The following is a 70502-nucleotide window of genomic DNA, read 5'->3' as shown; positions in this document are numbered from 1 at the left end:
TTTCAAAAAAGAAAGTTACCTTTCTTATGAACTGATTTTGTGACTTCGTACCTGACACCCTATCATCAAACCCATTACACAGACGGGCAAACTGAGACTTAGAATAAGTAGGAAAGATGTGCCTCCCAGGCAAGGAGCTCACAGTGTCCTCAGGTCACTTTGAGTAAACCCGGATGGACAGTGGGACAAGCTGGGGCTGGATACTCTGAGCGTTCCCAGGTTCAAATCCTACTTCTGCTGTGTGGTTGCCAGATGACTGTGAGCAAAATTCTCTGATTTCAAGTTCCATGGCTGTAAGGTAGACCGAGCAGGAACCTCCTTCATAAACTGGTTCCACATACGTTTATCGGGCATATACTGCGTGCCGGGCCCTGTGCTGAGAACCGGGGATGCCGAGTGAACACACCTGCTACGGGGCTGTCAGGATCCACCCGTCAATGCCAGGCCATCCCCCTCACCTTCCCCGTGCCCAGGTGTACCCCACAGCACCTGACGCGGGGCCTTCACCTGCACACGCAACCATAGAGGTCTCTCTCCGAGGTTCGAAGGCGCTCTGATGGAAGGCTTGGCACCTGCAGTGTGTGCTGCCCAAGACTGCCGGCTGAACTGCCTTCTGCCAAGACCCCTCGCCCTTGGTGTTTTCCAGAACTAGTGACCCACACGGCCACCTGCTGTCCTGCCGTCAGAGGTGCTGCCACAGGACTGGAAATGGAAGTTGAGGGGTGGGGCTGGCTCTCAATCACGCTGGGGTGTAAGGAAACATTCCCACCCGGGTCGGGAAGCCCCAGGATCCACTCCAGCCAGTCTGCCCTGGGGCAAGGGCTCGCAGCCTTCCTGCCGGAGGGTAGCCCCATGCAGAGCCAGCCCTGGGCAGGGTTACCGGAGGCCTCCACACAGACCTCTTTGCGTGTGTATATGTGTATGTGCGCGTCTATGTTTGTGTGTAGCTGAACCTCTGCGTGGGTCTGTGTATATGTAATTGTGTGTGTATATCTCAAAGTTCCTAGGCCCCAGAGGGGAGTAGCGGCCCAAACCCTCCCATATGCACAGTAACACTGAGGCAGACACACAAAACCCCTACACAGACACACGACACACCCACAGTCTTATATGCACATAGGTGCACACACATACACAGAGACACACACAAACATATCTTCACACGAGGACACATAAAAGACGCACGCAGACGCACAAGAACTGGCAGAATCAAAGCCTGAGGGAGGGGGGCTAACTCAGAGAAGACAGACATGGGCCTTCAAAAGGCTCATAACTGAGGGGTACATGGATATGTGGGTCCCTCCCTGGAGCACGAGGTGAGCCGGGCAGGGACAGAGAGCATAGGGCTCAGAGGAGAGAAACACCAGCTCTGCAGATCGGGGTGAGATCCAGGAGGGCGTCCCAGAGGAAGGGACAGGGTGTGCTTTAGAAAGAGTAGCCTGGCCGCTCTCAGTCCACCCGCTCTCATAGGAATCAGTGTGATGTGTTCTTTCCTAACAATTAACTAGGACGCCAGGAGTCCAGAGCAGAAGAGGGGATTGGAGGTCCATTTTGGGGTGTGCTCGCTGCAGGAGAAGAGGCACAGAAAGATCAAACCTCAAGCATCCGTCAGCCTCTGCACCCATCAGGCCTCCCCCAACCACCCTCCCCACCACCAGTCATTGCCCTGTCTCCTCCCAGAAGTCTCCTCTCCCCTCTCTGTCTGGGGCTATACTGTCTACCCAGAGATTGTGCCCCTGGCCTCCAAGTAACAGAAAAACACTTTTCTTCCTGAAGGGAGTTTCCTCTCCTTTACTCCATGTGGGGGGCACAACCCCAAGCCCCCAGCCCCTTACCCCAGACTGGATAAGAGACCCAAGCCCGGCCATCGTAGCACCCCCTCCTCCAACCAGTGATTGGTCACAGATGGGCATGCCCAGCAGGGAGCCCAACTCAGGGCTTGAACTCACGACCTTGAGATCAAGGCCTGAGCTGAGATCAAGAGTCCGACACTCAAATGACTGAGCCCCCCAGGTGCCCCAACTCTGCCCTCTTCTGAGGCATCAACCCCCTCCCTGATCGTCCAGCCTCCCCCGTCTCTCCCCTCCAACCCACCTTGTACTCTGCAGCCAAACCTTCCAAAAACACAAATCTGACATCGTCACTCCCCATCCAACAGAACTCTGCTCACTGCCTCTGCCCTCGGGGAAAGAGCCGTTAGCCTGCCCATCAGCTAGGACATGGGTTTAGCCTTCAAGGCAGAGACACCGATAGCGGTAGCCTAAACCAGAGAGTTTATTTGGCCATCAGATAGGGATTCACACACGCACCACCCAGGGGCTGGTACTCCTTGGCCTCAGGAACTCAAGATTCCTTCTGTCTTGTTGCTTCAACATTCCTGGGCTCTTGCCTCCATTCACACGTCCCAGGATGGCACCGAGTGTACCTCCCAGCCCACACGATAGGGGGAAAACTACATAGAGGAAAGGGCACACCACTACCCTTTTTGGGAACAACCCTGAAACCGACCACCCCTTTGCTCATATCCTATTGATCACATTGGTCACCTGCCCCCCAGATGCAAGGGAGGCTGGGAAATGTAGTCCATCTTCCAAGTAGCCGCATGTCATTGCTGTGGGAGGAAGGGAGTGTGCGTGGGTATTAGGGGGCAGTCCCAGGCCCTGCCACAGCCTGGCATCCAGAGCCTTCCACAGCCAGCCTCGATCCAGGGAGTCACACTTTTGTGTGTGCCGGGCACCGGTGCCCACCTCCACTTTCCTTCCTCCAGCTCCGAGAAGCCTTTCCTGATCACCACCACCCTGGCCTGAATTAAGGGTCTCCATGCCTACTGACTGAATGATGGTGGGCCTGCCCTCCCCCCACCCCCAGCCCCCATCCTGCTCTTGGGAGTGCCCTGCCCAGCTGCTGGGCGCTCCTTTGTCCCTGAGACTGCGTGTTCCAGGAGGCGGTCCTGTCTCTCTCTCATTGTGTCCCCAGGTACTGGCACAGCACACGACACAGCACTCGACACACAGTAGCTGACCAGGGCCATCCAGTGAGGGAACCCGACCCCTAGAACTGTGTCTAAACAGGTCGATGTGTTGGTCCCCAGGAGGGTCGGGATTGTGTTTGTGGCACAAGGGGTTGGCAGCCTCAGCTCTGAGTGGTAGGTGGCCCTAAGAGCCCGTGCACAGAGGTAAGCCTGCCTGAAGGGCCTGTGTGTGATGAGGGACAAGGAGAAAACTGCCCCCAATCCCAGGGCCCTGGGCTGGGTCTGCTACAAGAAGAAAAATAAAAGGTTTGGGAGCCGCACCTTTGTCTTGACTGCCTGGGAGGAGAGGGGCCCCTGGAGGCAGAAGACGTCATGACATGGTTGGCAAGTCACTTTGAGGGCTCTGTGCCTCGATTTCCCCGCTGCGGGAGGGATAACAATAGCATCTTTCTCATGGGGTCTGGTGAGAAAGGGTTCATCCACATGCAGCTCCCCCAGGCTTGCCCATTCTAAGCATCCACAGAGAATACAAAGGGGCACCCCAGGCCCCCTCACGGGGCCTCCGCTTTCGCATCCGTAAAGTGGGGCACCAGTGTCGAAGCTCAGGGACTACAAGTGATGCAGTGAGACAGGGATGTCGGGGGCTCGGCGCCATGCCTGGCACCAGGAAGCCCTCCTCCCCTCTCCCCCCAAGACAGAGGCGGGAGGGACAGGCCCGAGAAGCCTGCCTGCCTCCCTGCGGGAGCCACGACCTCGTGCGGGGGAGGCCGCCTGGTGAATAATCTCGTTAATGGTAATCATCACCCCGATGCTCGTTAATATAATAACACTGGGCTCCCAGCCGCTGCCTGGCGCAGAGCTCCTCTGAGCCTCTCATCTCTGCCTGGCAGGGGCTCCGTAAACACTCATTACGTTCTGTCCCCGGGGAGGCCGCCAGGAGAACCAGCTACTCCGGGCACACCACTCAGCTCTGGCCCGCAGGCTCTGCTTTTAATAAGCATCCTCATGCACACTCCCGCACACGCACACACACGCACCTGCACATACTGTCACACGCACCGGAGGCGCACGCTCACACTCAGGCACACACTCGGGGGGGGCACACACACTTAGGCACATGGGCACACACACACACACACACACCAGAGTGTGTGCATACTCGCACACACGACAGGGTGCACACACTCAGGCACGCTCACAGTCACAGACCATTTACACTGCAACGGGGAGTGTAGATACTTACCAAGCACTTCCCACCTGCCGGCCGTTAGTCGGAGCGCTCCGCTTGCGTTAGCCGGTTTAGTCTAAGTAAGTGATCCTGCCAAGCCCACTTTGCACTGAGGAAACCGAGGCACCTGGAGGTTCTCAGATTTGGCCAAATCACCCACCCATCGAGCAGCAGAGCTGGGTCCTGAATGCAGGGAGTCTCCATATGCTGCCACCTCAAATGACATGAGCTTACTCTGTCCTCGTGGCAGTTCTGGGTCCTTATTCCCCTCCGTTGCGCTAATGAGGAAATGGGCTCAGAGAAGTGATGTCATCTGCCTGGGAACACACAGCCAGGATCCAGGGGCCGTCTGACTTCAGAGTCTGCCTTACCCCTCCCCTGAGATGGAGGCAGGGAGGCCAATGCTGTTCCTCTTTTCAAGAGGGAGAAACTGGGATCCAAAGAGATGAGACACCCAGGGACTGACACGGAGAACCAGGGCTAGCTCGAAAGCCTGGAGTCCTGGGCACCCTCCTCCCTGCCTCCCACCTTTGCCCCCACCAGTGAGTCTCCTACTCAGAGATTGGATTCAGACCTGGAAGCAGATGACCTGGCTGCTGGTGGAGTCTGCATCACAGTGCCTCAGCCCATCCGGGATTCCTCCAGGCCACGGCGATCCAATGTCACCAGTCCCAACCACATGTCCCTGGGCAAGTCACATCACCTCCCCTCTCTGGGCCAGGCAACCGCTGATGCTCAGGGGCCATTTACCACATTCCAGCATGTTCTATGTGCTTCCATGTAAGGTTTCACTTTATCCTCATCTCAGCCCTGAAGAAGATATGAGGAGTCTATGGTTTTCAGATTCTGCTATTCTATAGGATTCTATGATTCCCACAGGGTCTGTTATGAAAGAGCCACATCCTAAAAAGATTCCATTATTCTGGGATACTCAGGTACCGGAAGGTTTCAGCCATTGGTCTGCAGATCACAGAGTTAAGGGATTTCATGAATTGGTGATTCTTTGAGCCTCAAGGGCAAGAAGCAATTTGTCAGCCCTCAGCCAGCCTTGAAGACCGCCAGAGTCCACCCCCTTGCCCCGCCCCCTCCCTCAGCTATGACATCGGAGCCAGCCGAGGCAGAACAGCCTGTCTCTATGGCACAGCCCTGAGTCCAGGGCCAGCGAGGACTGCGGAGGCCGCCAGAGCGCTGGGTTGGTGACTTGCACACAAAGGGCTCCATGGACCAGCCTCCGCCGCCCTGGCCCAGCCTCGCACACAATGGAAGGACCTTTCGCAGTTGCACCCAGCCTGCCCCCGCCCTCAGCCAGAGACACCCAGAAATGCAGCTGAGTTCAGTCCCAGAGCCAGCCCCCTCCCTGCTCAGAAGCACCCCAGCGAGGAGGTGGGGAGGAGAGAGAACAGAAGGGCAGGTGCCGCTCCCCTCTTTCTTAGCTGTTCTGACCTCTCTGCATGTGCTCCTATGGTTCCCTGCCTGGCGTCCCCCTCTCTCCTCCCGCTCCGTTCCCGCTCTCTTCCTTCTATGAATGCTGCCAGGGCCAGCTCAGGCCCCACCTCCTGCAGGATATCTGCCTGCCTACTCGAACCCTCACTGACGTTCTCTCTCACCTACGTCGTTCTGCCTGGCACTGAGTGCTACTACGTGACCCAGACATTCCAGAGATGCCTTTCCTCTCCAGGCTCTCCTCCCTCCTACCACGAGAGCAATCTCTCTGGACCACAAACGTGACCTGATCACTCTCTTTCTATAGATCTTGACTCTCCGGCATGGCATTCAAACTCATTCCCAGCTCTGGTCCTGGGCTTTCCGTCTGTCTTCGTTTCCTTCCTCAGATCCATGCACTGAGCCTTGGCCAGATGAAGTGAGGATCCACTTCCCAGACTACACAGGCCCCTGGGGAAGCCCTCCTAAAGCTAGAGCAGCTGGGACCTTGCCTTGATGCCAGGAAACAGGTGTTGAGGGTCCCCTCCCGTGCTTCATCCCACATGCACACACACAAACACACACAAGCATGCACATGCACACACATACACATGCACACAAAAAGCTGCCACTAGGGAGCCCACAGGGCTTGGCAACCTTAAAGTGTGGGTTAGTACCATGGACAGCACGGCGGGGTGGGGCGGAGTGGGGGGGCTTGGCACCGAAGCAGGCTCTGGGTGCTGTTAAAATTCACGTGTGCACACATATCCTGGGACATGCATGGATTTCATACAGCAAACATTGGCTGAACACCTGCCTCATGCCTCACCCCTGCTAGGTGTTATGGAAAATACCAGAGGGAGAGACATTGACTGTCATTGGTCCCTAAGGAACTTATAGTCTGGTTGGGGACTTGATTGTCTCACCACCAATTTCCCACCTACCTCTGGGCAAGCTGCCAAACCATGTTTACAAAACCGTAAATCTGTCCATATCACTCCCTAAAAAGTTCCCAAGCAACGCCCCCCTCAGCACCGCCTCAGGCCACCTTTGCTTATAAGCTAAGCCCTCACCACCCCCGTGAACCCTACACTCCAGCCTCAACTTGCCTTCTGCCTGTCCCCAAACATCCTGGGGTGCTTTCTGCACACTTTCCCCCTCATTTAAGGACTGTTTCCCTTCTTTTCCCAGGGAACTCCTATACAGCCTTCAAAACCCAAATATCTTCTCCTCGTGGAAGCTCCCAAATTCATTGTTCCCACCTCTGTACTCCCAGAGGTTTTGCCCATATCCCTGTCACCAGGCATCATTGAACTCTGCTGTTCCGTGTGGCCCTCGTGTCGCACAGGAGCTAGCTGGGTTCTTCCGGGCCGGGTAGGAAAGGAGCGGCGGTTGCCAGGGCGCAGGAGCTTTCTAAGAACTCCAGCTGATCAACCACGGCTCCAGCAGTACTCATATTTGACAACTTCAGATTTCCTTGGAAGCCTAAAAATAATGTCAAAGCTGCGCTTTTTACATCACTTTCACTGCAGAAACCTGCCTGCCTTGTCTTTGGGAAGAGAGAGCATTAATTTTTATACAGACCATACGCCCGGTAACTGTTGGAGTGTGGTTAAAGAAAACAGCCTCTAACGGATCTAATGCAGATGGGAGGCTTAGCCCTGTTCCTTCCACATCAGGAATATTCTCAGGTATCTGATTCCACGTCTACCTTCTTTGCCTCAGCCTGGGAGTCCCCTGAGGGCCAGGACTGTGTGTCTTTTAATTCCACATCCCTGGTACCCAGCACAGTGGCTGGCACACAGGAGGCATCTCCCAATATTGTGAATGACAGATGAGAATGAATCACATGGGCTCGAGGTCAGATGGCCCAGGTTCAAATCTTCATTCCACCCTGTATTAGCTCTGTGATTGTGTTTCATTATTTTTTAAGATTTAATTTATTCATCTGGGAGACAGAGACAGAGACAGAGAGAGAGAGCACAAGCAGAGGGGAGATGGAGAGGGAGAAGCAGACTCCCCACTAAGCAAGGAGCCCGACATGGGGCTCAATCCCAAGACCCTGAGATCATGACCTGAGCCGAAGGCAGAGGCTTAATCATCTGAGCCACCCAGGTGCCACAGAGCTGTGATTTTAGACATACTTTAAAGAGGTCTCAGTTTTCTCATCTGTAAAATGGGCATCTATCTATCTATCCCGTGGGGTTTTTACGACAGCTAAACAGAACACTATACAGAACAGGCAGAAAGCCTGGCCAATAGAAAATGTCCGATAAAGTTTCACTGGGTTTTTTAATTTGGTTTGGTTTTATTTAGAGAGAGGTGGGGGGAGGGGCAGAGGGAGAAGGAGAGGGAGAGAATCCCAAGTAGGCTCTGCTGAGCACAGAGCCCGAGGGGGGCTCCATCCCAGGATCCTGAGATCATGACCTGAGCTGAAACCAAGAGCCAGACGCTTAACCAACTGAGCCACCCCAGTACCCCAGGTTCATTGCTTTTATCACACTGTTGTGTTAAATTGTGTGGTTTATAGGCAAGCCCACTGGCGCTCAGAGAAAGGAGAGAGCACCGTGACGAGGAGTAACCCCAGACAACATTGTTGGCTAATATCCGCTGGCATTTACCAATAAGCATTTTCTATGCGCCATGTATCAACTTAATTCAACCTCAGGCCCCTTCTGTGAGATGGGTTCTGTAACTATCCCCATTTTATCCGCACAAAGAAACTGAGACACACGAGAGTCAAGAACTTCATTTATTACTTAGCCAGTAAGTAAAGGAGCCAGGATTCAAACCGGGACAGTGTGCCCCCGCTCTGTTTTCTGACTTGGCCCCACACAGCTGACCTCAAGAAAAGCTGGACACTGAGCCATGAGACAGAGCCACCTGCGGTGGGTAGAAAGACCAAGAACTTTTCTGTTCACGCCCTTCCCGACAGCCAACTAACAGCTCTCCCTCCCTTCTCTCCATCCCCCACTCTTCCAGGTCCAAGCATTTCCCCGGCCTCCTCTTACTGAGCCCAACGACTGTGCTGCCTGGGAGATCCCAGGGAGGTGTGGTCAGAACAGGGCTTTGAAGGACACACAGGAGTCTGCCAGGAGAAGGGACGAGGGAGAGTCAAGGTTGACTGGACAGTTTCATGACCTGTGTCCCCAGCTTTATTGGAATCCAGAAGCCTCAGTCTCCTCATTTGTAAACATGAGAGTAATAAGAGTATCTACGATCTGTCAGGGTTTTGGTAAAAGATTAAATGTATTTGTCAGCTTTGGCTGCCATAACTAGATCCCACAGACCGGGTTTACCGGCTTAAACAAGAGACATTTGTTTTTTCACAATCCTGGGGGCCGGAAGTCTGAGATCAGGAGCCGTCTTCCTGGTTTGCTGTGTCCTCACACGGCCTTCCTCTGTGCTTACGCAGAGAAAGGGCTCTGACACTCGGATGTCTCTTAGAAGTAAAGACACCGATCCTGTCCATTTAGTGTCCCAGGGTTCCACGCTGGTGACCTCATCTAACTTCTACTGCTTCCTTAGAAGCCCCGTCTCTAAATCCAGTCCTCCTGGCGGTTAGAGGTCCCAGATATGGATTTGTGGGGGAGACCATTCTGTCCACAGCATAAAATAAGCTACTATGTGAAAAATTATTCTATTTCAATAAATACCTATATGGTCTATATCACGTGCCAGGTGCTGTTCTGAATTTCACACGTAGTCAAAAGCACTCAGGGCAGGCCGGGCACTTGCGGAGTGCTGTCCGTGTGTCCTGGGGGCACTATGACTGGGAGGACCAGTGCTGTCGCTGTTGTGCACCTGCTGTGTGTCGGGCACTGTGGTGGGCACTTGGATCTGCTCCCCTTTGGATCCCAACAAACCCCTTTAGTGGTCCCACTGTGCCCATTCTACAGAGGAAAAAGCCAAAGTTGGGTGCAGGGTGGGGGCACAGTGGCTTCCCGGGGACGGCCGGGAGGACTGGCTGAGGCTGGGCATAACCCACGTCTGTTTGTGCCGAGTCTGTGTTCTTTCCTCGCAACCTGCTAGGGTGGTAAGGGTCCAGATTCCCAGCAAGACATGATAAAGGTCTAGACAAGGCCAGAGCCTTGCAAATGGGAGGAAATGACCAGATCCAATGTTCTTCAAAGTAGGAGAATTAATGCCCAGCCAGCCCACCTCCTGGGACCCACGTGACCAGTGAGCAAGGCTGAGAATTCCCCAGAAAGCTGAGACATGCTGCCCGCAGGGGAAGGGCCGTGTCTGCCCCTCTCTCTGGAGGAGGGTGGCCCCGCCACATCAGCCCTCCTAACTGCACGTGAATTCTGTCTCCAGAGCCGCTCGGGGGTGTCAGTGTTCCCAACAGGGGAGGGGATGAGGCCCATGAAGGGGATGGCCTCCTGGAAGTCAGCCACACACAGCAGGGGGCGTGTGGCACTGTGGGAGCCCACAGTCCCCACGGCAGGGACGGCAGGGAGGGCAGGCAGAGGCCAGGGCTCCGAGTTAGAAGACCCAGCTTTGCCCTTGCCAGTGGTGTGAACCCCGGTAAGTCTTCCTGCTCCCGGTGATCAATTTATTTATTTATTTATTTTTCTTTCTTTCTTTCCTTTTTAACATTTTATTATGAAGAATTTAAAATTTAAACTTCAAGTAGGTAAGATAATACAAGGAGTCCCCTTGTGCCCATAACCCACCTTCTCCAATTAGTAAGCTAAATGCCCCGTCTCTCCCACCTGCGCCCTGCCCCCTGCACTAGCTGTGAGCCCATCACAAACATCCTATCGCTTTATGTGCAAATACTTCAGTCTGTGGAAGGATAAAGACGCTTTAAAAAAATAAATAAATAAATAAGTGTTGGGGCGTGTGGGCAGCTCAGTTGTTGGGCATCTGCCTTTGACTCAGATCATGATCCCAGGGTCCTGGGATCAAGCTCCATGGTGGGCTCCCTGCTTGGTGGGAAGCCTGTTTCTCCCTCTTTTCTGGCTTGTGTTCCCTCTCTCTCTCTCTCTCTCTGACAAATAAATAAATAAATAAAATATTTAAAAAATAATAAAATAAAAATTTAAAAAACAAAAGTGTAGAAACTACAATCATGGCTAAGAACACTGACAACGATCCCCCAACCTGCGTCAGGCCCAGCCTTCGTCCTCCCTGAGTGCAAAGAAGGCTAGTGGGCTCCCAGCTTTGGCGGCAGCCAGCCTGGCCCCTCCGTCTGCCCGCAGCCCACCTGCAGGCCAGCAGAGTCAGGTCAGGGTGGGTAGCCTGGGAAGCTGAGCGCGCTCTGTTCCTCCGGCAGCCTGGGCAGGCGGCTGTGACCTCTGGGGCTGAGGGAAACAATCCGCTATTCTTCCCCCTGCCCCCTCTGCTCATTGCCCATCCCTGAGCCATGCCCCCCACCTGGCCCAGAAAGGCACCACCTCCCAGCACGTGTCCATCTGCACGTCCTCTGCATATGATTCCCAGGCACCTAGCCCAGCCCCCATGGGCCCAGGGGCCGGAGTCCAAGTTCACACCAGAGCTGATACCGACATTTAGATTTCTACACAGGGTTGGCATCCTTCCCTCATTCAGCAGGCAGCACGCCGGGCCCTGCCCACCGTCGTAACAAGAATAGTGACCAGAACAGGAATGATAAGGGCCCATGGGGCACAGCACCTGCTCCTGGCCACACAGATTCTAAGCGCCACCCATACGGGGCAGGTGCCACTACTGTCCCCACTTTCCAGGTGAGGAGACTGAGCGCCAAGTGGGACATCCACCCAAGGCCACTCAGCTGGCCTGCAGCAGGGCTGGGATTAAAGGTCTGCCTGCAAACCTGGAAGGCGCAGAGGGGGCCGAAAGTCCCTGGGACACTAGCTGCTTTCAGTACAATCCCATGTCACTCCCACAAGTTTCTACATTGCTGCCGCCTTGCTGCCCACACTTGTCCGTGAGAACACAGGTTCCGAGAGGCCAAGCAGCGGGCCCAAGAGCGCACAGCTGGGCCCTCCAGACTCGGGGAGCATTCTCTTCCCACGCTTCCAACCGAGGGGCACGGGCCAGCCGCGCAGGAGTTCAGTTGGGAGGGTGAAGTGGGGTCCTGCCGGAGGGAGACAGCTCTAGGCTGTAGGGATTCACTAGACAGCAGAACCGCCTTCCCAAAGCCTCCCAGGTGAGGGGCTGTGTCCAGAGCCTGGCCTTTAACGGTGGCCAACCTACCCCTCACATCCAGCAGGCTTCCAGCTGGTGCCAGATCTGATAAAAGCTCGAGGTTGCACAGGGCTGGTCGCTTCACACCCCCCATACTTTTTTAAAGATTTTGTTTATTTATTCAGGAGAGAGAGAGAGAGAGCATAGAGGGGGAGGGGCAGAGAGAGAGGGAGCAGACTCCCCGCTGAGCAGGGAGCCCAATGTGAGACTCGATCCCAGGACCCCAGGATCATGACCCAAGTTGAAGGCAGATGTCCAACTGACTGAGCCATCCAGGCGCCCCCCTTCACCCTGTTATAGCTATGTGGTCCGAGACTATCGGGGGATCCACTGTCTGAGGTCCCACAGCGAAGACCCAGGCTTTGGGCACAGGCAGAACTGTCCAGCCGTGAAATGAATGGGCACGTGGGGGTTGGAGGTGTTGGCTGAGAAAAGACACCCCCACCCATGACTTGGTCCCGAGACATTGGATATTTCCTCTCTCCCCAGTAGACTATACATGCTCTGAGGGCAGGGGGCCGGGTCTGTCTCGATGACATCTTGTCCCCCAATTCCAAGTGCAGGGCCTGGCACAGAGGAGGCCTCAAGAAACTTTAGTGAAAGGAGGGAGGTAGGAATGGGTTGGAGTGGCACCGCAAGAACTGCCCAGACCCTGGGTGGGCATCACGTTTGAGAGGAATAACTTTCTACAGGACATCTGTGGACCATGGAGTGGTTGCCCTTGGAGGAGGGAAGTTCACAACCATGACACTCTAACCCGGGGGCCACGCCATGACCAGAGGGCAGAACCAGAGAAAGGCAACACTGGTGAGGTGAGTTTGGGCTAAAAACAAAAGACTTCTCAACAGGGAGAGTGACCCACTGGTCCCCAGGATACAGCAAACCACCTTGTCACAGAGGTCTGAAGGCAGGGGCCGGCACATGGCCCTCCCAGCTCTACAAACCTGTAAGCCCAGGGGTCAGTCTGTGGTTCCAGGTCAGGGAACTAACTCGTCCTCTGCTGACGTTCTGCTCCGTTCCAGCTCTGTGCCGTGCTCTTCCTCATGTAACCCTTACCCCATTCCATTTAGGGGATGACCATTGCTATCCTGCATCGCAGGTAAGACAGTTGAGGCTCAGAGGGCTCACAAGGAGCTTCCCTGGCATCAGAACTAGGAAATGTCACTTGAGCTTAAAGCCGGGCCTACCGACCCCAGAACCACCCAGGCTTGGTCCGTCTGATTCCTTGGTCCTTGGGACCAAGGTCCCAAGATTATTTCTTTGTGGCCTGAAACCAGTTCTTCCCCTGGGGGTGAACCACAGGGCCCCCAGCGCCACCACAGCGTGGTCCCCACCCAACCACAGCCCCCGTCCGGCCTTACCACAGTCAGCTCTGTGGTTTCCCAAACACTCTCAACCAGCAGCAGCTTTGACCATAATGGTTCCCGTGGGGAGGTGCCGGGCAATCTCCCTTGCTTGGTTCTCAATTCCCCATGAAGGCGAAGGTAGCTCGGCCTGGGTAGGGGGTGGGGAGGGCATGAGCTGACCCCCACCCCCAACAAAGTGTCCATGTTTATCTCACACTGACGACACTGCATCATTTCAGCTTAATTTTATTTCCTCTTATAAATGGGCACAGCACGGGAAGTGTTAAAAAACAAAAAACAAAAACAAAAAAACACAAACAAACAAACAAAAATCAGAAACAAAAAACCCCAAACAGCTCCTTCACAAGGCTGGGCCAGGTGAGCACCCACGGCGGGCACCTGGGTCTCTTTTTCCAGTCTTTTCCCTCCACTTCTCCTTAGAGATTTGGCCATGAACTCAGGACAGTTATGGTTAATAAACAGGTTATGGGGGAGAGAAAGGGCGGGGAAGGCCTGGGGGAGGGAAGGACAAACTCCCGCTGGGTTCTCGGGGGTTTCTGTACAGGAGAAAGGGCGCACAGGAGGGACACTGTCTTCAGGGGGCTCTCTGGAGCCACACTGCCTACGAAATATATTTACATGTATTTGCCACGCCGGGGCCGGGTGCACTGAGCTGCCGGGCAGGTGCCTGGGGGAGGCCGTAACCATCGGCCCTGAGCTGGCAACCCCAGGGCCCGGTCTTGGCGTCTCTGTAAATCTGTACAGTTTGTGGGCTTCTATTTACAGGCAGGAGGCCTGAGGAAGCAAGTCCAGCTGCTGGCTGTCAGGAGAAACTCAGGAGAGCCGAGGAGGTGGCGGCCACTCCTGTCCCACCTGAGAGGCCCAGCCGAGTCTGCATCCCATGCCCCGGGCCCCAGCCTGGAGGCCTGGACAGATGGCTTTGCCGACCCTCGGGGGGGTGTCTAGCCTGAGCACCCCACGCCACTGTCCGCAGGTCTGCCTTATCCAGCCCTGGTTACCACGCAGCTGCCTGCAGGGCTCAAGGGGACAAACCTTCCAGGAGACACACCTCCCTCTGGCCTCCTAGGGAGGCAGAGCCCAGGAGAGCCCAAACCCCACCTCTGGAGGCCCCAGGCGCCCTCCCTGGCAGCTGAGGCCCAGGCTCAAGCCACACCAGCTCCCTCCCCTTGGGAATTTGCCCCGCTTCCAGGAGATGCCAGGCCCCCCTCCCCCCCACCCCCGCAGGACTCCCTCTCCCGAGCACACTCGGGTTGACCAGACATGTCCCCTTTGCACCCAGGGTGGGGAGAGCCCCGGCCCCCACATTGCACCGAGGAGAGCTCCAGCTCATCCTCTGAACCGACCTCTCTCTTGGCCAGCCCTGCCCGAGCTGGGCCGGCTGGAGTGCATTTGGACCAGTCAGAATGTGTTCAGTTTCATGAGGATAATGCCTGGGCCTTTGTCGTGGGTCCAGGGCTCCACAAACAAGGCCCTCAGCCCCTCTCTCAAGTGCAAAGTACTGAGAGAAGAGGCCAGTGCTAGGAGGCAAAGCCCCAAGTTAGAAGCCAGCCCACAGGATGTGGGGAGTGAGGCCTGGTGGGGCCCAGCTAGACCCACGCAGGCCACTCCGAGCCCATTCCAGCCAGACCAAGCCCAGCTCACCCATCCTTGCCCGGCCCTACCCGACTATGGGCCCCGGCCCGCGCCAGGGTCTCCAACCCTGGGCCCACCATCCCTGGGTTTGTGTCCTCTCTCCTCCATGCTCCCTGGCTTCTCAGCCTTGGCCTGCCCAGGCCTCGTCACCAGAGCTGCCGGCCCCAAGATAGTAGCCGCCCACCCGGGAGCAGGGTAGAGGGGGCCCGGGGTGTTGGTCTCGCCCTCCCCCCAGCCCTTCTGCTCTGGGGACAACAGAGGCCAGGTCGCCTCACCTTCAACAAATCGTGGGCCCAGGGTGCCTCCCCTCACTCCTGCCGCCTTCAAAGGCTGGCTTCCTCACAAGCTTCCAGGCCCCACCCAGGGTGACACTGGCTCTAAAAGACAGAGCCCGGACCTGGAAGTAGGATGGTAGCAAAAGACAGGGGGAGAAGTTCCCTGGAAGCTCTCCCTTACCACCTCAGGCACCCCTCTCCCTCCCCCTGCATAAATCTGCTGCCAGGGAGTTGTGAAAAGGGAACAGAAATAAAAGCGGGGGTTCCTGACTTTAACCGGGCTGAAGGTGATGGGTGCAGGAGTGTGAGCGCTGGCCAACCACAACTCAGACCCCATCCTGTGGCTTGGTAAGCCCCCAACCAAGCACAGCCTCCCCAAAGGAGATGTGTGGCCCCACATTTAAAATATCTACAGAGGGAGCCCCCCACCCCCATAAGGGTAACAAAGAAGGGGGAGGCAGGCTGAGACCTGCAGCACCCCGGCCCGGGGCTGTGAGTCTGGATGGACTGTTCCCTGCTGGTGCGGCTCGTGCAGCCACACCCAGGAGAACCAGCAGGTGGTCTGGCCAATGAGTGGGTCAGTGTGCACGGGGAGGGCCCCAGGGCGGGACTGCGGTGGGACTGGAGAGGCCGGTGGGTGAGGGAGAGGGTGCAGGAGGCCCCGGGCAGCAGGGCCCACCCTCGCAGGCACTTTGGGGACTTGTGTCCTGGGAGGCAGAGTCAGCCCCTAGCTCAGAGCAGAAGGGGGACATGAGGAGACCAGGAGCCAGGCCACACGCCCCTCCCTGCCCAGGGCTTGTGGTCCTAGGAGACCCCAGCCCCCTCCCCAGCCTGGGGCCACATTCCAAGAACCAGCCTGCCCTCCTCAGCAAGGCTCCTGGTGAGCAGGGGTGCTGGCCCTGGACTAACCCCCTGGCAGGTGACAGCGGAGAGGGACGAGAGCTTCCCAGGTGTGCAGGGCCCCGGGGGCCTTGTGGCCACATACCCTCTGTGCCACCCCTTATTCCAGGGTGCGAGCGTGGGGCTGTGCGGGGCGAGCCTGGGCATCCACATGGGGTTGTGTCTGATGGTTCAGGGTCTCGGGCAATGTGGTTGGTGTTGGTGTCGTGGTGAAGGACTGAGTGTGACAGGGCAACTCAGGGGACCCAATATGGGCTGACTGCTCCAGCTTGCCTCCACCCTCTCCAGGGAACCTGAAAGCTGGAGACAACACGCGTGGTGCCACAGTGTATGTTGGGGAGAGGGGCAGGCCTCACGGTCACCATCAGGCGATGGCATCTGGTGACTCCCATCGTCATAAGCCCTGGGGGACTGTGAGAGACACGGGAGAGTTAGCGTCTTTGGAAGAACGTGCGTGTCTGTGACAGGTCTGCACTGGGCAGCAGGACCGAGTAGGCTTCTGTCACTGCGTGCTTCTGTGTGTGACATGATGTGACCGTGCAGGAGATGGTGTCTGGGCAGAGCCCAGTGGCAAGAGGGCAGTCTGAGCAGCCCCGCCTGTCCTTGCTAGGGGCCCCCAGGGTGCTCTCAGGAAGTCAGTTCCTTGGGGGCAGATGGGGATGAAGGGGAGGCCTGTGGTATGGGCATACAGGGCAGGGGTGAAGGGAGAAGGACCCCACAGCCCGAGAGAGGCCAGGACAGAACAGGCTGGTGGCAACAGGTACCCTCTCTCCCTGGCAGAGAGGGGCCCTGGGACAGTGGCAAGAGGCTGCCGCTTCTCAGTGGTTTCAAGGGCTGATCCGGCCCAGTGCTCGTCCTGGAAACCGGCCTGAGCGCCTGTCAGGCTCCAGGAGATGTGGGCCAGCCCCGTGGGGCCGGGGTGGGGCTCCAGCCCCTGTCAAGCCCTGCCCCTCCTGCCGGCAGCCAATCTGCAGCCTCCTTCCTCCTGTCCGCCTGACACGAGGTCCCGCTGCAGGCCGAAGGGGGAGGGGGAAACGAGAGATGAGCTCGTAAGGGCACAGTCGAGGGCCGATGGCGCCGCCCCCTGCCCCTCGGGCGAGGTCTCTGTGAGGCTGGCAGTCTGAGCAGACCTCAGGAGGGCGGGCAGAGATGAACTGGGGCCGGGCTCCCTTCCAGGCCCAGTCCTGGGCCAGGGCTGGTGGGGCCGGGCCGGGGGCTAGGCAGAGGGGTGCTGCTGAGCTGCGGGAGGCACTGTGGCTCCGCTAGGCATAGAACTCCTCCTGCTTGTCGGGCTTCTGGTACGTGACGCTCGCCTGCTTGGGCTCCTCCAGGGTGTAGCTTCCCTCGTCCTTCTTTTTCATGCGGTAGATGAGTAAGGTGACCAGGAAGGCAGCGAACAGGGCGCCCACCACCCCACCTACAATCACAGCTGTGGAGGAAGAGGGCAGAGGTCAAAGGCTGAAGACAGGGCGGGTGGAGCTTCCGGCCTGGGGAGGGGGCCGAGAGCCTTGAATCTGAGGCTGGGGGCCGGGCCTCACAGCCCCTCGCTCGGGACTGGATCCCTTCCGGGCGCCTGCCGGGCACTCAAAACCCCCACACACACTCCAAGGGAGTGTGAGACGCCACCAGTCATGGACGCGCCCACGTTTTATAGACGTTAGGAAAGCAAAAAACTGTGGCAGCTGAACTACGACACATCTCAACTATGGAAGGGCCTAGAGCTTACTTTTTAAAAAAAGGTAATAAAAAGTTAACTTGGGAGCAGATGTGCAGTGAGAGCCGGTGAAGAGCAGAATGACACCCCCCCCCCCTTCTAGGGATGAGGACAAGGGAGGCTGGAGAGCTGGAAGACCCACCCAGGGCCACGCAGCTCCTGAGCGGGGAGCAGAGTCTAGAACACGAGTCCAGAGACTGGAGACACAGCCAAGGCAGGTCCTTGGGGCGTCAAGGCTGGGGGCAGGTCAAGCAAAAGGATAGGGTCAGAGATCAGGGCTCAAGGGCCAAACGGCCCAGAAGGGTCAACCAGCACGGCCCAGGGAAACAAGCATCAAGGTCAGACCCTGGGACAGGGGAAGGTCAAAGGATGACCCAGAGGGCGGGTCCGGGGGCTAAGTCCCCACCTTTCCCTCCCTAGGAAACGGGGCTCCTAGAAACCCACACCCAGACCTCTTCTTGGGTTCCTAGAGGTCAAACTGAGGCCGGACCAGCTGCCTCACTCTGGGCTCTTTCCGGGCCCCAAGCCTCACCTACGAGCACCTCCTTCCGCTCCAGGATGCTTCTCTGGGGCAGCTGAGCCGCCGAGCTGCCTGAGTCGATGGCGTTGTCCAGGAGGCTGGGGCCTGGGCGTGCACCCTTGGGCAGCGCCCCAGGTGGAGCTGATGGCTTGGTGGCGGCCCCACCCACGGCCACCACCTCATTGGCTGTGTCTGGCTGTGTGGTCTCCTCCTCTGGCAGCTCAAAGTCCCCGCTGGGCCCCCCACTCACAGGCACCTCAGGCTCATCCTGGATCGTGGTCAGGACGGACTCCGGAGTTGGGGTCTGTGGGGATGGTGGCATGAGCCCAGGAGCCGGGCCTCCCCGCACCTCTTGCCGTGGGGCAGCCCACCCTCCTCCCCACACAAGACCCCCCCATCCCCAGTGGGCCTGACACTTACGAAGCATTTGCCACATGCCACGCACAGTGCTAAAACATGTTATAGGCATTTGGCCCTCACGACATCCCCCAAAGGAGATATTATTGCCCCTAATTTACACAGCTGAAAAAAGGCTCAGAGAAGCAAAGTGACTTGCCAAGGACAAGTCACAGTTAGGAAGCAGTGGAAACAGAACAAAAATCCCGCTCTCTCCAGCTCCATTGGCTGTGTCTGTGACCACCACACTACCCTGCCTCTCTCCCCAAGCCACATCCTGTCCCCAGCCCTCTGTCCCACCTCCCTCTCGCCGCAGTGATCATCCTTGGGGGACTGCATCAAACTGCTGTCTGGGGGCTGCTCAAAGCAGCCTGGGCCACCGCCCGCATACCCAGGGCAGAGAGAGTACCTCGGCCTGGGGGTGGGGGATCAGTCCAAGAGCACCCCTGCAGGGCACCATGCCCCTTGGAGGTGTGTCCAGGAGACCAGCCCAGGGGCTCCCACTGTGTGGAAGCGGGATGAGGGCTCAGATGTCCCCGGGGTGAGTGAGGAGAGCTGGGCCTGGTGTCCTGCTTTCTCTACCCTTCCCGCCTGGCTGAAACCATGGGACACCAGGCTGCCCCGGGAGCTGAGGGGTGCTGAGGGCAAGGCTCGCATCCAGCTGGGGCTGGCCTGGACCGGCCAGCAGCTCAGCGGCCAGCAGCTCAGCCGGGGGAAGGCCCTCCTCCGCTTGAGAAAGGGCTTCTGTACCTGGGTTGGAGCTCCTACCTCCCCTCCCCTCCTCTCCCCGCCCCTCCCCGCCCCTCCCCGCCCCTCCCTGCCCCTCCCTGCCCCCCCCACCACCCCCCCCCCCGCCCTCCCCCCACGTGCCCAGCAGGGACCCGGCTACTTCTCCCATTTCCTTGATCCCATGCATCCCTACCTCCCTGACATCTTCACCCTCTTCCTTTGAACCTTCCATCCCCCACCCCTAACCGTTCCCCACCGACACACATGCGCCCCAGCCTCTGCAGCCTACTGCAGGTCTCAGATCCCGACCTGGCAGTGGCCCACTAAGCCACCTCTGTCACGGGAGGAAGAGGCAGCGCCGCCCCGAGGGACAGGTGCGGGTGCGGGCTGAGGGATGGCAGGGGGCCCCTGGGCAACAGGCTGCACGCATGGACTACAGGTTCTCCTCTCCTGCAGTCTCCCTCTCAGTCACCCTCAGACTAACAACAAAAGCGACGATGGTGACAATGACAGTAGGGAAACTTCTGGTTGGTTTACTACTGCCAGGCACTGTTCCAGGCACTGGACAATTCCTACCACGCTACGGTTCGCATCCTACTGTTTCCTCCTCCTGGCAGACGAGGGAATGGGGAACGGATGTACAGAGAGGACTGGTGACTTCCTGAGGTCACGGAGCTCCCAAGGGCAGTGGGAGAACCCCACGCCGCAGTGCCTGCCTCCTGAGTCCGCGCTCTTCACCTGAACCCACAGGCCCCTGGCCCTCCCCGCCGCCGCCACGCTTTACCCACTCCTTTCCCCATCCATATCTGGTCCCAGTATCCTGGTCTCCTTTCCATCCCCAGCCCCTTGACCTCTGTCCCCATCCCGGACTCACTCTCACCCTCTCCATCCCCAAATCCTCCTCCCACCCCTTAGGTCTTCACCCTGCCCGGCTGCATCCTCCCTCCCCCAGGCCCTGACCCTCCCTCCTCTCCCCACCTGCTCACCTGAGCCACCTCCGTGGGTCCAGGGGCAGTGGTCCCCAGGGGCAAGGTGCTCTTCTCGGGGATGTCAGGCTCCTGAGTGGTAGCTGGCCTGGGAAGGGCCCTTGGCCTGGAGGTAGCTGTGCTGACCATCCTGGGTGTCGGGGCCTCTGTGTCCAAGACAGCCACCGTGGTGGGAGGTGCGGGTGCCGCTGGAGTGGTGGCCTGGGCCGTGGCTGCCGTGGTCAATGGAAGAGGCAGAAGCCTCCGCACACCGGTGGTCCTTATGACGGAGGTGGTGGCCGTGGAAGGGGGGACCGCAGGGAGGCTGGGGGCGGCAGTGGCCACTGTGGCAGGCACTGTGGCCACAGTTAGAGCCCCCGCAGTCGTAGCAGCTGTGGTAGCCGTGGGAGTGGAGATGGTCGTGGCTCTCTGGCTGGGTTCTTCTGGGACCTCTGTCACCACGGGGGGGCTGGTGGCTGGCTCCGGGGTGGGGTGCCCAGAGGGGAGCTCTTCCAACGGGGTGCCCACAGGCTGGATGTCCACTGTGGGCAGCACTGCGGGTGTGGTCGACACCGCCATGGCCACGTCTGGGCTGAACCGCATGGCTGTCTCAATGCCCGACTCCTGCTCAAAGTCTGAGGGGGCAGGGGAGAGGAGAGAGCTAGGGAGCTGGGTGCTCATGAGGGGTGTGAGGGTCCCAGGTAAGCAATGGCCATCAAGATTGCTGGGGTGGGGAGGCTCCCAACCCTCCCTTTGCATAATTTTCCCAGGACAAGATGAGGGAAAGAGGGAAGGCGCAGCCTGGCCAGAGGTTACCAGTCGGCTGGTGGCTATTCCCTAAGTCCTCTCTGCCTAGCCAAAATTTCTTCTAGAGGGGCACCTCTTCCAGGAAGCCTTTTCTGATTATTCCCAAACCACCCAGCCTGGGCCTCTGGCAGGCTGAACCCAGACCAGTGGCAACTAAACCCCTACAGGGTGTTCAGCCCTTGCTAAAGACTGGGGGCCAGCAGGGAGTGGCATTCTGGGAAAAGCCAGACCTGGGTACCCCTACCATGAGCATGTGCTGGTGCACACAGCCACGGCTCCGCCAGAGGCTCAGGCCACAGGGAGACAGCAAGGAGAAGGAGCCCTTCCTACAGGGGAATCCCAGGGCAACCTGGCTGTCTCTGAGCCAGGACACATGAAGGGGCCCAGGAGGAAATGAGGAGAGACAGACAAAAAGAAGGGGTGCCTGACCAGACAGAGACAGGAGGGGTGGAGAATGGCCGGAGAGATTCAAGAGAGACATGACCCAGCAGAGATGGATTTTACCAAGATTAACTTGCAAGAGGCTTACATGGAGTAAGCAAAAGCAGGGAGACCTGAGGCAGGGGACCGTGGGAGACCGGGGCCATGGCTCACAGACCTCCTACATCCCAGCAGATAGTCCTGTCCCCTCCCTGGGCCCAATCTCAGCACAGACTCTTTTTTTTTTTTTTTTTTTTTTTAAATAATCTCTCCACCCAGTGTGGGGCTCAAACTCACAACCCCAGATCAAGAGGCACAGGCTCCACCAACCGAGCCAGCCGGGCACCCCGAGCACACAGCCCTTTTCACCACCGTTTCCCGAGCTCCTTCTCTGTTCCGGGCCCTGACATCTTACGCTGAAGCCTTCCAGAGGCTCTGAGAAGAAGGTGTATTTAGTCTCATCATTCCCAGGTAAGAACACAGGGCCCCAGAGAGGGGGAGAGACTGCAGGAGGTACGGCTGTTGGGTGGCAAAGCCAGGATTCAAACTCAGGGTGCCTCCCTCACTTCACACCACTCTGCTGGCCTTCCCCAGGGCCAGGCCACGAAACTGGACCGTCCCAGGCACAGTGGAGGCCTGTGCCCCTTTCCGTCGCACCCTGAAACTGCCCTGGGCCCCTGGTGATTGGATGGGAGAGGCACCTGACCCAAGCTGAGTCAGCCCAGCGATCTCACTGAGGATAGGCCCCTGCAACCCAGATGCGGCTACTATGTCCCTGCAAGAGGTCAGGGCAGTACTGTTCCCTGGGTCACTGAGGAGCATCATGACCCCAGACAGGGGCAGGAATTCTGCAGAGTCGCAAGCAGGCCTTGCAGAATGCAAGCAGAACAGTGGCGAGTGGGCAGTCCTGAGCTCTGAGGTCTCGAGGCCCTGGTTCCAGCCCCAGGAGGATGCTCTGCCTTTCCGGGACCTGGGGTCCAGGAGCTTCCCCTGCCTGACCTCCCCTTCCCCCCACCCCACATGGAAGCAGAGGGCATTGCCCACACATGGGGAAGAGGTGGGGGTGGTACTTACAACCCGAGCCCGACCCTGAGTAGAGGTCATCCAGCTCATCGTCGGGGAAGGAGTCGTCATCCCCAGAGCCCTCGAGGTCCACGGGCCTCTCAAAGTTCTCGCTGCGCCAGCGCTGAGCCTGGGGAGGGCAGGGACAGGCAGAGAGCTCAGCACCGGAGGCCAGCAGCCTGGGTGGGCCCAGAGGGACAAGAGACACACTCAGGGGCCAAGTGACAATGAGGGACAGCATTGGGCGTGGCCACCCCATGGGCAAACAGAGCCAGGAGGGCCTGATTATCACTTCCCCCACCCCCATGGGATCACGGTAGCAGCCCCATCTTCCTGCCAGTTGGCCACCACTAGGGACCAGGCCACTCCCCCACGCCCTGATCAGAACTGCAGGGGTGTCAGAGCCGGGCTGAGAGCCAGAAGGCTGGCTATGAATCCGGCTCCAGCACTCACCACATGTGTAACCTAGGGAGAGTTATTTGGTCTCTCCCTGCCTCAGTTTACTCATTACACAGAAGCAAATGGTGCCCACCTTCTTGGGATGCTGTGAGCACGCAGTAAGCTAATGTGGGTGTGAGCACGCAGAGTGAGCTAACACAGGTGTGAGCACACAGTGGGCTAACGTGGGTGTAAGCACACAGAGTGTGCTAACGTGGGTGTGAGCACGCAGAGTGAGCTAATGTGGGTGTGAGCACGCAGCGGGCTAAAGCGGGTACAGTGCTGAGCACCTGTTGCACAGAGTAGCATGACTTTCGGTGTGGCCACTGTCATCAGAGCCACCCTCAAAGTGCCTGTCACAGACAGCCCACCCAGTCCTCAAGAACAGAGACGGGCCGCCATTCCACAGACGAGGGAGCTGAGACCCACACGGCCGCCCCCAGTCACCAGATAGCACATGACACATTGAGGTTCAGACCCTGCTGGGGACCCGAAGTTTAAGACCCCACAATCCCAAAGGCAGTGCAATTAGTCCCATCACACAGACATGGGGTTTGGGGAGATTTGGGGCTTTGGGAGGGAAGTACCTTGGGTAAGAGTGGCCAAGGTGGGGGGTGGGGAGAGAAGGGAGAGCTGGCTCTAGCCCTGGCCCTGGCCCTTCCCCAAAACAAGAAGTTGGCCCACCTTCCCGCAAAGGATCTCAATGCCTGTGTTAGCTCAGGGCCCGAAGGCCACTTCCACTTCATCAGGGTCAGAAGGGATAAGAGGGATTTCTCGGAGGGCTCACCTGGCCTAAGACTCCTCCTGGTGTCAGAACCTGGGGAGGCCCGGAGCTGGGGCCATCCCTCCCCACTGCAACCCTGCACAGTGTGAGAGCCAGCGCAAGGGCAAGCAAGGCAGGAGGGCACCCCCACACCCCCAGGGGCAGGCCCCACCCTCTGCCATACCTTTGACCCTGACTCCAGGCTGGGCCAAGCCAGTCCTTACCCCCAGGGAGATCTCCCAAGCAAAGGGAGACGGACGCCTGGGGCCCAGATCTGGAGGATCAACACTTCCGACCACAACAACTGTACAGAGAGAAGGCGTCTCCAGCAGAAGGAAGGGAGCACAGGCTCCGAGGTGAGGAGGTACAGCCTGGCTCCCAGGATTGGCCCTGCCTGCCCTCCAGCCTCATCCAGGGTTCCTCTGCACCCCTCCACTTGCTGGATTCCAGCCCGCAAGCAGCTTATGGTTCTTGGAATGCGCCTGATCTCTCTTGTCACTCGTGCTGTTCCCTCCACCCAGAACACGTTTCCTCCCCAGCCCCTCACCCTCTGGCGTCTGGCCAGCTAACCTCTATGCCCCTATCACTTCTGCCGAGAAGCCCCCCAGTCTGATCTTTCAGAGTCTCCTGGGCTTCTGAATTCACACTTACCACTACTGCTTGCCTGTGCCCTCACTCGGCGACTGCCCACCCCACCAACGGACAGCGGTAGGACCTTGCCCAGCACACAGTAGGTATTCAGGAAGTGTCTGTTAAGGGACAGTTGGGCTGGAAGCTAGGACTAATGCCTGGGGCAGGGGTGGAGGAGGAGGGTCTGGAGCAGGGGAAGCCCCATCATGGGAGGCTCTGGCAGACCCACCGACAGTCCTCCTGGAAATAGGTTACTTTTCCTCCTGACCGCACGTCAGATGACTGCGAGCGCTGATCTGAGGAAGAGTCCAGGCAGCCACACCATTCTGCCCGACGTGGGGAAGCACAAGAGTTGTGCGAGCCGGATGGGGACCAGGTCAGCGCTGCATGCAGGGCTCGGCCTCTCACAACCCCACCCACCTGACGGGCCCCCTTCTGCGGATCGAGTGCAGCTAGGGCGAGGCCCCCAAACCTGGCTTCCTGCCTCAGCCCCGACCACCTGCTTCATAGCCCGACCCAGGCCCGCCAGGGCAGGAGGCCAGGGCAGCGAGCCAGGAGATTCCCCCCATCCCTCCCTCCACCCCACCCCTGTTACCACACACACACACACACACACACACGCACACACGCCAAGTAATGAATTAATCAGTATTTACTTGCTACCAGTGAGTCATGGAGTGGAACAATTAGTGTAATTGCTCCCGTGACTAATTGCCGGGTCTTTCTCGGTTTTAGACATTCCAGGAGCTCAGAGCGGCTCTCACCCGACTTGCCCCAGCCCCCACCTCTGCCCCCACTGCCCGGAAGAGCGAATCCCAGGACCCCAGAGGAGGGAGACGGAAGGCTCCCTGCATTGCCAGCCTCTTCACACCGGACCAGCCACGCTGGAGTCCCTTGGAGACGTTCTGCGCAATTCTTAGGCAAGCAGCCAAGAACCAGAGGTGTGCGATTCCTACTCAGAGCCACACAGCAGGATGGGGACTGAGCAGGGACCCACAGCAGCAGGATGGGGACTGAGCAGACTCCCACTTGTGGGTGGAGCCACCTTCCCGGGCTTTTCCTCCTTCCAGAAAGGCCAGGGAGTAGCTGAGAGACCTCTAGCTCGGAGGAGGGGTTCTAAGAGGTCTGAGGTCGCTGGGGACCCTCACACTGGAGGAAATGTGGGGGCCAAAATAGGGAGTCTCCATGATTCCTCGGTGACCAATGCCTCACAACTGCCCATGACAATCAGCTCCCAGAAGGGCCTGCACGAATCCAAAGACGCCCCCCCAGAGCCATACACTCTTGAAATGACACACCCAGAGACAGAGAGAGAATGCACAGAGACACGCCCTGATACACACGCACCCACAGGCAGCCACGGAAAGGCATCTCCTGTTGGCGAGCCTTTGGATACAAACAGGTGCAGGCACAGGGGTCAGGGGGCAGGCACTGGTGGGCGTACACGGTGCGGCTCTGAGGCTCAGAGACAAGCATGGAGCCTCCTGTGAAGCCACCAGCCTCCACTCAGGTACCTCTCACCTAGATACTATTCATCCCTAGCTCAGTAGCCATCCACATGACAACCGTTACCATGGCGACCAGCTCCTCCATGCTAAGGACCAGGAGCTCCAGCTCCCCACAGAGATGTGGTGGGGGCAGGAGAGGGAAAGATCATGGAAGAACAGAGAGGATGCGGGGCGGGGGTGCGGAGATGCAGGACAGAGGGAAGCCAGGGGTCAGGGGGCACGTGGAGGGGGGAGACGGGGTGGGAGCAGCGCAGGGAGGACTCGGTGAGGGAGAGAAAGCAGAGAAGGCGAGAGTGGGAGGCAGAGGGAAAGAACTCTCTCACATCTTAATTTAGCCTCACGCTCATCAGGCAAAGCTGAGGAAGGGGCCACCTTTCCAAACCTGCATCCAAGAGAACATCCTTTCTGAATAATAAGTGGCCCCCAGATGAGATGGAAGGAGGGACGGCCAACAGCCCAGTCACCCCTGAAAGCTTAACACAGGGGGACACCTGTGGGGGTGAGGGGCGGGGTCCAGGATGCCATCTTGCCCAGCCCTCCCCCCAAAGCCAGCTGAGTGCCAGTCTGACCCCTCCCTGGGCCAGCTGGGGGGCAGGGGCTCAGTGGGCACCCCCCCAGGAACGCTGCAGGGGTGCGGGTGGCTGCAGCTCCCGCAGGATCAGGAGGAACGAGAGGAGAGAGGAGAGGAGAGATGGTGGCAGGGCACTGAGCCTGGGAGACAGCAGGGAAAGCCTCAGAAGTCACAAAGTGCCAGAGGAGGATGGGGACAACAGCCTTCGACCCCCCCCAAACGACCTCTCTATTTGCATAATTCCATGCATAATTAGCATAATTATCCAAGCCTTTCCCTTAAAGGAACACTGACTCCGAGGGCCCCAGGACCCTGCGGCCTGCCCCTGGCCCTCACTGCGCCCCACCTCCACAGGCCTAACAGCCCCCCACTGCAGCCAGCAAGCAATCCAGACTGCCTCCTCTGCTGTGCCCCACAGACACACGCAGCTGCACACACGGGGCCGGCACACACACGATCATGAGCCACATTCACCGACCCCCTCCGCTCACAGACAACCCGGCCCACACGAGCTCCAGCAACATCGAACCACAGAGTGGCTCCCCACCCCCGCGGGGACGCCAAGCCATCCCCATGTCCAAGTCTGTTCCCTGAATCACACGTCCCTGCACACGTTGCTGCACACGTTCCCCACGGCAGGCACACAGACCTCATGGGCTGTAACCAAGCTCTGCTCTCGCTCACGTGTGGCACACCCACCCCACCGACGGGCTGTGCAGAAGGCCGGCGTAGAAACCATGACTCTTCTGCTTCCCAACCCGAGGCTCCCGGAGCAGCAGTGGGGGAAGGTCTGGGCTCCCAACCCACTGCCCAGCCTCTGCCTGCGCCCGCAGCCCCACTCCCTCCCTGTGTGGTCACACTTTGGAACTCACCCCCCGCCCAGCTGTACACACACACCCGTGTCTGGGCACTGTCCACACGCCCCAATGCACAGCAAACACACCGTGTGCTCCCCGAGCCACCTCAGCCACATGCCCTGAAGAGGACCCACTGCACCCTCGTGTATCCTGCTGCCGATGCCTTACCAGCAGGCCCCTGATACCTGCACCCCTCAGTCTCCTACACACACACACGTGTGCCACGCGTGCTTTCCTCGTGGCTACAAACAAGTACAGACAACACTGGGGTGAGACACAACCCCCTTTCCCAGAGCTGCCACACCCCTGCCATTTTTTCCTCACTCTCCCCTCACCACCACCCATCTTGGCCCACAGCTTCACCCCAAAGAGGCACCACACACTCCCACCGTGATCAGAGGGCCACCCCGTCCACGACTCACCCCCACCCAACCCCCTCCAGAGTCTTAGAGCAGCTAGGCGGAGTAGGGACCCAAATCAGCTGGACTTCTGGGATGTCTGCTCACATCTGCAGTCTGCAGCCACTCACTCAGAGGGCAGGGCACAGGGCACGCATTCAGGGAGAAAGCCAGGGAGCCTCCCTCTGCACCCCTCCCCACCCACATCACCGCCCCCCCCCCTCGGCTCCCAGACCAGAGGAGTCTGGGGTTGCTCCTGCCCAGCACCTATCACCTGCCCTCCCCCATCACAAGCCTTCTCTGAGAAACAGAACAGCACAGAGGCTAAGCCAGAATGGATCAGCTCCTCCCTTCCTATTCGGGGGACAAGAGGCAAGCCTCTGAACCTCTCACCTCAGCTTTCTCATCTGTAAAATGGGGGAGCTGATAATAGTGTGTAGCTTTCCTACAGTTGCTATGAGCATCAACTAGGATCATCCAGGTAACGGGCTGAGCACAGGACCCATCGTGCAGAGTTGAATAAATCAACAGCGCAATTATCGTTAATTCTATGCTAATCTTTCTATTATCCTTTCTGAAGATTTTGTCTCTTTTGTGCTTTACCATCCTCACCATGGAAGACAGAATCAAGATGATTACACCCATGCCATAGACGTGGCTGCTAATGCCCAGAGAGGTTAAGAGGGATTGCCAAGGCCACACAGCAGGGGAGAATGCAGACAGAAAAAGAGAGGTTGGTTGAGCTGGGAGAAAGGGCGGGTTACAGACACAGACGCACAAATTAGGTCAGCTGGCAGGGGGCCCGGAGCCCAGCACCCCTGTGCACTGCTAATCATGCTGCATAAGCTAAGAATAAAACCAGGAATAATTAATTCTACCCAAGCTTCCTTCCCTGCGTGAGCCAGACTCAGGCGCCACTCTCTTGGTGACTGGGGGCAACGTGAGTGGCGGTTGGGAGCCCAGCTCTAGATTCACACACTCTTGGGTTCAAGTTCAGCTCGGCTTACTTGCTGGGTGACTCTGAACAAGTTACTTAACCTCTCTGAGCCTCTCTTTGGTTAAACAGGGACACTAATTACAGAGGTGGCATACCATACTCATTTGTCAGCCTTATCCCGGCACGTTCCCCTCCTCAGTCCTTACCTCCAGGCTAAACCAGGCCTGAGTGCTCACTGGGTTCCACTCTTCCTTCCTACAGATGTGAAAACTGAGGATCAGAGAGGGGAGACTTATATCATCCCAGGACTAGAGGGGTGGGTGGCGGGGAATGAGCCTGCCAGGCGGCACTTGGGGAAGTGAAGGGATTTGTCCAGAGACACACAGGGATAGTAATTATTAGCTCAGGGAAGCAGGGTGGTCTCGGCAGTGCCCTCCGGATCCCCACAGGCTCCATCCCCACCAGTCCCTGTCCCCAAAAGGCCCTGAGTCCTGTGAGAACTCGGTGCCCCTCACGCTCACCAGCTCCAACCCGGAGACCCAGAGTGTCACTGCAGGAATGTGGGCCGGGCCAGGCTCTGGGCAGCGGGACAGCCAAGGGGGCAACACAATGGAGAGCCAGGATGGGGAAGGGGGGACGCCTCGGTCCCCAGCCCCCACCCATTCACAGCTGCCCTGGCTTGGAACCCAGCACCCACCACATTCACTGGCTACTGGAAGGGTGAGGGGCACGAAGGCGGCATCGCTGGGGAAGGGGGCACAGGGCCTCAGTGCTGGACAGGAGCAGTGAGGAGGGGCAGAGAAGGCCCACGCTGAACCTGACAGCAAGGCCCAGAGGCACACACTGTCGCAGACACACCTTCCCTTCTTCCAGACACCTAGCTCTAGTCTCCCACAAGGGCAGCTCAGAGGGCAGGAAACACCCCTGTGGGCCCATCCCGGCTCAGCCAAGTGCTCTGCAAAGGGCATCCTGGCAGCCAAGCCTTCCCTACCCCACATCCGAACTCCACAATCGGTTCCTCGCCTAGTCCACTACCCACCCCCTGCTCCCGCCACCTCCCGGGACCCCCCTTGCCCCGGGGCAGCACTGCCCCCTCCCCATCCACACCCACCCTGGGCCCCACGGGGAGCAAGCCAGTCCCCACTCAGCACCCACAGCCTGGAGACCAGCAGGCTTCCGCGAGCTGGAGGAGCCCCCCTCTCCCTTCTCCTACTGCCTCCTTTGCAAGACCAACAGTGGAGCCTGGTGGTCTAAGGGCCTTTCTGATTCTGACACCGTGGGCAGCCAGGCATCTGGTCCTGGGGTCGAAGAGATCCAGGGCGATATTTAAAAAAAAAAAAAAAAAAAAAAAGTGGCAATAGCGCCATTCCCAACAACAGACTACTATTTCGGAAAGTTGAGGCAAAACCACGGCATGGAGTATTACACAGCTGTCAATAATGGTGTTTCCACAAACCCGCGCTCTCTTCTAGCCACTCATTAAAAGGCAGGACTGGATAACAGAAGGCTTTCATTTTCTACCTGATTCAAAGAGTATCTCAGACCCAGGGAGAGTCCTGTGCTGCCCTCGGGAGGCCCCACACCCGCAGTGCTGAAAGGATCAGACGAACCGGTTGTCTCTCAGGACCTAGGTAACCTTGGGCAGGTCCTTAGGTCTCTCAGACTCACTCTTGGTAAACAAAGAAAATCCCCACCTCGCGGAGACACCCCCTCCCATTAACCAACTGTTCAATAAAGGCTGGCTATCATGCCATTACCATCGTTAAGTTTAGAAAATAGGTTACAAAAAAGAAATACAGAATATGACCCTGCTTCAAGGAACTCCCCACCAAAGCAAACTTCTTCACACCGAATCCTACTAAAGCTTTCCAGAGACTTCTCTGGGTGGTGGGATGACAGTTTTTCATTTTCTTCTCAGGACTTGCCTTTATCTTCCAAGTTTTCTGTGATAACCTCAGAGTACTTTTTTTTAAGATGCATTTATTGGGGGGCCGGGGGCAGAGGGAGAGACTCTCAAGTGGACCCCCCACCGAGCACGGAGCCCCATGCGGGCCTCCATCCCACAACCCTGAGCCAAAACCAAGAGCCGGATGCTCCACCGACTGAGCCGCCCAGGCGCCCCCAGAGCACTTTTAGGATTAGAAGTAGCATGTTCTGGGGCGCCTGGGTGGCTCAGTGGGTTAAGGCCTCTGCCTTCGGCTCGGGTCGTGATCCCAGGGTCCTGGGATCGAGCCCCGCGTCGGGCTCTCTGCTCGGCGGGGAGCCTGCTTCCTCCTCTCTCTCTGCCTGCCTCTCTGCCTACTTGTGATCTCTCTCTGTCAAATAAATAAATAAAAAAAAAAAAAATCTTTAGAAGTAGCATGTTCTTTCTGTAGCCCCATTCCTGCCATTCTCTGGTCTGTGAAACTCCTGGGCCCCTTCATTCTGCAGAGAGCCTACTGGAAAGCTCATCCCGGAGGAAGCTCACGGGCAGACAGAGGGACACACAAAACAGACTGGAACCACCCAAGAGCCTGAGGGGAGCTGGCAGGCCCTGCACAGCCCGCCTTGCCACAAACGGGATGGCTTGGCAGGGCCCAGCTCCCTCCCCAGGCATGGAAAGGTCTGGTGGCCTGCCCGCCGCCTTCTCCCGCCAGCCCAGTTCTTGCCCCTGTCATTCCTGTCAGTCCCCGTTGGGGGAGCACGGAACAGCTGCCCACCACGTGGCCTCCGCCGAGACCCCTCCTCAGCCCAGGGCTGGGACGCCCCCGTCACCACCCTGTCAACCCCAGCCACCTGCCTTCGAGCGTCACCCTCTTGGCCATCCTGCCTCACACGGCTCATTTATTCCTGTCCCCAAGCTGGTGCCTCAGAGCAGGACCACCCACTGAGGCCCCATTTCTAGACTCCGCAGCCTGCTCCCCCAGCGGCCCACCCTCCCCTCCTGCTCCCCCACAGTTAACCCCTCTCGGTGCTGGGGATGGTAGGGCACTCTCAGGCCTGCCCCATGCTGTCCCTGCCTCTGAGGGGAGCCCTCTCGCCCACCTCCATCTTGGTCGGCACCTACTCGATCGAGAAGCAGGATTCGGGAAGCTCCCACTGTGTGGCAGGCACTAATCTGGGCACTTAGGGTCCCACAATCAGCAGGACAAGTCCGTCCTCATGAGGCTCAGTCAGCTTAAAACATGCCCTCTCGGCGAGGCCTGCCCACGCCAACCACCTGGTGGTCCACCTTAGGAAGGCTCTTTTGGGGACAACCTCCACCGTCCTGTCATTTACCAGGGAAGTGGGGCCACCAACCGTGCTCCCACTTGAATGGGCCCCCCTTCTACCAAATCTCGCTGAACCCACTCGGCCTCCCTGGGATGCAGATGCTACTGTCCCCATCCGCAACGAGAACAGGGCTGTTGCACCACCAGAAGGGGACTCGAACCCTGGCCTTGCTGACACCCGAGATCCTGTCCTTGGGGAATTCCCGCACCCCCGAGACTGCGGGCAGCGATCCCAGCTGGGACATGACACTTCAGTGGGGGGTTTTCCTGAGGAGGCCGGGGCCGTTCCATCCCTTCTCCTGGACAAGAGTCTGCTAGCACGGGGGGTGGGGGGGCACTCGCTATGTGCCGGGCTCTCTCTAGGTGCCTTGCCTCAGTCCTCTTCACAGACATCCTCCCAGTGAGGGACCATCCTCCCCATCTCACAAATGGGCACATCAGAGCTCAGAGAGGCGAGCAAGTGGCTCAAAGCCACACGGTGGTGGGGCCAGATTGGAACCCGAGATTAGCTGCACCAAGACCGTGGCGCACACCTACTCCCAGGCCTGGCTAGCCTGCCCCACCAGGAAGTTCCTCGAGGGTGGGAACACCCTCACCCCCTCCCCCACCCCCCACAGTATCCTCTACAGACACCAACAGACGGACAGATTGAACGTCCGGGAATAAGTAGAAATGAAGGACACGTCCTCCCCTGACAGATGGCTCAGCTCAGGTGCGCAGCCCCACCCACCACCCCATGACTTACCAGCAGCTGCCTCGGGCCTGAGGCCCTGGCAGCCATCGAGCTGAGGGCCTGCCTGCTCCTGGGGCTCACGGACCTCCGAACAACCCGGCGTGGGCTCAGACGGTCCAGTCTGGCTTCCAGAGAACGCTGGTCAAGCACCTGCGCTTCACGGGGCCTCAGTGTGCCCTCCTACGAAATGGGGATCATGACTCCCCACACGCTGAGATGCCCGCCGTGATGTGTCAAGCCGGGACTGGGTGGTTAGTAGGTGCTAGGACATGACACGTGTCCCAACTCAAAGCTCAGCTCCTCAGAGAGGGACCCCGACTACCAAATCCACCCAAAAGACCTCCTGCCACACCCAGTCACTCTGCCAACACCAGGGTTGTCTCCTAGCTCACCAGGGCCCGCAAAATTTGCTTATTGACTTTCTCATCTAACATCTATCTCCCCCTGCAACAGTGGGGACGGTGACTGGGTCCACCGAGGCCACTCCCATGTTCCCAGGACACAGAATATTTCTGGGACACAGTCAGCCTCCATATTTGTTCAGTGAACACTGGGAATGGGCTCACCCTCCACAGCCCCAAGGCACCCCCTTCCTGCCTCCAGTCACTGTGTGATCCTGCGGGAAGCCCTGGCCTCGGGCCTCACTCTCCCCGTGTATAAAACCAGGGGCTCAGACAAAGCTTCTCTCTGGTCCTTCCAAAATCCAACCAGGAGGACTCCAGCGCAGCTGAGAGGAGGGACGAGAACCTGAGGCTGAGCCCAGCATATTTTTTTCATAAAATAACTCTGCAAATTATATGCAAAAATCTGCAGATTAGCAGGCTCCCAGGAGAGCCTACAATTCCAGCCACTTGACAAGCAGGCCCAGGCTAGGGGGAAGGAGCATTTCCTGAGCACCTGCTGAATGCCAGGCTCCTTCCAAGGAGCCAGATGAGACGACCTTCCTTTGGCCATAAACAGGCCAGGTGACTTGCTAGAGGTCACAGAGAATGCAGGTAGAGAGTCAGGATAGAGCTGGGGGGTGGCCGGGCAGGGAGAAGTGGGGCCTGGCAGTGCGGAGGGGGCTGGGGAGGGCACGGTGAGGACCCAGGGCCCTGTGTCTCGTTCTCACGCTCTCGGGACCAGAAAGGCGGCCAGCTGAAGGGGCAGAGCCATCCTCAACCTGATCTTGGGGGCCTCCCTGAAGCCAGGTGACCCCCAGCCGTCCTCCAGGAAACCAAACAGACCCTGGAATCAGCGCAGGGCAGACCCAGACCTTCCAGCTGTCCTGGGAAGCCTCTGACACCCTCCCCCAAGGCTTCTCAGGCACGTGCCAGCATACCCCCTGAGGACCCACAATGCGCACACCCCAAGTGTCCCCATCTGTGTGTGTCCAAGCCCAGCCTCCTTGAGGACCTGGGCTGTGGTCTCCCCACCATCCCGTTCGCTATGTTATTTATAACCTAACAGGAGCTCACATGTGGCAGAGAGGCGACTCCCCACCCCCAGCCCGGAGCTACCCCACCGACTTCGGAGCTGCTCCACGGCAAGGGTGGAATGAGCCAGACTCGGGGAGGGAGCCGCGGGGGCCCCCCAGCACCACTGCCGCCATGGAGAAGTGAGGCACAGGGCAAGGAATCACACCAAAACACTGGGGAGGCGTGGGCAGAGCCCCCTGAGGGCCACACTTGCCACCAGCCCGAGATGACACTTGTGAGACACTGTGGGTTTGATCGGGAAAGGGAGGGGACGCTCACCCCCTCTTCTGAGTCCCGGCAGACAGGCAGGGCCTGGCAATGAGCAGGGGCTCTGAAGCGAGACTGCTTGGGTCCAGATCCCAGTCCTGGCCCTCAGGAGCTGTGTGGCCCTGGGTGAGTACATCCACCTCTCTGAGGTGTTTCCTCCTTACAAAATGGGCATAATAACAGTACCAAACCCAAAGGGTTGGGAGGATGAAATGAGATTATCCAAACGGGTCCTTGCCCCAAAGCCCGGCTACTTCTCAGCTTGTCGAATACAGATGCTCCATAAATACTTGCAGGAGGGAGGGATGCAGAAACGAAGGCGACCAGAGTCCCAAGAGAACAGGTGTGGGTGAGAAGACGGGGCAGTCGGAGCCTCGCGAGGTGGCCTCGGCGCCGAAGGGCCCAGCAGCTCCTCTGAAGGCTACACGGACAGTCACGTGTGAGCCGGGAACCCTACCCCCAGGGTGCGCACCCGAGGGAAGGGAAAACGCACGAACACATACGTTTAAAAAAAAAAAAGTCGCCGTATTCCTGACGGGCACGAAGTGGGACTGAGCCAGGCGTCCATCCGCTGACAGATAAGTGAAAGATGGCAAGTCCACACCACGGAATTCTACGCCACAAAGAAAGAAGCGAGGTCCCCGCACCCGCTGCCATGTGGATGAAGCTGGGAAATGTTACATGGAGCGAAAGAAGTCGGGCGCAGAAGACCACACCACGTGAGAGAGGCCGCCCCCACGGGCCATGCCAGGCAGGTCCACAGAGACAGAAAGGACAAGAGACGGCTTAGGGCTAGGGGACTGGGGAGAGATGGGAGGGACTGCTGAAAAGGTACGGGCTTGCTTTCGGGGGTGAGAAAAATGTGTAAAATTGGGGATGGCCGCTCAACTCTGTAAATGTACTAACATCCCCTGAACTAGATGCTTTAGATGGTACACTGGATGGTATGTGAGTCAGATCTTAATAAAGCTGCTGTTTGAGGGGATAACAAAAGAATGAATGTGAGATTGAGGCTCAGAGAGGGTAAGGAACTTGCCCAGGGTCACACAGCAGAGCCCAAACTCAAACACTCAGATGGAAGAGGAAGTAAGCTTTCCCCCTGCTCACCAACTTTCCCATCTGCATATCTCCCCAACCCCGACCCAGGTGAAGCTTCCCCAGGCATTCCCCACCCGCCTCCCACCCCCGCCATCCAGAAGGGCAAACACGGACTCAGCAGACCACAAGTGGGAGAGGCCCAGCACCGTGACTGCCTCCTCTGTGCTTGTCAAAGGCCACTTTGTTGGGTGGGACCACTGGGAGGGGGCAGGCCTGGCCCAGAGTGACCCCAAGAGAAGGTGAGACAGCTCTAAACTCAGGCTGACCACCCTCTCCACCCCTCTATGCCAGCGCCCCACCCCCCACCCCAGTCCTCAGGGGTTCCTCGGTACCCTCTGTCCACGAAGCTGGCCCCTGGTTGCCCTCAGGGAGAGGTGTGAGTATGCGGCCTTGCCAGGAAAGGGGGCAGGAGCTGGGGCAGGGCCCAGTGGTAAAGCCTGTCTGAAGCTAAGACAAGCATGACTGTCCCCTGCTCCCTATGGCTGTCTAAAGCAGCGGTGAAGACAGACACGACTCTGGGGCCTGCCCCTCCCCCCATGCCACACTCCACAAGGCTCCAAGGCACCAGCCCCTGCCTATCTCAGCTGGCACTTCCCCCCACCCCACCGCCCGCTGGTTCCCACCCTCTACTCGGCACACAGAGGCCAGTCTGTCCCGCGGGCTGGCTGTGTCTGATGGGTGCTCTGTACCCCCTGTATAGCCCTACGACGTGGAACTCAGGTGTGAAGCTCGCACCCACCTAGTCCCTGGTTCCAGCCCACTGCCTTGGCACCTGCTCTGTCCCCAGCTCTGGTCCCCCATCCGAGCACCGTGAGGGAAGAGGTGACCTCATAGAGCCTCACGGCACAGACCGTGGAGCGGGGGCCAACAAGGGTCCCAAGGAGTGGGGAGTTGAAAGCCCCACAAGGAAGTGGAAGGTGCTGGAGAAAACCACAGGGCCCCGCATCCCCTCCCCTGACACCATCTACCCAGCCCCGTGGGTCCAGCACAACCTCGTGTCCACCCGTCCGCTGCCCAAAGGCAGAGCCTCTGCACTGAGCTCAGATGGAGTGGGATGTCCACTAGGGATATAAGGACCCCGAGTGTCCAGGCCCCCATGGGCCCTGCAGCCCAATGAGGCAGACCCTCCTCTCCTCACCCGTCACTTGACCATGGCTTCCCTGACCTTCTCCTTTGGGTCTCACCTGTCCCCTCACCCAACCCTCTGCAGGGCAGTCATGCTCCAGCCCTGGGCTCCTACCACCCGAGCCACAGTCCCACCCGCCTGCTCCCCACAGGGTGCTCCCCAGGGCCAGCCCCACCCCAGAACAGAGAGGGGCCCCACAGAAAGCTGGATGAGGCCCACCGGTCCGGCCCAGGGCCTGGAGCAGTCAGCCCCTGCAGGAGAAGGGTGGGCTGCAGAAGTGGGGCACAAAGCTAGGACAGCTCAGAAGGGCTGATACCAGGACACAGTCCCGTTCCTCAAACCCCAGGACAGCGGTCACGAATGTCCCCTCCGTGGTGACAAAGGCCTCTTGTGACCACTGGCCCTGGGATGGCCAGTCCTGGTTACCAGCTCTGGGCGCTATAATGTGAGGCTTTCTGGACTAAGAAAGCCCAGTCCTCGTAACTGCCCTGCGGTGAGGTGGCCAGTGCCCAGCTTCATGGAAGGGGCACAGTGAGCAGCCTGAGGTCACCTTGCAGACCAGCAGAGGTCAGGGTCAGAGCCCAAGTGGGGCCAGTGCACCGTCTATCTCAGCCACCCCCCCCACATCCATCCAAACATCAGCCGGGCAGGAGGAGTGAAGGGGGCACCCAGCCCGCACAATCTTGGGGCCCCTCCCTCCCACCGTGTGCCAGGGACAGTCAACTCTGGGCCGTGGTCCACACTGCCCCCAACCAGGAGCACCTTCACCACACCGCATGACCTAAAGGCACTTCTCAGCACCGATGCTGCCACCCCGACTTAGCAGCCCTGATCACTCCCCTTCCCCCAGAAATGCCAGCGGTACCCTGTTATCGTGACAGCCAAAAATGTCCCAGCACCCTTCCCAACGCCCAGGCACTGACACCTTCAATGCCCAACTCAGGCCTCACTTGGTCCTGGAAGCTTCCCCCTCCCACCCTGTCCCAGTGGCCCCACCACTCCTGCTCAGGGCCCCAGATTCAGCATGTCCTGCTGGGCCACATCTTACCATGCAGTTCAGAGATGCTGTGGCCAAAAACAGGGTTCGCAGACATGAGAATCCCCGGGAAACCTTGGGCAGAAGATTCCGACACTGGGTCAGCAGCAGGTAAGTGGTTAAAGGAAGGGATGCCCTCCCCAGGCTTCCCTGACCCCAGCTGTCACCTTCCTCGGGGGACACACAGCCACGCCCATCTCCCCCCTCCCCCGGATGTCTGTTCCCAGGGTTCTGTGAAGGCCATATAACAGAAACTCTGAAGGAACCCGAGGTTTGAGTTTGCGGTGTCCCTGGAGGTCAGGGAGAAGACAAAGCTCCGTGTCCCTCTGCCTCTGGCCCCCGCCCTTGCCTTAATCACCGCTAAGGAGGCCAGATGACCAGCTGCCCCTCTGGCCTGGGCTCCCCAGACTCTGGGATTAAGAGCTGGGATTAAGGACGGACACGGTCCTGGTAGCTCAGAGGCCCAGAAACGTGCATATGCGCGCGCGTGCGCATGTGGACATGTGGGCATGCCAGTGGACACGTGCAAGCACACTTGGGGTATTTCCAGGCACGCGGTGGGCACAGTCATGTGTGTGCACCTGCCGGCGGTCTTAGACACCTGTGTGGGTCTGGCTGTGTTTGCATGAGAGCTACATGTGCCTGGGGGGTGGGGTTGTGTGCATGTCGCTGTCCATGTGTGCCTCTGTGTGTTCACATACATATGTGGGTCTTGTCTCCACGTGTGTGTGTGTGCACAGGACAAGGGGGTGTTCTAGGGTCTGCATCTCCCTTCAAAGACACAGATGGGCCCACACGCATGCACATTTCTACGTGTGCCTCGACCTCCCTGAGGTAGGGAGGGCATCTCCCAACTCGTCCCACTACTCTCCCAGGAGCTGCTCAGGTCCACGCCATCCAAGGTGTTGGGGGCGAGTTCCCCACAGCTGAGAAGGGGAGAGGGAGCAACCTGGTTGTCCTAGCTTGCCAAGACTGGCCATACTCGAGCCACTAAAACAAGGGAGTAGGCATGGGGACACCAGGGCCCCAGGCATCAGCACAGATCCCCGGGGACACTGTCACACACATGCACATGTACACAAATCCTGCCCCTTACCTAGACCGAAGCTGAGCCAAGGCCTTAGCCCCACAGGGAAAAGGGATTCCTGTGGGCTCCGGCATCACCTCACAGACGGTCCCGTGAACACAGATTCTTGATCTGAGACCGTACCGTCCCTAGCTGGCCTCGCAGCTCCCCCGCCTCAGTGAGAACAGGACTCAATCAAGCCAGGGTTCACCTCCCAGAGGCCCCCAAGGAGCCCGGGGGGAGCCGTTCTGCCTTCACCGCTGGGGGGCCCCGAACAGTCCAGGGCTATCTTTGGGCCTCGTGTCCTCAGGTGAACGGCAAGGTGAGAGGCTGATTTCCTGTAGCCCTCCGCCCTTACAACCACACTTCTGCAGGGGTGGAGGGAGTCATGGGGAGGGGAGGAGGGTGGGGAGGAGTCTGGGTCCAGGAGGGTTTAGAGTAAAGAAGAGTCCCTCTGATTCTGATCCTGACCACTCCCTCGGTCTGCAAGACCCATCCCCCAGGGGACTTCTCGGGTCCCGGCCCCCCTGAGTGGCAGCCAGGGAGATGAGAGGTCCCCACCAGTGAGGGAGGAGTGGAGCAGGGGCCTCTGGGGAAGCAGAGCAGGAGGGAGGAGAGAGGGAGGAGGGTGGGAGGCAGAGAGGGAAGGAGAGGAGCAGGCGGACAATCTCTGGTAACCAAGCCTGAGCCTCCAGAAGCCCACGGTGTGTCCACCTTCAAGAATGGTGGAGGCCAGAAGGACCCGGGGTGCCCCCCTCCCCCAGCTAAATGAGGCAGGAAGGCTGTGTCTCTGCTGCCAGCCTCCACACTCCTCAGCCTCAAGTTCGGGGATCCCAGGAGCAGGGGCTGGGGAGAAGCACAAGGTGTGCAGCCAGGGGACAGGATGTGTGAAAGGAAACCATGCAGGACTGTCGGGACTTGGGGAGGGAAAGCAGGTAGTCCGCGGGAAGGAGGAACTGGGAGATGATGTAAGGGCTGATGGCGGCTGCTAATGCCACAAAGTTGCCAAGGGAGGGTCCCGAGGAGGTGACGGTGGGCCTCCGCAGGAGCTAGGGCAGAACACAACGGAGCTGGGGCTCCGCAGAGAATCCCAACACATGGGAAGAGGGGCTCGGCCCAGAAATCCAGGAGGGAAGAGAGAAGGGGCTGAAGAAGGGCTCACGGTGCTTGAGAGCTGGGGAGAGGTCGATAAAGGATTCCCAGAGAAGAGGACAGCTGTGCTGGGTTTTGGAGGATGAGTAGGAGTTCTCTGGAGAAGGGAACAGTCCACAAAGCATGAACGGCACGTGGTTAGATGTGAAGATGAGAGAAATGATGTCATCCTCTGTGCCCAGGGAGCAGCTGGGAGCCATGGGGTGGGGAGCAGCGAGGGTATACAGGGCTGAGGGATGAAGCTGGAGAAGTCCACTGGATGTGCTGACAGGAATCCATCCGGCATCGAGTCTTAGGGGAGGGACGGCTTCCCGGGAGAGAAGGGTGGGAGCTGGGCCTGCTGTCTGGGCCGAAGAGACACAGATCAATAGCAGAAACATGGTACAAGGGATGGGGCCCTTCCGGCAGGTCAGGAGACACAGTTCTTAGTCCCAGCGCAGCGACTGACTTGCAGGGTTACTCTGGGCCAGCCCTCTACCTCTCTCAGCCTCCGTCTCCCCATGTGCAAAAAAAGGCTGAAACACCAGATCCCAGAAGAGCCTTGCTAGGACTAGAAATCACTCCTTTGGCCTCAGTTTCCCCTTCAGGACAATGAACAAGCTGGACAAGAGTGCTTCCAAGGGCCCTTTCAGCTGAAAGCCTCATCGGCCCTCCGATCTCTCCCCAGCCTAGGATGGCCTCAGCCCATGACCCCACCTAGACAGAGGACAGGCACCAGAGGAAAGACCTGTGGGGGAAGCCAAAAGCCCCCAGGCCTGGATCAGGGCCTCTCCCACAGCGGCCACCCAGGTTCAGGCACCGAGCAAGACATGACAGGCCCTAAACTCACCCTCTCAGGGCCCTACACGTCACCGTTCGCAATGCACAAGGGAGCACAGGGCAGTGCCTCTACACCAGAGAGCATTCTAGACCGCCTGGGTTCCAATCCTAGTAAGTATGCCACTCTGTGAGCCTGGACAAGTTCCTTAACCTCTCTGTGCCTCAGTTTCCTCTTTCATGAAATCACCATAATGGTACCTCTTTTGTAAGGCTATTGTAAGGGTTCAGTGAGCTTTTATATGTAAAACGTCTGGCGGAGAACCCTGCACCAGGCAGGCATTCAGAAGGCATAATTCAATATTAATACTACCACGTCTGTGCTCTTGTTGGCACCCATGCCAGCCCCTCGGGGCCGTGGGGCTGCACCCACTTCAAGACCAACACCCCCTACAGCAGGAGGAAATCTAAATGCCCTGGTTTGGACTCAAAGCCCACCCAGAAGTCTTCGAAGCTGACGCCCCATGGGCTTCAACCATTCAGTCCCAGATCCCCCCCTGGCACAGGGCCAGGTACCCAGCAGGTGCCCAGTGAATGTATTAAATGCAAGGAACAACAGACTCTCGTGAGAAACAGCGACCCCCTCGGGCAATAGCTCCTCGACCCCACAGGCAGGTGTGTCCCCACCTCCACATATGGCTCTCCTCCCTGAGCTGGGAACTGCTGCTTTTAACCACACCCGAATCTGCCTCCTTAGAGGTAGGACTTTTCCTACCTCTAAGCCTTCGTCCACCCTGGTCCCCTATCATTGTGCTACCACCCTTCAAGGCCTGGTACAAAAGACACCTCCCCCGTGGAGCCCTCCCTGATACTCGGGAGCCAAAACCAAGCCCTCCTTCCTCTGACTCACTACCCTCAGCCCCTCACAGGTGCTGGCTCCCTCCCCTAACTGGGAGCTTCCTAAGGTCAGAGGCCAGGTTGAGCCCCCTAAGGCCTCTGAGTGCTCAGCACAGGCCAGACACAGAGGGGATATCAGTAAATAGCGGCTAAAGTAACTGGCAGGTCAGCAGCACTGTAGGGACAAGGACCCAGTTACTGGACTCCCTGCCCAGTGCTCCTCCCCTATCTAGGAGACCAGACTCACAGCCCAGCCCCCAGGCCACCTGGATCTGACAGATCACGTCCCAGAGTCTGGGAAGAGAGACGGTGCTCAGGGTGATGGGTGAGAAAAGAGGCTCGTCCTACCCCGGCCCAAGAGGAACCACAGACAGGCCACGTGAAGGAAACAAGCTTCCTCTCCTCCCCACCCATCTGCCCCCCGCCCAGCACAGCTCTCCCTTCCCAAAGGGGTCACCCCGGGCCAAGCCCTGGACTCATGTCTCTCTGATAGTTCCTCAAATGTGAAGACTGGAAGGGTTCCTGGGTCGCCCAGTCCAATCTCCCCACTTCACAGATGAGGAAATTAGAGGCTCAGAGGGGGGGCAAGCTGCCCGTGGTCACTTGACAGGCCAGTGGCAGACTCACCACTGAAACGTAAGGATCTTAGAGAAAGCACAGCTAATGTAAGTAAAGTCAAAATAACTCTCCAGGAGCAGCTTCCTTTTACCTAGCTACCAACCAAGTAACTGGCTGTGCCTCCCCCAACACTAGCCTCCCCCCAGCCTAGGGAGCGAGGCCTTACTGGCCCTCTGAGCCGCGGAGAAGACCATGGCTCCTTCCCTGCTTCTCTTCAGGACCTGCCCCTGAAGCCTCACGCATAGGCCCAGGCCCAACACACACCCGCCACCAACACACATCTCACCGGACAAGGCTGGGCGACAAGACACAGGACACACACACAAGATACGCCTGCACACCCACAGCCCCCAGCGCAGGGCCCAGCACGCAGCAGGTGCTCAAAAATGGCTGCAGAATGAACAAATTCATCAGGCAGAAGACGCCCCCATGTGAGAATGTGGGGTCCCGCCCCCAACGTTAGAGCATCTCCTGCCAGCGGCCTCAGCTTGGGCTCACTGCTTACCCTCTAGGGCCTCTGGGTCCCCATCTGCAAAATGGGGTAACAACACCCCCCTCCCAGCGTCACAGTAAGGACTGAGATGCCGCATGGTGAGCACAGGAACCACACACCCTGTAGGTACTGGCCATTGCCACTGTCCTATGGTTGTCACCATCTGTGCCTGTCTTCCCAACACAGGCAGCATTTTTTTTTTTTTAAGATCTTATTTATGTACATGAGAGAGACAAAGAAAAGGAGAGAGAGAGAGAAAGAGAGCACAGAGGCAAAGGGAGAAGCAGACTCCCCACTGAGGAGAGCCCAACGTGGGGCTGGATCCCAGGACCCGGAAATCATGACCTGAGGCAGACGCTTAACCCACAGAGCCACCCAGGCCCTCACCCAACACAGGACACATCTGGAGGGCCAGAGCCAGAATTCAGAAGCAGACACCCGACCTCCACTCCACGGCAGCCAGGCCCCAAGGAGGGGGCAGCCCCCACTTGGTAGGCTGGTGAAGGCAGCTGGGAACATGGGTGCCTACCCCGGCCATGGGCCCTGCGGGGGATGGCAGCACGTGGGTTCTGCCAAGCACCCTGACAAACAAGACTATCCTTCCCTGCTCCCAGGAGAACGGCCCTGTCTCCTCAGCCCCCAAATCCCCCATCCGGATTCCCCCAAACCCCAGCTCAAGGACAGGCACCATAAGCCACCTGCAGGCCCACTGGCGATCAGTTTGCTGCAATCAGATTTCCCAGATCCCACTGGTGACTGATCCTAAATTATCCCTATTAAAGTCTTGGCTGGGAAGTAGGGCTCGGTGGGGGGGGGCGTGGGATGGGGGTACTGGTGGATGGTGCAAGGGGTAGACTGAGCTCTAGGGGAGCTTGGGCTGATGCTGATCCCAGAGTGAAGCAAGCCCACTGCCCATCCCCGAAGCAGAAGAAAGGCCCTAACTAACGTGATCCCCCGCCCCACCCCTCCCCATCCCCATCCCGTCTGCAGAAACCCTGGTCCCAAAGGGGTGTGATGACAAGGGCAGCAGTGGGACAGAAAGGACTCCAGACAGGCGAAAGGGTAACTAAACATGGGGCTCCGCCAGGACCTGGCTGGGCGAGCCCTGGTGAGTGGCTTTACAGCTCAGAGCCTTCTCCATGGGATAAGCAGAATGCCACAGCCTTTGCGAGCAACCAAGGGCTCGGCGGGCCCACCCAAGACTGAATAACCAGCTCCAACCCTTGGCCAAGGCTTCAGGCCGCCTCTGGGCTTCAGGACCCCCACCTGTGAGATGGCAGCTTCTCCCTTCCAGGCCAGCTCCCACTTTCAGGGTTCTGCTTGGGTCAGCCTTGATCATTCCAACTTGGTTCCCACTCCCAGCCCCAAAAAGCAATTCTGCAGTGAGACGGAGCGAGGGACAGGAAAAGAGCAAAACCAAAGCGGGGAAATGGAAGAAATCAGTATTTGCAGGAGTGCCCACTCCTTATCAGGCTCTCTATTGTTTCCGGTGGTTCACGCTCAAGCAACTCTCGAGATAGAGGTTCTCTGAGCCCATTTGGAACAAGAGAACGAGGCTCAGAGAGGCTAAGTGAACTTGCCAAGATCACACAGCTAGAAAGTCACAGAACCAGGATTTCGACCCTGGTCCAGTTGGCTCTGGGGCCTCTGCTCCTTCTATGACCTCACGATACACCCTCAGGTGTGGAGACCCCAAAACAGAAGGCACCAAGGCCCAGCTGGGGGCCCCGGGGTGGAAAGAAGGCAGCCCTTGGCCGGCTGGGTCACAGAGGCAGTAGAACCCTCTCCACCTGGCACAGAAGGCCAAGCACGGGCCTTCCCCGTCCCCCTGCCATCAGCAGCCAGGTAGGGAAAAGGCCAAATGGTTGGTCAGGGGCCACCCCCCACCCCCATCCTGCAGCTGGGCCCTGGGCCACTGCTGCCCAGACTCCCCCTGTAATCACAGCTTCCTGTTTGGCGTTGAGACTCGCCTGGTCAGTGGGGGGAGGGAAGCAGCCACCCCTCTGGCCAGGGCCTGCTCTGGAGGGAGGGGGGAGCCGGAAGTAAAGGCCCCCCAGCCTCTCGGAATCGTGGGAGTCTGGGAGCCAAGGCAGGGCCCCCCCTCCCTACAAATATTTACCAGGCGCTGGCCTGATGTTCCCAGGATGTGGTGGAATGTTAGTGGGGACAGCAACACAAGCAAGGTGGTCCAAGACCAGCCCTGACTCCACCCCCTGTGGGGCTGGAGTGGGGCAGGAGCAAGGGGTGGGGCCCTCAGGACAGTTCCTGGCACCCTGCCCTCCCTCCCAGCTCCCCCCACCCCACTGCTCCCAGACACAAAATCACAGGCTTCCAAGCAGCTGAGCTGGAGCCCAGGGCCGCCGCGCCTCTGTCCCACCCCGATGTGGTGGCGGGCGCCCCCGCAGCCAGACCGCAGGCCCACCCTGCGCAGTCCCCAGGCGCCTCCCAGCCCACGGGCACACGCCGGGGCCCAGCAGACTCCTGCCAGTCTCGCTGTCCCTCAACCCACCTCCAAAGGAGAGAAGACGAAGCCCCAGCCCAGGGTCCACGCCCCCGGTCCTGGTGTCCTTCCCTCACCCGCTCACTCCTTCACTCAAACCCTCCAATTCTGGGCCAGGTGCGCAGCTGGCCTTGGGGTTCAGCAAAGAAGACAACAGCCACAAAGCCTGCCTGCGGGGGTTCATGGTCTATAAGGGAACCATTCGGGCTGCAGGAGACCCACCAAGTCACTAAGGCCGCAGCGAACCTTGGGGACAACTTGGGGACAAGGGGGACACGGCTCAGGGACAGAGCGGCAGGGATGAAGATTTGGGCTGGGCCCGTGACAGCAGTCCGAGGGTGAGGGGGGATTAAACGCAGGCCCGGTCACACGTGCAGAGAATGAGCCCCAACACCAGGGGCATCCCGTGCGTGCCCAGGGAATGGCGGGATTGTAGACCCCTCTCCTGTGCCAGGACCAGACCTGAGTCCTGCCCCCCCGGTCCTGCACAGTCCTCAACACTCTCCCTTAGCCCAAACTCAGGACCCTCAAAGTCACTCACTGTACAGATAACAAAACCTTGTGAGGTGGGAGAGGAGCAAGGGCCCCGGGGCCAAGTCCTCATTGAGCCCTGCCCCCACCTGCAACTTGTGGCTACTGTCACCGACCCCAAAGGCCAGGGTGAGAGCAGAGGAGAAAAGACAAAGGAAACACCCAGCAGAGCCTGGTGAAGAGGGAGCCCTGTGAAACAGCAGATAAAGTGAGCCTCATGGGGGGTGAGGTAAGGAGGCCCCAGAGAGGAGCATCTTGTCCAAGGCCACAGAGCGAGAAGGGGTAAATGCAGGACAAAGCCCAGTTCTCTCAGCCTGGCAGGCCCTGGCTTCACCCAGCTCGGCTACTTTCCAGCTGTGTGACCGTGGGCAAGTCACTGAACCTCTCTGTGCCTTCATTTCCGTAAAATGGAGGTTCGCATCATTCCCACCTCCCAAGATTATCATGAGAATTAAATGAGCCAATACAGAATGAGTGCTTAGCGGGCGGGGGCTCTCCGTGAACGTTAGTTTGCTGTTCATGTCATTAAGCCCTCCCCAGATCGTGCCCACAGCCCTTGGGGGAGGAGGGGGCGACAAAGACAGATGGAGACTTCACCCCTCCAGTCCCAGCTGCCTCAGTCTGCTCCAAGCCTCAGCAATCCTACTGGGGCCCCTTCTAGAATGACCCAAAGCAGCAGCAAGGCCTGGGTGGGGAAGGGGGTTCCCAGCTCCAGTGGGAGGGTTTGGAGGGACGCCTGTGGCAGGGCCAGGCTTCTGAGGAGCTCTGTCTCCACCTCGCTCTCCACGGGTGCCCCAGCATTTTCCAGAGCCCAAGCCCAGAAATGCCCTACCCCAGTGCTGCCTGGGGCCCCCAGGGACCCCAAGTCCCAGTCCATGAGGTGGGAGGAGCCATCTGTTTTCAAAAAGCCACACGGCTTTTTTCTTTCTTTTTTTTTTTTTTTTAAGATTTTGTTTATTTATCTAATTGACAGAGAGCGCACAAGTGGGAGGGAGGGGCAGATGGAGAAGCAGAACCCCACTGAGTAGGGAGCCCGACTTGGGCTCAATCCTAGGACCCCGATATCATAACCAGACCCGAAGACATACCCATAACTGACCGAACCACCTAGCTGCCCCTATAATGCTTTTACCTTCAACAGAGCTCAACCCCACACCAACCCCCAACACAAGGAAGAAGCAAACTGAATTCACAGCTGCCAGCACCATGTCGCTCCCCATCCCAACTCTGCCATGAGAATTTTGTAATCCCGAGTAGCAGTCCTGAAGTATTCGTCCCCAACTGACAAGTATGAGAGCCTCCGGTCAGGGCAAGCTACAGCTTGCTCTGTGCCACATGGTGACCACTTTGATGACATAGCTCAAAACCTCCTCCTCCAGGAAGCCCTCCCTGACCTCTCCAGGCCCCCTCCTGGAAAAGTCCTGTCTCCTGAAAGCTCGCTACATGCCAGGCTCTGTTCATTCTACCCAAGGAGCTCATGTCCTCATCACAACATCCCTGTGAGTGAGGTTGGCACTGTTTCAGTCCCCATTTTACAGATGGAAGAGCTAAAACAGAGAAATCCCTTACTCAAAGTCACACAGCAGGTGTCTATCCCTGGAGGCCCTGCCACCTTGGGGGCTAAGAGACAGCAGGCCCCTGTGACAACCCTGTGTCAGGGCCTGGCCTCCAACAGCCCCAGGGTCCCCAACTTTTAATTTTTACAGTGAGGACAATCTCGCTCTGACAACTCAGCGTCCAGAGTCAACCAGCGTCACTGGAGGACGAGCAGGGAGCTCTAGGGCAGGGGGAACAGTTGGGGTGGGAAGGGGGCAGGAACAGGGGGTGGGGCTTCAACAGAATTCCTTGCTTAATTCCCCCTCCCCACGGCCCACCGGCACTGCGTCCCCACCCCCACCCCCGCCATCACACTGCCAGCCCAGGCAATGGCAGCCTTAGAACGAGAAACCAGCACTGGCTGAGTGCGGACTCAGCCAACCACGGGGCTGCATGAACCTCTTTCCTCGTCGTTCCTCTCTCGGTCCTGCAGAGATGGAAGCAAGGCACAGAGAGGTTAACTAACTTTCACAAGGTCACGCGGCCACAGAGCAGTGAATTCCCATCACTGGGGATATTCAAACACGACTAGATGACGCCTAAAATCCCTTCCAAGCTTCTACATGAGCATGTCTCCAAGCTAGAACTTCTAGAATCCCCACACTCCAAGCCTGTCTGGGTGGTGACAGAGGTGGCTCTGAAGGCAGCTATCCCTCAGAGTCCTGGTCACCTGGTCTCTCAGGAGAGACAAGTCCCCAGAGCAGATGCCAGGACACACACACACACACACACACACACACACACACACACACACATACACACACGCTCCCTTTAAAGCTGGTGGGCAGAGCAGGGGTCATCTTGTCCCTCCCCTGCCCAGAGCCAGTCACCACCCGTCGATGATGTCCTTAGAGGACCCCACCATGGAGGCCAGGAGCCATCCTGGGTGGGGCCCTTCTGGTCTAACCTCGGTCCCTCCTGCTACAGGCTTCTCCTTCTTCCTTCAGGGTGGCACGCCTGGCAGCTGGGCCCCACCCTTTACCCTTCTGGCTCCTGGGCCAGGGGAGGTGACACTCCTCCTGGACAGCCCAACCCTGGGGAAGACGTAAGGTGAGGAGAGGGGCTCCCCCTCCTCCCTCATCTGGAGTCCCTCCCAGTCAAGCCCACCACCTCGGCCTCCAGGCCCAGACCCTGTGGGGGGGTGTTGCTTTATCTGCTCCTCAGCTGTGGGTCTGAACCATACCCACTCTACTTCGCCCTCGGGTTCAGGGACACCCTGTCTCACCGAGGCCCTCCAGAACAGTCTTCCACCAGCCAGGCACTCCCTTCCTTCCTTCCTTCCACCACCCTGTGGGGCACAAATTATATTAGCCTTGTTGTAGGAGTGAGGAACATTGGTTCAGCAGAGGATGGGACTGGCCCAGGGTCATACAGCTCAAGGTTCCCGCCGGGTCTCCAAATGTCAAGCCTTTTGTCCTACGCCCGCTTTTCATTCATCTACACATCAAACATTTACTTCTGTGAATGAGCACAAGTATCATCTCATCTCACTTCCGAGGACAGTGTTACCAGCCCCATCTTACAGAAGAGAAAGTAGAGGCCCAGAGAGATGTGACAGTGTGCCCGAGGTCACAGCACGAGTCAGTGGGGGTGCCAGGATTTGAACCCAAGGCTGTGTTATTTCCTAGATTTTGATTTCAAAACTGGTCTTTCGAAAGCGTGGCTGAGAAAGTGACCCAGGAGCTCTTCTCAACCCCTTTGGGGGTTGGACTGGGGATGAGGCTACCAGCCCACCAGGCACTGTACTCAACTTGGCATTCAATGCTCCCTCCACCCTTCATTCAGCCCCCAGTGGGGGAAGGCTGTTGAGGAGCTTGTCTGTCCAAGAAGCAAATTCTCCATCCATGCCTGGCCTCCTCCCATTTTACAGGCCAGCCCACCAAGGCCCAGGGAAACATGCAGGGACAGGGTCAGCTCCTGGGGGCTCCCTGAGAGACCTGGGTCCTTTTCAGCCTGCGGAATGAGGGACAGGTGCAGCTCCTAGAACGAGCCAGAGACTGGGCCTAGAAACCCCCACCTCATCCCCAGCCCGGGCTCCAGACTTGGCGTCTATGGGGGAACTCAGTTGGGACCTAGGTCCCTCAAGGTGGGGAGCTGGCCCTTCTCTAAATCTCCTCCTGCTCCCCCTAACGGAGCGGGGACTGAGCTCAATCAACCCCACAGCCGCGTGGTCATTCAAAGGGACACTGAAGGGGTCACCGAGTACACACATACTCCCCTCGCCCTGCACACACTCTGTCCCTCCTCGACGGTAGGAGCCCCGTGCACAGGGTCACCCATGCAGCCACGAGCACTTGCACACGTGCACACATGCACACACACATTCCCATGGGTCCAAGCACACACCCACCGCAGAGGTCTCTCCCACACACACACTCACCCCCCCACAACAGGCACCCACAGCCCCAACCCACAGCTGCCCACCCTGCCGCTGGCACACACAATAGGTCACCCCCACAGGGTCCACATCCAGGTAAGGCAAGGCGGCAGGCAGCCATGTGCTGGGCTGTTGCTCATCCCTCATCCTTCACCCCTACAGGTCCCAACACCCCGCGCGGAGGGGATCAGACACACGGGGTCACCCTCACTCACCCCCTCAGGTCACCTTCACGCAAATCACCCTCCACCCCTCCCCCTCTCCGGGCCCCCACTGTCCTTCCCAAAGCGACCCTCGGAAGAACCAAACGCACACCTCCCCGCCCCGGCAGGGAACCCACCCCAATTCCCTAAAAGTGGCCGCGCTCTGGGCACACCCGCGAAGCCAAAGCCACGTTCACTCCAGACCCACGACACACCCAGCCCGGGCCCCGCGTCCGGAAACCCCCCGCCCGCCGTCAGGTCCGCCCCGCGCCTCTCGACCCAGGGCCGAGGACCCCGCTGGGAAGGGGCGCGGGGCTCCGCGCCCCGCGCTCTGGTTCCCGCCGGGCCGCCCGCCGAGGGAGGGGTCCCCAGAGCCCAGAGAAGCGAGCCTCCTCGGAGGCGGGCGGGGGCGGCCTCCCCCACGGGGTCAGCCCCGGAGACGGGGGACGGGGGCTGGGGGTCGCCCGCAGGGGGAGGGGCGCGGGGACTGGGGGGTGCGCGGAGGAGGGGGGTGCGGGGGCGGGCTGGGCGGAGGGGGGAGGGGGACCCGCGGGAACCGGCGCGCGTCACTCACCCCCGCGGCGCGCCCGGCCAGCAGCAGCAGCAGCAGCGGCGGCAGGAGCAGCCCGCGGGCCCCGGGCCCAGCCGCGGCCCCGTTCCCGGCGCCTGCCCCGTGGGCGGCCCCGGCGCGGTGCGGTGGCCCCGGCTTCATGGCGGCGGCGGCGGCGGCGGGCGCCTTTGTTCCCGAGGCGCGGCGCGCGGGGCGGCTGCTCGGCGGCGGCGCGGCCCGTTGGCTGGACCGACGCGCTCCCGGCTCGGGGCTCCCGGCTCGGCGGCCCGGCTCCGCCTCGCAGCTCCGCGCCCACAGCAGCCGCGCCCGCAGGAAGCGTGCGCCGCCGCCGCCGCCGCCGCCGCCGCCACCGCCACCGCCGCCGCCGCCGGGCCGCCCCCAGCGCGGGCGGAGCGGGAGGAGGGGCGGGGGGCGGGGCGGGCGGGAGCGCGTCCCCTGCCGCCCCGCCCCCCCCACCAGCCCCCTAGTCTCCCCCCGCCCGGGCCCTGCGCCCACCTCCCCGTCCCAACCCCTCCCCTCCCTGCCACCCCGCGCCCCGGCCTTCGCCTACCCCCTAGTCTCCTCCCGCCCGCGCCCTGCGCGACCCTCCCGGCCCCAGCCCCTTCCCCCCGCCCCCCTCCCCGACCTCCGCCACCCCGCGCCCTGGCCTTCGCCGGCCCCCGCCGCAGTGGCTGCTGTGCGACCTGGGACTCGTGGGCTGCCTCGCTGAGCCTCGACCACAAGGATGGGGATCCCATAGAACGCTGCGCTCCTCCGAGGGCTGGCAGGAGCGCCGGAAGGAAAGGATCCCGCGTGGGAATGCAGGAGGACGGGCCTGGCTCATTGAGGGCCTGAGTAGATGGGTGGCATTTGTGGGATCACTAGCAGCTTCCCCGTAAGGGTACCGTTCCTGTGGCTTTTCCGGGTCCCAGGCCAGTGGACACAGTGGGCCAGAGGTCACCCAGGTCCAGGGGCTTTGGTACCTTCAGGACACCTCCGACCAAGCCTGGACCTCTCCAGGCCTCCGTGTCCCCTGCACACCTGAGGGTTGTAGGCTTCTGCCCCTGTGACCGGATCTGCAGGGGGAAAGTGGGGCAGACCTGCCCGGGCGCACCCCCATCCGCTGTGGGGGGCCAGCTTGCTGAGACCTCCAGTGGGGTGGGGCTGGTGTGAGAAGGGGTGTGCAGGTGTCTTGCCTGGCCTATCTCTACTGCCCACCCCCCCCCCAAACATTCTGTGCACTTTACTTTTTATTCAAGTCCCCACCCGAAGCACAGGAGCTCCAGGGTGGGGGGTGGTGTCTGGGTCACCTGGCTCATCCCTGGAGCCCTGGCACATAGTGGGAGCTCAGAATCAATCTGTTATGTCAATGAATGTGTTTCCCATTCACCTGAGCTCACCTGGCCCCAGATGTTGGGTGGAGGGTGGGGGCAAAGTGAATATTTATTAAGCCCCAACCCCAGGCAGGCATGGCCCCACTCGTTACCTGAGTTGTCTCATTTCACTCTCAACAGTCCCCATGAAGAAGGTGCTGTCAGTACCCAGATGGGAAACTGAGGCCCAGGGAAGAGAGGTCTTTTGCTAATGACGGCAGGCTGGAAGTCTGCTCCTATGTCTGGCACCCTGTTCCGGGCCTGTTATCAGGAAATAGGAACCAAATTGAGCTGAAACTGGGACAGTTCCCCCAAGGAAAAAGGGAACTGAAACCAGGACAAATGGAGCCAACAGGGAAAGGGCTGGGTTTGGGCCCAGGGAAAAAGATCCTGGGGTGCCAACCATGATTTGGGGTGTCGGGGGGACTGGCACTTGTCCTTCAGGGCCCTGATGAAGAAGTCCCAAGGACAAATGTCAGCTCGGCATAAGGCTGAACTGAACCTAGTTCCTAAAGAGTACAGAAGACCCGGCTAGCTGCCCCGTGGCACAGATCCTGGAGTGGAAGGGAGGGAAACTTTCCAACTCTGAGATGCAAAAATCCCTAGGAATTCTTGTCCCAGTCTCTAGGAATCATATTCCCAAAGTCTTGGAATTCTGGCCCATGGGTGCCTTGGGGAGACGGGTCCAAGAGGGGCCAACGGGGCCCGGGAGAGGAGGAGGGGTTCCAGCTGAGACAGTACAGGTTGGAGGTGAAGCACGCCAGCTCTGAGTCAGGCAGATCCCCGTTCTGCCGGTTACTGACATGTGTGACACAGGAGGCTTCACCTTCCCAAGCCTCTGCTTCCCAGCTGGAAGATGGAAATAGTGACCACGCAGGGTCCATGCACTCACGCATTCATTCTCCTGATATAAGATGAGAGCCTCTGTGTGTCAGGCGCGGTGTCAGGCGTGGTGCCAGGCGCCAGGTCCTGACTACACGACCCCTCCCCTGCCCTTGTACTCTGGATTCCGTAAAGGAGGCTGCAGTGGTGTCTATAAAATAAGGCACCTGTTAGAGCGGCAGTCACCTCCCAGAAGGGCTGCCACCGGCCAGGGACCAGACCGGTTCTGCGGGCTTCCAAAGGGCAGAGTTAGGGTCAGCAAGGCTAGGGCGAGGATATGAGAAGCCAGTTTGGTGTAAGGGGGTGTGGGGGCTCAGAACAGCTGGAGCTGGCCACAGATAGCTACTGGGAGCGGTAGTGGAGACTCTGTCTTGGGAGGTATGCAAGGCTCTGAGAACAAGCTATCAGGGAGGCCATCAGGACACCATGCACAAGGTGGGCAGTGAGTGTGGCTAATCTTCAGAGGTTCCCGCGGGTTCTGAGACTTCTAGAAGCAGCAGCCCCTCCTCCCTGACCTCCTAAGGAGGTGGTCGAGATGGAGGATCTCTCCGCTGGGCAGGCGGGGAGCGCCACCTGCCGCTCCTCAAAGACACTGGTCACCAGCAGGAGTCAGCACAGGTCTGGACCCCTGAGCGTCTCATACCGCCCCTTCCCGCCCCACCCCCCCCCGCCGGTGCTCTTTTCGGGGTTCACAGATGCACACCTTCGTGGGCCCTCCCGCACCCAGGGTTCCATCCAGTCATCTCCCCTGTGCCTACCTGTGCATTCCAGCTCCACTCCAGCCCCCCCCATGGTGACCTACCCAGGCATCAGGTCCCCCCCCTGCTCCCGGGCCCATCTGGGGAGCCTCGCTGACTGCCTTGGGCAGGGCTGTTCAAGCCCCATCTTTGCGCTCCCCACCTGACTTTACTGGCTCCCCCGAAAGCGGGAGCACCTCGGAATTCCCAGTGGATCACAATCGCGGAGCTCCAGCGGAGCTCAGCGTGCGCCCGGCGATGCTGAGAAGTGTGCAGAGAGAAGCTAGGAGACGCACCCAAGGTCACACAGCTGGTAAATGAGAGCTGAGATCCTGACCCGAGCCCTTAATCACACTGTGAGGCCAAGTCCAGAGGTATGTCAAGAAGCTTCGGGTGAATGAAAGAGTCAGGGAGGGGACTCCTGCTGTCACATGAACACAACCTGCGCGGGCAGACTGGGATGAGCCTGGCCCCAGATAACCCCTGGCAGGTGCACCTGACTGCCACGCTGCCCCACCGCTTCCGGTCGGGCTGTTTTCTGCTCTTAGCCTGGACCCTGGGCTCCAACAAGACAGCAAAGGGGACATGGGAGCCTCAGCCAAAAGCTTTGAGCTCTGTGCCCGAGTAACCCAGTTGCCAGTTCCAGCTCCAGGCCTGGCATACAGTAGGTGCTCAGTAATTGCTGGCCGACACTGCCTGCCCTCCAAGACATTTGGCTCCACAGGCTGGCTCTTTGTCACCCAGCACTGCCGTTTGATGAGAACCAGGATCCACGGAGGGCTGACGGCTCGCCAGGCACTGTTCTGAGCACCTGCCGGCAACGGTCTCACGAACTTGTCCTCACGGTCCTGTGACATGCAGACAGCAAACACACTTGCCTCCGGGGGCGGCCACCACGAGGACCAAAGAGCCAATGCTTGGGAGCCCCTCCAACACGGCACATATATTTGCTGTTCCTGTTGGCCCCATTTTACACTCGGGGAGACGGGCTCTGAGAAGCTGGTGACAGGCCAGCTGAGGGACTGGACTGGTCTTGCAGGTGAGGTGAGGGGAGGCCCAGACACCCTGAGCACAAACTCCTGTCTGGCCAGATCTGGTCCAGGCGCCAGGCCACCTGGCAGGGTGAGGGCAGGGACAAAGACAGGGGTGGCTCCCAGCTGTGTGGGTCCGAAGCTTACACAATTTGAGGGGACCACGAATACAAAATTAGGAACAAGGCTTTGGAAGGGGGCCATGCAGGCAAAGGGCCCCGAAGCTTCAGCTTCCTTAAGTTTACAGGAACTTTGCCTCTACGTTTTTGTGAGTGAGCAGGGCACTAAGCAAGGAAGCGTTAACACCACTCTGAGGGGTTGGTTGCCACAGAAGCAATCTAGGAAGGCTTCACAGTGGTGGTGGTGGCAGCATCTCCCCTGATCCATGGCAGACAGGTCACACCGAGAGGCTGAGCCCAGCCCAGGAGGATGGCCTCTGAGGCCTTGAGCTCCAGCTCCAGGTGTGTGTGGATGAGGCCAAGAACATTCTAGGGGCTTCTTCACTGTATCCTAGAAAGAACAGAGCAGGGGGGGGGGCTCATGTTGCTCTCCCTACTGCACCCCCTTCATCTGCCCATGTTATGAGTGAGAAAACTGAGGCCCATAAAGAGGAAGTGACTGGCCTGGGGTCACAGAGTCAGTCTAAGGCAGAACCCCAGGCTGCTTCCTTCCCTGCCCTGGGGGCTTTCTCTCACCCACTCTTTCCTCCTATTTGCAAAAACTCATGGCATAAAACCTACACCACAACCAAGGCCCTCATTCAAGCCCTTCCTTCCATGGGGCACCCCAGTCCTACCAGGCCAAGGTCACAGGGCTAGGAAATGGATGTGGGGCGGCTGGGACAGGCCCAGAGGTGGGCTTTCCCAGTAAGGGGGAGGAGAGGACGGTGGGGGGGGGGGGTTGCAGGGATGTGGAGGAAGGGGAGGGAGAGAGCAAAAGGGGTGGGAAGGGAGGAGGGCACTGCCATTCCAGAAGCCATCCCACTTGCCCACCCCCGTTCCTGGGAATAAATTGCACATTTGGAGTCATTTTCCTGGAAGAAAAAAAAAAGCCTCTCTAAAAATATTTTTCCTTTCTCACCTCATCCTGGGGCTGGAGCCGCCCAGCTGGGTGACAGCCAAGGAAAGGGGGTGCAGGAGAGTGACCTGGAGCAGGAGGGGGGCATGAGAAAGAGGACTGAGTGGGGCAAGGAGACCCTCTCCCCCCGCCCCCCTGAGGCCCTGGGATCTGAGCAAACACGGCGCTCATTGAGGTAGTCGGGCTGTCTTGTGTTTCTTTTTGCGGTCCGTAGAGACCCCTTCCAAACCTCAGCCTTCAGTTCTGGAGCCCCTGCTCCGGGCCAGGTGGGGACAGACTGGGAACTGAGGGAGCTGGCCTCCCAGGGAGGGCGTGGGCAACGCACGAGCAGCCGCATTCACATGGAACAGGTCCCTGCTCAGTCCCTCACTACCTTGGGGGGGCGGGGGTGGGCTGGTCCTGGGCCTCAGGCTCCTCACCCATACAGGGATCAGGTCCCGGCAGGGGGGGAGGGGCAACTTCATTCCCAGCACCTGCAGGGGGCCCTGGGATGGGCCTGGCAGAGGGCAGGAGCAGGGAGGGACTCAGCAGCTGGGATCTGAGGGGGGGCCGGGGGCGGGGGGGGGGGGGGAGGACTGTGGGGTCAAATCCCAGGTCTGCCTCCTCCTGGACCACGTTCCTGCCATGGAAGTTAGAGTGAATGACTGTCCCGCTCCAGGATTTGAGGGAGGCAAGCAGGGACCAGGGACCCTCCACTGGGACTGAGGACCGAGGCCGAGCCGCCTCTGGAACAGCACAGCTGTGGCCTCCTGAGAATCCCTGGCCCAGCCCCACCCTAGAGACCCCTGTCCACCTGGCCTGTGTGAAGCTCCGTGGAAGTTTCCTGGAGTCCCGGGGAGGGAGCAGGGGTAGGAGCTGGCTTGCAGGGGCTGCTGGAGAAATGAGAAACAGGCGGGGTGCTCTGATTTGCCAGGGACCCTCCTGAGCTACACCAGCCTCGGGGGTGGGGGTTGGGGGGGACGGCTACCTACTGCCCCGGGGCAGATTATCACGAACACAGCCGCTTCAGAGAAGAGCCAGCACTGATCGGCTCCCAGGGTCTCTCCGTGCATCAGGCTTCCAGAGCAGCTGCCCTGGGCTCTCTCATGAGCCTGCAGTCCTGGAAGGCTGCATGGGGGAGGAGGCTCTGCCTGCAAGGTGACAGGTGTGAGTCCCCAGCTCCTCCCCACGGGACCTCCCAGTAGAGTGTCCCAGACAGGGAGCAAGCAATCCGGGAGAGAGCACGCTGGCTGTGTGACCTGGCCTGGGAGTCACACCCCACCTCTCCACAATGTCCCCTCGTGTCCCTGTGGCCCTATTCATCTGGGATGACCCCAGGAGCAGGGCCCCGTCGCATGTGGGCTGTGGAGCAGGGATAACTCAGTGCTTCTGGCTTCGTGCTTGAAAGCGTCCCAGTTGGAAAACTAAATTGAATAGTGACTCTGGTGAAGATTCCAAGGGCCCCAACATGGTAGGGAAAATTGGGCCCGATGATAATTGACAACAACTCCTATTTATGGCTTACTATGGCTTACCTGTGCCAAGTGTCCAAAGGGAGGAACCAAGACCCACAGAGGTCGCACAGGGCCTGTGGAGCTGGGGTCATAAAAAGGCTTAGAAGGGGAAAAGAAAAAAAAAAGGCTTTGAGGTTTTAGTTGTTGAAAGTTTGGAGCAGAAACCAGGGATGTGGCCCCATAAAGTGGCGCCAGGGCCTCTGGTCATGTTAACAGAGACATGGGGCTGCCCCCATCAGCCCCACCCACCTGACCTCATGCCATCCCCGTGAAGGAGGCAGTGCTGGGTGACCAGGCCAGTGAGAGTTGGCTCAGAGAGGTCAGTGATGTGGCAGAGAGGAGACCCAGTGAGTCAAAGGCAACACTGGGGCCTTTGAGCTGAATTCACATGACCATACATGGAGCCACCCCAAACCAGAGTGAGGGACTAGCCCTGAACCCAGGAGAAGCTGGGCACAGAGGGGGAAAAGAGGGGAAGCTTGATTTTAGGGCAGATGCCAGACCTGTGGTCTCTGGGTGGGACTCCATTCCTGAGCCCTTCAAGCCAGGGGACACCCCCCCACGCCCCCCCCCACTCCCCCCCCCTTCTCCCACCCCACTCCCCCCCACCCCAAGGCCCTGACCTTGGAGCCTGGAACCCTCTGGCCTCTATAATACTTTCTTTAGGCAGCAGCACCCTCGTGTGGCTAAAGCTGGGAACTACATGAAGTCCCCAGCTTCCTGCCCCAAAGGCCCTTGCCAGCGCCTCAAGCTTCTGAAACCCAGCCAGGGAAAGACAGAAGACAGCTATTCCTGGAGCTAACAGAAGGTGGTAAGAGCGAGACGGCATGGATAGAGCCCTGGACTTGGGGTCGTGAAACTTCAGACCAAATCCTTACCTGGTTATTGATTCATTCGTTTTTATGGGGGGATCTCAAACTCCTCACCAGTGTAATGGGCAGATAACGTCGACCCACCCTTACCCCCAAGGCTTTCATGAGCATCAGGGAATTACCAATGTGGATGCACTCTGTCAACTGTAAAGCACTGTGACCAGTAGAAGGCCATTATATAAACGTGTTGAAGGGACTCTGGAAGAGAAACTCGAGAACACAGCCATCTAGCTGGTGGCAGCCGGGGATACCACATCTTGGAGCAGCTGGTGGACAGCCAAATGCGGAGGTGAACAGGCGCCCAGGATAGAAGCTCGGTCCTGCTGTACTGAGAAAACTACAGAACTCTCATGAAAGACATGGAGGCAGACACAAAGATATCGAAAATATTCCATGCTCATGGATTGGAGGAATGAATATTGTTAAAATGTCTGTGCTACCTAGAGCAATCTACCCATTCATTGCAATCCCTGTCAAACAGAAAATGGAACAAATAATCCTAAAATTTGTACGGAACCAGAAAGACCCCGAATAGCCAGAGGAATGTTGAAGAAGAAAACCAAAGCTGATGGCATCACTAGTACAGACTTCAGGCTCTATTACAAAGCTGTCATCATCAAGACAGTGTGGTACTGGCACAAAAAAAGACACGTAGATCAATGGAACAGAGTAGAGAGCCCAGAAATGGACCCTCAACTCTATGGCCAACTAATCTTCGACAAAGCAGGAAAGAATGTCCAGTGGAAAAAAGACAGTCTCTTCAACAAAGAGTGTTGGGAAAATTGGACAGCCACATGCAGAAGAATGAAACTGGACCACTTCCTTACACCATGCACAAAAAAGGACTCAAAATGGATGAAAGACCTAAATGTGAGATAGGAATCCATCAAAATCCTTGAGGAGAACACAGGCAGCCACCTCCTTTGACCTCAGACACAACAATTTCTTCTAGACACATCACCAAAAGCAAGAGAAGCAAGGGCAAAAATGAACCATTGGGACTTCATCAAGATAAAAAGCTTTTGCACAGGGGCACCTGGGTGGCTCAGTCGTTAAGCATCTGCCTTTGGCTCGGGTCGTGATCCCAGGGTTCTGGTATTGAGCCCTCCGTCGGGCTCCCGCAGGGAGCTTGCTTCTCCCTCTCTCACTCCCCCTGCTTGTGTTCCCTCTTTCGCCGTGTCTCTGTCAAAGAAATAAATAAAAACTTTAATTAAAAAAAAGAGAAATTCTAGTTTTCAAAAATATGAATTAAAAAAAAAAAGAAAAGCTTTTGCACAGCAAAGGAAACAGTCAACAAAACCAAAAGACAATCGACAGAATGGGAGATCTTCGCAAACAACATATCAGATAAAGGGCTAGTATCCAAAATCTATAAAGAACTTATCAAACTCAACACCTAAAGAACAAATAATCCAATCAAGAAATGGGCAGAAGACATGGACAGATATTTCTGCAAAGAAGATATCCAATGGCCAAGAGACACTTGAAAAAGTGCTTAACAACACTTGGCATCAGGAAAATACAAACCAAAACCACAATGAGATACCACCTCACACCAGTCAGAATGGCTAAAATCAACCAGTCAGGAAATGACAGATGCTGGCAAGGATGCGGAGAAAGGGGAACCCTCCTACACTGTTGGTGGGAATGCAAGCTGGTGCAGCCGCTCTGGAAAACAGTATGGAGATTCCTCAAAAAGTTGAAAATAGAGCTACCCTATGACCCAGCAATCGCATTACTGGGTATTTACCCTAAAGATACAAATGCAGTGATCTGAAGGGGCACCTGCTCCCGAATGTTTATAGCAGCAATGTCCACAATAGCTAATCTATGAAAAGAGCCCAGATCTCCACCGACAGATGAAAGGATAAAGAAGATGTGGTGCTTACATACAATGGAATACTATGCAGCCATCAAAAAGATGAAATCTTGCCATTTGCAACAACATGGATGGAACTAGAGGGTATTATGCTGAGCGAAATAAATCAGTCAGAGAAAGACAATTATATGATCTCACTGATATGTGGAATCTGAGAAAGCAGAGGATCATAAGGGAAGGGAGGAAAAAATGAAACAAGATGAAACCAGGGAGGGAGACAAACCGTAAGTGACTCTTAATCTCAGGAAACAAACTGAGGGTTGCTGGAGGGGAGGGGGTAGGGAGGATGGGGTGGCTGGGTGATGGACATTGGGGAAGGGTATGTGCTATGGTGAGTGCTGTGAATTGTGTAAGATTGATGAATCACAGATCTCTACCCCTGAAACAAATAATACATGTTAATAATAAAAAAATTTTTTTAAGAATGTCAGACACTAAGTTGATACTCCTAATTTTTATAGCTAGTACTTACACAGTACTAGCTGTAGATGCTTTACACGTTTTTTTTTTTTTAAGATTTTTTATTTATTTATTTGACAGACAGAGATCACAAGTAGGCAGAGAGGAGGAAGCAGGCTCCCCGTTGAGCAGAGAGCCCAATGCGGGGCTCGATCCCAGGACCCTGGGATCATGACCTGAGCCGAAGGCAGAGGCTTTAAACCACTGAGCCACCCAGGCGCCCCTACACGTTTTTTTTTTTTTTTAAACATTTTATTTATTTATTTGACACAGAGAGAGAGAGAGATCACAAGTAGGCAGAGAGGCAGGCAGAGAGAGAGGGGGAAGCAGGCTCCCTGCTGAGCAGAGAGCCCGATGCCGGGCTCGATCCCAGGACTCTGAGATCATGACCTGAGCCGAAGGCAGAGGCTTTAACCCACTGAGCCACCCAGGTGCCCCTGCTTTACACGTTTTAATGCATTTAGTCCTCACAACTACCTTACGAAGTACCCGTATGCCCATTTTACAGATGAATACCAACTGTGGCATTTGCCAGCGGCACGCAGTCTGTCCGTTTTGCAGGAGTTTAGGAGCACGTAAAGGGCACAGATAGCTGAGTCAGTCAGGGAGGACTCCGTGAAGTCCTTCCATGGCCCTGGAAGGAAAGTAACATGGGCCCTGGATAAGCCCACTTGGGTGGGTAAGGGTGGTGAGGGCCTTGCAGGCGGAACAGAAGTTACCCAACGAGGAGATGGAAAATACGAGCATTTGTTCAGGGTGGGTACAGACTATGAGATGAGTACATATTATGTGTTATATTATTTTCTGTACCTTTGTGCACCTTAGAAATAATTACTAATTAATAAAAATTTAAAATATTTTAGTCACTGTGTTCTGGAGAAATGACATTTTCCTTCCCTGAGTCTTTGACTTAGGCAGTATATATCTATAAAACATTCGCTGGTTGGAAGAATTAGTAAATGTTAGTTTCTCTTTATTTTTTCTGAAATAAGCATTAGTTTTTAAATTCTAAAAAAAGAGAACAGAACAGAAACTCCCTCCTGCAGAGGGAGGAGTCTGCCCCATGATGCACGGAGGAAACTATGCTCGGGCCTCCAAAAGACTTGCCTCGGATCCCAGGACTGGGGTGAGGACCTGATAGCTGGTTCACAGCAAGTGAATTTGTACGTGACGGCCAAGGTTGTCAGCTTCACCGAAGCCCACGCGCAGATGCTGGACGAGTGAAGCCAAAGGTAGAAGGTGGCCCATCACCACCATTCACGACGCTCAACTACGCGAGCTCACATACTCCCCACAGCCGACCTTTGATACGTAGCTTCTGTGACTTCCCTCGCTTTGCCCAGGAGGAAACTTGGCCTCAAGAGATGACACGGGATCAGAGGGACTGAGCTCCATGTTTGTCGGACTGAAACACATCCCCAGGCCTCCAAGACCCAAGCTTGAACAAGGGAGGGTCATCACATCACCCACCTAGTAGCCTTGCTTGCTACCACTAAGAAACACCAAGACGAAACATTTCATAAAATGCCACGAGGAAAAGGGCGAGAGAAGGAAGCGTGGAGCGTGAACATGAAGAGCCCAGGTGGGAAGGAAGAAACCCGGCCTGTGAGCAGATGCCAGGTCCATGCCCTGGACATGCGTCCACCAAGAGTGCCAGCTCACACGGCTCCGGCGGGGCCTCCGATCTCATGGAAGAGGGAAAGGGGGGGGCTCCGACGGGTCACGCTGCCGGCCTAAGGCCACGAAGAGGGTAGTGGGCACATGGGAGAGAGAACTCCCGGCCTCCAGCTCTGACTACTCTGTGCACTGCCCCCGAGAGGGTCCCGCACCCAGAAGCGCTCCGTAGCCTCGACTTCCCAAGGCCGGAAATGAGACCGCTGCCCCCGTATGTGTTCGAGCCTTCAGTTTCCAGGGAGGAACTTGGTTTCAGATGAAGTAACACCCTCAGGCACAGTGAGTGGAGGGACCCACCTTTGAACCTGGTCCGATTCCAGAGCCATGACACCCGGGAGTCGCAAGGTGGGGACAGAGGGCGATGGCCTCTAGAGTGTAGTCTCTGGTGGGCCCGTGAGGACTACCAGAGAGAAGAACCTCGGGAAGGGCTGGATTTCAGCTACTGCGGCACAGTCAGGTCCTGCACTTGAAACCTGCCTTAGCTCCGCTTCCTTTCCCTCCCTTCATTCCCAGGACCAGGGCCCGCTAGTGACAGTCCCTTACCTGCGGGAGGGGACAGGTCAAAGCTCCTGTGACTGGCCCTGGGGCTCTGATTGCAGACGTGAGGTAGTCCGGGCTCCCACCTGGCCTCCCTGGCTGAACCTATCCTGGAGCAGCCAACACCGACCAGTCTCCACAGGGCAAAGGTGGCGAAAGCGTGAGCGTCCCCAGACATAGGTGGCAGGCCCGCCTCCATGAGCTACTGGAAGGGGCCCCCAATCTGAGGGTGATGAGCAAGATGAGCAAGCTAGGCTCCTGGGCCAGCCAGGGCCAGGCTCCACGTGTGAACATGGCGGGGCAGGATGAGGGCAGCGGCAGCCCAAACTGAGGAAAGAGAAGGGGGCCTTGGGAGGGGAGACTAAGACAGACAGGACAGCAGTCAGAGATGCCTTAGTGGCTGCCCACCTCCAACGATGAGATGTTCCCAGCGCACGCCGGAGCTGGGAGACATCTGTAATTGACTGGATTCGAACCTAGACCCTAGGCTCACAAGGCAGCAAAGGCTGGAACAACAAATGAAGAGCATCCAATTGGGTCCCGCCACAGGGCACTGGCTTTTGGAGGACGCTCCCTGCGACTGATGGGCACACCCTGGGCCCAGGGAGGCAGACACTCTGATTTTTCAATAGAAGTTGGAAATCTGGACTAAGAGTCTTGCTTTTGAAAGCACTAAGCAGGCTAAAGCCAACATCTTTGGGTCAAAACAGACTCCAGAGCTATCGTTCCGCCATCCCAGCCATATTCCAAGCCCACCCCACCGTCCCGCCAACAGAAACCAAACAAGCAGGAAAAAGGCACAAAGAAGGAAAGGGCTGTCCTGGGACACTAATGTTGAGGGCGAGAGGAGGAGTTAACATAGAAGCACAAATTCAGATTCCAAAGTTCTGTATTTTTCAAAATAAAGATCACACATTGTTTAGAGACAATCTACACAAGAGTTACAAAAAATAGTTGCCCAGGCATAAGCATACACAGGTTTGTTAATTATACACATATGGTTACAAGTGTGCTTGCAAAAAAGTTCATTGGAAATATACACAAGGCTCTGGAAATGTACACCGTGTAGTGTTACAATTCTATATTCAAACAAGGAAAATTGACAGTATGTTACATTCACTTACAAGTAGACAAAATGCAAAATACAGTTCATCTTCTGTACAAAAAGGAAGGGCAATTCACACTTTACAAGGTGAGAGGGGCTCTGATTGTAAGGAAAGCTAGGGCAGGGCTGAACTTTGCACGTTCTTATGACTGTCACAAAATAAGCAAAACATTACTTTTTTAGGATTAAAAAAAAACACTAGTGTGAACTGAATCATCTTGAATAACATTTAGAAAGGATCTTGCTACTGTGGGACTAGGTGACAAATAAAACCAAGCTATTTTTTTCCTTTTTAAACATTTAACTAGGCTGTATAAAGAACATTTATTCCTTCAAAAGAAAAAAAAATTTACTTCTGGTTGAAATTACAATTTACAATATACAACACTATATGCTACGACCATAAAAGGTGTGAATATACACTGAATGCACAGGGCTGGCTAATTCTCTTTTCTTACCAAAAAACGTGTTTATGTTGATTCAAACTTCTCCACATTTACATTACAGGTATACAAATGTACAATTGTACAATCCAAAGTATGTTCGACTACTAGGGTACATTATAGATACAGATTAGACATCAAAACAAGAAAATACTACAAATTTGTATATATGCAAAGTCTACACCAAGTATACACTATATATTTATAGAAGCAAGACCAAAAGCAGAGTTGGATTTTTTTTTTCTCATGCTAAATAATCAGATTTTGCCTTTCAATGTTAACAGAAAAAAATCCAGTAGGCAGTAAACAAATACACCCGCCCGGCCTTGAAAGACATCCTAGGAGCTCACATCTCCTCCTCACAAAACAGACTATACATCTCCTTCAGCATAATAGTCTCCAAAAAAGGCGAATTTTCGAAGCTTCATAAACTTAATGTCATAAACTGAAGCTTTAGCAACTCTAAAACAATTTTCATTATATATATATATATATGTATATATATATATGCTTTATAAACAGTGTTAAATGCCAGTTTGGGGTCATTTAACAAAATTCAAATTTCTCAGGTTTTTTTGTTTGTTTTTGTTTTTTACTAAAATGAGGAGGTGGGGAAGAGCTATTTGCAAAACTTGCCAGCAAGGCAAAATGGGTTAAAAACCTTTTTTTCTTTTTTTTTTTAACTTTTTTTGTTAAACCAACCACCCTGAAAGTTTTCACACGCGTAATATAGATACAACATGAACAAAATGTGTGGCCTCCCATGTACATTGGTCACCTATGTACAAGTACCCTATACACCAGTAAAACAACAGGGCAATTAGTCAATTAAAAAAAATAATTAGTACATGTTATGCGTAATAAAATTAAACAAATTTACAAAGGCTTTTCCACTTGTGGATTTGATTCCATTTTTTGGAGGAGCAGGTAATCCTGGAGCAACCATTTACCCATTTCAGCTTCTCTGCGCGAACACTTCTGGTTGCTGGTTGGATTCGCCAGTGGGCCAGTGAGGTCAGTGGGAATGAGGGACAGGGCGACTGCCTCAGATAATACCATTAGGGGGGCCGCAGATGGGCCCTAAGTCAACGCCATTCTTCATGTAGTACTTCTCCAGCTTGGCCAGGATGTGCTTGCCGTAGGTGTACTTGCGCAGAGTGGCGATGTGGGGCCGGATCTGGGGAAAAAGCACAGTGTTACTCTGGCCCGCAAGCCGGCCGCGAGCTGCCAGGCACCGAAGCATGCACACAAGCCTGTGAGCCCGCCAGGCGACATTTCCCCCCCCCCAATTTGGTCAAAGCCCCGCCACTCAACAGCCACAGGGAACGAGGTGAGTGTGAGGGAGGAGCCCCTACTCTGCGCGCGGACACCAGGGCTCTGGAGGCAGCCGGCCACAGACCACTTCCACGTCGGTCCGTGGAGCACATGCGTCCTCACAGACGCCCACACCGTCACTGTACGGCAGCCTCTGGGGCGTGCTTTCAGCCCCGCTGGTCCCCTCGAGGCACCTTGGCTCCCCTCAGCAGTGGAGCGGTGCAGGTGGGGGTTTGTTCTTTCTGGGCACCACAGGACCCCGTCCTCCGGTTCACAGAGGATCCTGGAGAATGACTGACAACAATAAAATGGCTAATGTGGGCCGCCTGGGTGGCTCAGCTGGTTAAGCAGCTGCCTTTGGGATCGAGTCCCGCATCAGGCTCCCAGCTCCACAGGGAGTCTGCTTCTTCCTCTGACTTCTCCCATCTCATGCTCTCGCTTTCTCTCAAATAAAAATAAATAAAATCTTTAAAAGAAAAAAAATTTTTTTAAATAAATAAATAAAATGACTAGTGTGGGCCCGGTAGTATTCACTGAAGCCCTATATGGCAGGTGTGCTCATCCCCATTCTACAGATGCACCCCAGAGGCACAGCTAAGTGGTGTGTCCAACACTAGCCAGCTACCCGGGCGCAGGCCCTGGGTCCCACAGCAGTGACTCTTCTGTCCCCTCCGCGCCGGTCTGGCCCCCTCTCCCTCTCATACCCAGGGTTCAGCTCACGTTCTTCTGTTCTCCAGCCCCTGGGTGGATCCCCACAGAGCACCCTAGACACAAGAGGGACCTCCTTGCTGGAGCCCCCCTTTCTCTGCCGGGATGCTCACACGGTTTTCTCCAGGCCCAGGCTGGGGCGTGGAGTGCACCGCCCCACGGTTCCACCAACAGCGGAGGACAGTGCGTACCAGCCTGCTCCCCACCCGTACGCACACTTACACACTCAAACACACTGGCCACCTACACCAGGGCACATGGACGCTCGCCACGCTGAGAGCTCCACGCAGGCCACGATTTCTGTCTAGTTGGCCAGGTCCTCAAAGCAAGGAAGTCCCAAGTAGCTCTAGAAACCACTGCTGCGCCACAGGACACAGGCCCACAGTGGCTACCACGTTCTCACCTACAAGCCCGCATGGGGAACTGTTAACAGCCCTGGGTCCAATTCCGAGCTGTGTGGCCCACAGCACTCGCCTCACAGCTCTGTAAAAAGAATGTGTGATAATGCTATGCTGCTATTTCAGGGGTAGTGAGGACGACAGACATCGCTGGTGTCTCTGGCATCAGAACGTAAAGTTCAGGACCCCCTGGCTTTTTGGTGGCCCTCCTTTTAGAAACACAAATGACATTTACATTCAATTCTTTCACCTATCTGTCCCCGGGCCTGGTGACTGCTAGACCCAGCCACTGAACTCTGATCCTTCTCCTTTCCCAGACAAGATGCTAATGACCCTCATGCTCACGCATGTGCACCACTGTTCAACTCCACTTTTTACTTGATTTGGTGGGAGATGGAAGGAAATCAACCCACCCCCTGTCTCCTCTTGCTGGAAAGGACACTGCCAGGCAGTGAAAGCTGGAAAGCTCAGGTTTTGGGACCTGTGGGACTCTTCTTCCTCTTTCAACTCCCTCCATCAGCTGACTGCTAAGCCCTGTTCTGTCCACTTGTCTTCAGTCCCAGAGCCACTGACCACCTCTTGGCTTTAAAGCCACCCATCCAGCTTCCTCGCTGCCTCCTCTCCTGCTGCCTGCCCTTCTCTAGGTCAGTCATCAGCCAGGACAATCACATGAAGCGCAAATGTGACCTGGCGTCACAGGCCCACGCCTGCCCAGAGAACAGGTCTGACCTCTCCAGATACATGGTCTTGTTTCCTGCTCCTAAGCCTTCATGTTCCATGTTCCCTCTGCCTGGAAGGGTTCAGGGCTTTATTCAAATGTCACTCTCTGGGGAGCCTTCTCCCACATTAGAAGAGAGCCTGACACGCCCACACGGCCCTGCCCCACACCTCCCCAGCACGACTGCAGCTCTCCATGTGGGGTACTGTCGTACTCACGGACGCCGGAGCCCTGCTGAAGGGAGGGCTTGCTCTGAGTTCGCACATGAGCACTTGTCAAAGGCAGGACTGAATGCACGGGCAGGCTTAAAACTTCTATAGGACTGAAGTATGGCCTCTGCCTTCCCCAGCGTCTTGACACGCGCATCTGCGAGCCTCACAGCTGGAAGGACTCTGGACTCCCCCAGCCTTCAGCGGCCATTGCCAACACCACTGCGGTGCTGTGTTTTGAACTGGAGGCGGTGGGGGCCTCGTCTGGCTCAGAACTTGAGTCCATAACAAAGATTCTCATTACTGAACTTTGTTCTCAGTGAGGGCAAGTGGCTCATCATCGCCAGACCGTGCCCAACACCTCCCTGAGAAGGGCAGAGGGAGTCCAGAGCCCAAACGCTGAGGGTTCGGGTCGGGAGCAGCTGGGGCTCGTGGCGCTGCCTGGCACAAACACAGCAGCAGGGTGCCTGCCCGTGTGTGTGTTTTGCTTCCCGAGCCCAGGGGGCTGCATGGGAGGCTGGCTGGACCGGCCCTGTGACTGTTCCAGAAGCCATGGGTGGCTTCAGGTGCATTCGGTGTCCGGTTGGTGTCAGCCTCACACACAGCACCTAACAGCTCAGATCTCTGTCTCTCCTCCTCACTCCCCCTCAGCCTGGACTTCCCCTCCTGCAGAGCCTCCCGAGAAGCCTCGAGCACGTGCTCTCACGGGCTCACCAGTGCTTTCCACGGCTCTTCCCCACACAGTGCTCTGTGGGCAGGGACCAATCTTCGTCACATCCGTGCTGGTGCCTGGCAGAGAGTGGGCACCAGGCCAGGCACTGGGCAGACACCCTCTCAGTGCAAGGTGGTGGAATGAATGAGAGAAAAGGAAGGCATGCAGGCTTATTTGCTGGACTGAGAAGCTGGTCTCCTAGGAGCAGAAAACCATGCCCTGAGGACCACAGACGGAAATCCCTCACAAGGATGGGAGTTTCGGATTCTTTCACACTAGTGAGCTACTGAAACATGAAGAGAATGGCCACTCTAGATAAAAGGAAACAGGAGCACAGCATGAGACCTAGTCCAGTGACAAACTCCACAAAAAGCAGCAAGCTGTCTACTTTCATTTGCATTTCAGAAATGTCAAGAACCTCAGGCCTTATAGACTTTGAGTGAGATCTGCCCACTCTGGCCTACCTTATGCATGACGATCTTCCTCTGGGCTGGCTCCGCCACATCGATCATCTTCTGGACCACGTAGTTGGCATACTGGTCCTTCATCATGGTGTATAAGGCACTGTGGGGACCGTCATTCATGGTGCATACCTCATCGATAAGCACAGCACGCTCCGTACGGGAGGCATGAGTGACACACTTCTCCACAACATTGCTGTAAGGAGACAAATCCAGGGACAACTCTTAGAACAAAGACCTTGTTGGGCTGTGTTTGTCTGGCCTCTGTCCTGACTCTCAGTCAGCACCACAAGAGAGCCTGACATTTTTGGAAGATCTGGTTCTATGAGTCTCTCCCTCTGCCATTTGTGGCTGTCAGTGTGAACGGTGGCTGAGACCAGGTCTCAGGGGACTAGCAGGCCCAACCTTCTCACAGCTGAGGGAACAGCCCAGGTAAGTGAAGCAACTCACATACGAGGCTCACGTCTGCTTAGTAAATTGCACTTGTTAAGGATTATAATTTCAACACACAACCAAAATCCACAAATCCTCTCCTTTCTGAGTGTAGAGAGGTCAGGAACAAGCCTCTCTTATGTTGCTATCTCTAGTGCCAACCACAGAGAGGGACACCCGGAGAGGAGGCCCTGCACACTTAGTCAAGGAAGGTGTGAGCAGGAACCACAGCGCTCATTCAACAGCCTCCTGCTGTGTCTTCAGAGCCTAAGAACAAGAGCCACCCTACAGGTCTGCCAGCATCTCCGAACCCGTCACAGTTCTGTCCTCTTGGGAAAGGAAAACAGGAATTGGCTATACTAAATGCGGGGTGGGGGTGGGGGGGGGGGGCGAAGGGGCGATTAAATTACACACACCTGTGCTAATGGGTATTTACCATCTCGGAGTGATTAAAAACCAATCCTACTATGCATCTGTGGCTCTGTGGGTACAAGGAAGTTGTGTGATATCAAAGAACAATACGTATTATTTGTATCACTGGAGTTAATACCCGGCAGAGAGGACATCTGGTGGGTTGGTGTGCAGTTGAAAGTTGAAGGCTTTCAGAGAGTTCATGACTGGGGGAAGAGCTGCTCTGGGTCACAGAACTCTCACAGAGAAAAAGAACTTAAGAGCCCAGACCTAGCTAATGCAGGAAGCTCTTTCCTCTGTGACAGTCCTTAAATATGGCCGTTTAGCATAATCTCATAATCTGGAAGTAATTACTTTCTAGGGCAACCTACCGTATGGGCGAATGGCTCTATGAAACATTCTTCTTTACATACTGAAGCAAAACATCCTCTCCCCTAAAATTTCACCCATTCAACTTAATTTTGCCCTCGGGGACTGAAAAAGGACACATATGCCTACTTCGTGAGTACCTTAGGGCAGGGACTCTGTCTTACTCCTTCCAGAGCCCAGCCCTCTGGATATCTGAATAGTCCAGTAACTATCACCAGAGTTAAGTCCCTAATCTGTAAGTTCTTACACCGTAAGAGAATGCTGTTCCACGGAGCTCTCAGTGTTAGCTCATTGTGCACACTGAGCTTTTATTTGGAAAACAAAATTCTCCGGGTGCCTGGGTGGCTCAGTTGGTTGAGCATTCGGCTCTCGGTTTCAGATCAGGTTGTGATCTCAGGGTTGTGGGATTGGGCCCTGCCCTGGGCACGTGGAGTCAGCTTGGGATTCTCCCTCTCCCTCTGCTTCTCCCCGTCCCTGTTATGTGCAAGCTTTCTCTCTGTCTCTCAAATAAATAGATCAGAAAGAAAAAAAATTCTCAAGCTAAAATGTTAAGAACTACCATCCTATTGATCACTTCTTCAACCTTTCTTAAGATACACAGTGTCTGGGGCGCCTGGGTGGCTCAGTCATTAAGCCTCTGCCTCCAGCTCAGGTCATGATCCCAGGGTCCTGGGATCGAGCCCTACATCAGGCTCCCTGTTCAGGGGGAAGTCTGCTTCTCCCGCTCCCACTTCCCCCTGCTTGTGTTCTCTCGTTGTCCTTCTCTGTCAAATACATAAAATCTTTAAAAAAAAAAAAAAAAGCGAGTGAGCGAGCAAGC

The 70502-nt window shown here is 57.2% G+C and overlaps 2 protein-coding genes across 15 annotated transcripts in view; both read right to left on the bottom strand.

The window, feature by feature from the left end:
• Positions 1 to 13373: 13373 nt before the first annotated feature.
• On the bottom strand, positions 13374 to 50550 carry SDC3 (syndecan 3; the record flags this gene model as incomplete). The annotated part of the gene is made up of 5 exons (XM_080802792.1): positions 13374 to 17395; positions 18213 to 18504; positions 20312 to 20925; positions 22592 to 22709; positions 50413 to 50550. 5 exons carry the CDS (start codon positions 50548 to 50550, stop codon positions 17229 to 17231), a joined length of 1329 nt encoding a protein of 442 aa, XP_080658918.1. The 3' UTR covers positions 13374 to 17228.
• Positions 50551 to 64544: 13994 nt separating this feature from the next.
• PUM1 (pumilio RNA binding family member 1) overlaps positions 64545 to 70502 on the bottom strand; it is a 138127-nt gene continuing 132169 nt past the window's right edge. For all 14 annotated transcript variants that reach the window (XM_080803124.1, XM_080803120.1, XM_080803127.1 and 11 more), the window contains 2 exons: positions 68474 to 68666; positions 64545 to 65127 (listed from right to left, as the gene is read on the bottom strand). In XM_080803124.1, coding sequence (XP_080659250.1) covers positions 64996 to 65127; positions 68474 to 68666 — 325 coding nt within the window. In that variant the 3' untranslated portion in view covers positions 64545 to 64995. The remainder of the gene's footprint in view (positions 65128 to 68473; positions 68667 to 70502) is intronic.

Source organism: Martes martes (genome assembly GCF_963455335.1).
Source record: "Martes martes genome assembly, chromosome: 4".
NCBI classification, from domain to species: domain Eukaryota; kingdom Metazoa; phylum Chordata; class Mammalia; order Carnivora; family Mustelidae; genus Martes; species Martes martes.
This window is presented reverse-complemented; position numbering and strand designations above follow the sequence as displayed.